At 38.6% G+C, this 57,029-nt stretch overlaps 2 protein-coding genes across 2 annotated transcripts; one reads left to right on the forward strand and one right to left on the reverse strand.

The window, feature by feature from the left end:
- The first annotated feature begins 15,798 nt into the window (after positions 1–15,798).
- Positions 15,799–23,035, forward strand: LOC149830265 (FLUCTUATING-LIGHT-ACCLIMATION protein 1, chloroplastic-like). Its single transcript, XM_090016408.1, has 6 exons — positions 15,799–16,917; positions 17,367–17,469; positions 19,472–19,527; positions 21,846–22,010; positions 22,550–22,663; positions 22,746–23,035. Exons 1-6 carry the CDS (start codon positions 16,300–16,302, stop codon positions 22,836–22,838), a joined length of 1,149 nt encoding a protein of 382 aa, XP_089872534.1. The 5' UTR covers positions 15,799–16,299; the 3' UTR covers positions 22,839–23,035.
- A 7,802-nt stretch (positions 23,036–30,837) lies between these two features.
- On the reverse strand, positions 30,838–33,470 carry WNK1 (WNK family serine/threonine-protein kinase 1). Its single transcript, XM_090015760.1, has 7 exons — positions 33,218–33,470; positions 33,090–33,127; positions 32,761–32,988; positions 32,439–32,659; positions 31,999–32,156; positions 31,480–31,900; positions 30,838–31,375 (listed from the first exon to the last, which is right to left on the reverse strand). Exons 1-7 carry the CDS (start codon positions 33,380–33,382, stop codon positions 30,978–30,980), a joined length of 1,629 nt encoding a protein of 542 aa, XP_089871886.1. The 5' UTR covers positions 33,383–33,470; the 3' UTR covers positions 30,838–30,977.
- Positions 33,471–57,029: the final 23,559 nt, after the last annotated feature.

A 57,029-nucleotide genomic window follows, 5' to 3' on the forward strand; every position in this document is an offset into this window, starting at 1 on the left:
TTTTTACCGGCACTGCGTATCTGAGAGGCCACCATTGTGTGAAGCCTCATCATCATGATTTACTGTTGCTAGTTGTCTTTTGTCATTGGTATGCATGAGCTAGCATCCATAAATGGAATGACCCATCTCTCCTTAGTAAAGACACTCCTTTAGCTCCCAAGGACATATTTGTCTTGTGTGAATCCCATGGCATATACAACATTCTGGCTCATCACCAAACCCTTTTTGGTTGGTATTTTCATGAACCAATTGTTGGTGTAACAGGTTTGAAGGATTGTCCTTTGTTGTTCCACGACCTCAGTCAGGGCATTCAGTGTCTCGACTATTTTGTTGTACGACATCTACCTAAAAAGAATTTTTAGTATTTCTAAGTTTCATAACATCCTATGTTATAATAGAAACATAGATAATAATATTTTAAGATAAAACAATTTACAATGCAATGTTAGATGCAGGTCGGGACTCAAATAAAAAATTTTGAACCAGGACTCTGATACCAATTCTATAATGCTCCAAAATCTTAACCCAAAAATTTAACAAAAGTTTAACATTTTTCTTTTTAACTTTAAACAATAGAAAACAATAATTTTTATGTAGGGGTTAAACGACTTTGGATTGGGTTACAAGTGTGAATAAACAAAGTAAGATAAAAAAACTCATTTATAAAACATTCACGAACCATGTATAGAAAACCAAAATTATTTAGATTTTTTATAAGTCATTCACAAAATGCGGTGAAATAGATGAAAAGGACAAAGTTTTAATTAAACAAGCACTTAGGATCAAAACAAAATAAAATCTTGTCTAACGTTGAACCCTCAGAAGTTCTGGTTCTTGATGTCACCCCTGTATCTCGCCATCCACTGTACAACACATCAGTCACCTGAAATCCCTTTAAAGGGTTAGACTCATAAAAGACAGGTAGGTATGTGTCAATTTTAGGTAACTATATAATATTAAAACATACATTTCAATATAAGATGTCACAGTTCATCAAGACAGATATTTATGAAACAATTCAACAAAAAAGCAATATAACATGCTTCAAAAATAATACTTATGAAGTATCATGCAACTTTATTTAGAGTATAACCATGCATTATCAGGGCATGTTTTCATTTTAAGTCTGTGTAAATAAGAAAATCTTTGTTTATCTTGATTATAGTCTCCTTGAGTACTCGAGGGCACATGGCGCAACAAAAAAGAACACTTAAGGCATATATTATACTAAGTATTTTAATTTCTCGAATGTCTAACTGCCCAGGGTCCAAAGCATGCGGTCTGTGACTGTGAGAAACTCCCATGATGATAAATGTTTAGTAGGATGCATCAATGACTAACTGCAGTAGTTGAAAATCTATCACCTAGGACACATGGATAGCCCTGACCTCTAAACATCCAAGTGACTCGAGACCATTGGAATGCCTTGCTCCCATAAAACATAAAATTGTCACTCGAGGCTTGTACCACCTACTTCTCCAGGTAGACTATAAATTTGAATGGGTTTAGAGTTCTTATTATGTTATTTTATCATTTCATATGCCTCATATCATTAGACAAATTCAGGATTTGACAATCCTAGTACCCTTTAAGGAAAATCCTGATTTATTCATATGTAAACAACTCATTTAGTATTGCTTAAGCGCCTTTAGCCTCAATGAGCACTCTGTCTGCGAAGGCGGATATAACGTATTAAGTATCTTTGTATACATGTATCATTCAAAGTATGGTGCTCCTTTCGCCCCTCATGAGTTTATATCAACCCCAAACTCATGCACAAGCGATCACACGTATGTGCATGCTTTTTATGCCTTATAGTACAACACAGATCAATGCTATACATGTTGATGTGCTCAAATGGCATCATAAGGGTTCCTTGAACCACATGTTATGATACAAGCCATCAATCATGCAAATCATGTGTCATTTCATGTGGCATAACAAAAAAACATATAAGAACATGTTTCATATATCCAGATAGATTCTATGAACCTGAGCTCAATCATGAGCTATGGGCAGTTATCACATCCACCAGGAAGCATTTTAACATTATATATATTGCATGTTTGACATGGCCAATAGGGTTCCATGAACCTTTGCTCTATTACGAGTATAAAAAACATTATCGCATGCACACATACATCATTTTTTAAACATGCATACAATTATCTCATTTCATGCATGCACATCTAAAATATCCAACACATGTGAATGTAATTATCATACTTTATTTGTAAAATATCCAATGCATGCGAACGTGAAATTATTTAATACATGTGAACATAAATAACATATTTTATTTATAAAATATTTCATGCAGGCGAACATGAAATTGTTTAATGCAAGTGAATATAAATAACATATTTTATTTATAAAATATTTTATGCATGCAAAGATGAAATTATTCAATGCATGCAAACATAAATAACATATTTTATTCATAAAATATTTTATACATGCGAATGTAAAATCATTGAATGCATACAAATGTAAATAATATATTTTATTCATAAAATATTTCATGCATGCATAAATCAAATCATTTAATATTATTGAATATATATATATATATGTATACACTCGTATAATATATACATATTTTTACATACTTTTGATGTAAATATATATACATATTTTTTAATATTATATAATTATCGGTAATGGTGTAAAAACTCCCTACCTCATAGTCAGTGTGGTATTGCGTTGATGCTTGGTTCCGACGATGAAAGTGGCAAACGATGCCACAATGGGAGGTAGCGGCGGGTTGCACCACCAGGGTACGACGGTCTGCGAAAGAAGAACCTAAGGATGGCGACACTCTGCTTGGACCGAGTCATGATCTGATAGAAAACAAGCGAAGGAGGAGGCAACACCTTCGTCGAACTAGTGGTGCTTGGCAAGGCCCGAGCATCGTTTGGTGAGGAGATGACCCGACTTGGCCGAGCTCCCGACTGATACACAAGAACCGGGCGGCGCTCAACTTTGTTCGGGTGCAACTCAGGCAAAACGGTAGCGCCAGGGTGCGCTGGGTGTGCCAAAAAAAAAACATAAGAGGAGGAGAAGAGGGTGGGGTGGCACATGGTTGTTGGTAGGCCCTGCATCCTGCAGGGAGCCGAGGAGGGTGCATCGAGTGCCCCGAGATGGTGGCACTTACCAGGTGGCATCGGTTGATGCTGCCACCGGCGGTGCTTCTGCCCACCAAAAATGAGAGGCGATGGGGGGGGGGGGGTGTCGACCCCCTCCTCACGTCAATTGTGAGAGAGGAGAGAGTGGAGGCGGCGACGACATTTGTTGCCTCCCTGCAAAAAAATCAAAGGGAGAGAGAGAGAGAGAGAGAGAGAGAGAGAGAGAGAGAGAGAGAACAGGATGAGGAAGGGGTCTGCGCACAAGAGAGAAACAAGAGGGAGCGTATGTGTGTGAGATGAGAGAGTCGAGAGGGGTTTAAATAGGCAATGGAAGGGGGGGGGGGCAATCGTCTGATAATATGGAAATAGTGAGGGGTTGTAGGGAGTAGGTGGCATAGAGAGGTGGCGTGAAGTAGGGTGGTAGGGAGAGAGTAGGGTGGCAATCAAAGGGAGTGAGGGGATATTTGGGTTGGATCCACTTGGATCTATTTGTATCCAACCTATGTGGGTTGAGGGATTGTAGGTTGGATCCAACCCCAACTTATTTGGGCTATGGGGTGATTTGGGTTAAGTCATTTTGAATCCAACCCATGTAGCAGGTTTTGGGTTCGAGCCTAACCTAAATCCATGTGGGTTGGTCCCTTTTTGGTTTGATCCAAATGGGTTCATTATTTGGATTCCCTTAGATCCAAATCATATATATATATATGTGTGTGTGTGTGTGTGTGTGTGTGTGTGTGTGTGTGTGTGTGTGTATAGTTGTTGATTTAATTTGAATTAGGTTTGTTAAATAGATCCAATTCCAATCTATGTGGGTTTACCACTTTGGATCTCTCTTTTAAGACCAAATTTGATTTGGATTGGACCCTCCTAATGGATTCAAATCTCTAATCCTATGGATTGATCAATATGGATCCCCTCCTAGATCCAAATTCAAATTTATGTAGGTTAATCAATTTGGATCTCCCTCAAGATTCAAACTGAATAGTTTTAAAATCCAATGGATCCTGTGGGTTTTGTTTAAATATTTCTGAACTTAAGTCTACACGGGTTGGTCGTTTTAGATCCTCCATCGAGATCCAAACCCAAATACATTTTTTTAAAACTTCGTAAATTCTAAATTCCAATTTTGAAGGTAAATCCCACAATAATTTATTAAAATATTTGCTAAAATTCTCGGATATTATATTGTACCCCTCTTAAAAGAATTTCATCCTCGAACTTTCACTCAAGGACTTCTGAAATAACTTGAGGTATTTCTCTCTCATATTGGATTCAAGTTCCCAAGTATATTCTTCAATAGCATGATGTTGTCAATGTATTTTGACAAAAAGAATGATTTTCGTTCTCAACACCTATATTTCTTAAGTCCACGATTTCCATCGGCCTTTCTTCCATAGTCATGTCTTCTTGAATGTCCATGTCTTCATACTGAATGATGTGCGATGAATCGTGAATGTATTTTTATAGCATAGAGCCATAAAACACATTGTGTATCTGAACGTACTGAGAAGGTAACGTTATACGATAAGTTGTTTCTCCAATCCGCTGTAATATTTTGAATGGTCCTATGTATTAAGGACCTAGTATTCCTTTCTTACGAAATTGAAACACACTCTTGGTTAGAGATACCTTGACAAAAATCATTTTTTCAACAAAGAAAGTAAGTTTCTTGTGTTATTGATCCGCATAGCTCTTCAGTCAACTTTGAGTTGTACGCAACATTTCTGGGATCAATTGTACCTGTTGAGTATAGTGTTGCAGTACTATAGGCGACTCTATCGATCATTGACCTACCACATCTCAATAAATTGGTGATAGACAAGGTCTTATGTACAAAGCCTCATATAGAGTCATTCTGATACTGTCATAATAATTGTTATTGTAGGCAAGTTCGACGAGAATCACATGTATATCCTAATCACCGTTTGGAGAGGAGGTGTGTACCCATGAATAGAATAGGGACAAATAAAGGAAGTGGAGGAAGTGAGGGTATAGGGTGGCGTGAGGGTAGGGTGGTGTGCGACTGAGTGATGGGTTTGAAGGTGAGGGTTATAAGATTGGGTTGGGTCCACATGGATCCAACCCCAACCCATGTGGCTCGATCCCCTCTCAGGTCCGACCCAACCCATCTCTCAAATTGGTTGGCCCACTACCACCAACCCAAAGAGGATCCAAATAGTGGATCTGCTCGAATGGGGTCCAAAAACCCACCCTGGGTGACTGGACTCATTCGGATCCCCGCTACGATCCAAAAACCCCAAAATGAACGTGGGTGGCTCTATTTGGATCTTTTCCAAAATCCAACAAAAATAATGGATTAAGGATCCAAATTATGGATCCATTTGAATCGGGTCTAAACTAACTCCCCTGTGCGTTGACCCGTTTGGACCTCTAACAAGATCCAAACCAATGACTTCAAGATCCACTAGCTCTAAGTGGATCTGGGTCCAATCCATACTCATGTTTAAATTCCTATATCAAATCCGATCATAATCCATTCAGGTTGGCCCAAATTATACAAAGGTCTATATATTGTAGATCCAAGGTTCCACAAACCAATTTGGGTATGCTCAAGTTTGGATCCTCTCCTAGGTGCAAACTTAATTAGATCTAATTTGTATTGGGTTCACCAACTGGATCCAATCCCAATCATATGGGTTGATCAAGTGCATCTCCCTTAAGATCCAAACGGAAACCAAATTCTAATTTTGATTGAATCCACCAATTGGATCCAAATCCCAATCATGTAGGTTTGAACAATTTAGATCTCTTCATGGTCCAAACTGAATAGTTTTAAGATCCAGTGGATCTTGTGTGTTATAAGATGATATTTCAAACTTAAGTTTGTGTGCTTCGATCCTCTTTGTTCTCTCATCAGGATCCAAACCCAAATACTAATTTTAAACTTCATAAATCTAAATAATAATTAATTGTTTAAATAGATGTGAATAGCCATAAATCGCTAAATACTTGAGATTCACCAATATAGCCCAATTTCGAACAAGTAAATTTCATTAAAATATTTCCAAAATTTTGTGGATATTACAGGGCCGGTGGAGTAGTTCCTCCCATTTGGTGGCTACCTCACACCTGAAGAAGAAGGAAAGCTGAAACAAGGGGAGACGATGATGCAAGGCTCATCTTGCTTTTGTTGCGCAAGGGGTTATTGTCGGACGATGTCCTGTTGGTGGGCCGACCCAGAGCAATCGGCGTGCACTCATCGGACAACACTCATCTTGCTAGCAAAGAGGAAGGAGGAGGAGGGATAGTGGTGATCCTGAGTGGGACACCTGCTTGGGAGAGCGCAATGGACCCCCGCCGATGGGTATGCTAGCTGGCCTCCAGAGGTGCAGCCGATCCCATAAGAGGCCTTCGACCAACCTCTGATCGACCTTAAGCACAATCGGAATCGAGGAGGAAGGGGAAGGGGCTTGGTCATAAGCTCAGCTAGGGTTTTTTGATGCAAATTGAACCCTTCAATTAGCGAAGAAAAACTGCACTTCACTACTCCTACATGCAAAAATAGAAAAAAGGCAAAAAAATTTGAGAAATGACCAAAAAATAAAAAAATTATAGAAAATATAACTGAAAAAAGGAAACATTAAATTCAATCTCAATCAACTATGAATTCTACATAGGGTTCTTTCTTTTTATAGATGAAGTCTCCCAAATCCCAATTGAAGTAAACTACCTAATTTGTTTAACTCTCAAAAAGATAAAACTTATCTTAATTAAAATATGGATCAAGCATAAGGATCCATTATCCATTACAAAATGACCTAAATACAAAAAATGATCCAAATGATAAAAATATCCAAAACATTAAATAGATCCAAATGGATCCTTATGGACCCATATCTTTTGCTCGGTTCCTACATCAGTTTTTATAAGGTTCGAAAAATCAAATCTTTGCAAAATTTTGAGGCTCTAAAAATCATTTTTTCATAAAAAACACATGATCAAGGTGTGAATTCCTAGTAACTCGACCATGTCCAACACATTTATGGGGTCAAAATCATGAAACAAATATTGGAAAAACCGAAATACCCACATTTGGAGGAAAAAAACATAAAAAAGAACAAAGTGAGAATATATATATATATATATATATAGAGAGAGAGAGAGAGAGAGAGAGAGATGTAAACAAGCTAGATGAAATTTGCTATAATCGATTGCACCTTTGGGATATCATGATGTAAGTAGTTTTGACTCAATCTAACTCCATAGATGTATTTGTTATGCTTGATTTATGAGGGATCTACTCTTGGATCATATTTTTACAAAAAAAAAAAATGCCTTTAACAGTCAAGAAATCTTGACCTATTCATAGCCGTTGATTTTTGGATTGGATTGCTGGAAAAACATGTATATGTTTGTGAGTGTGTGTGAGAGTATTGGCTGCACTTATACGTTCCAAACCACAAGTGAGAAAAACCTTTAAATGTTTGTGTTTGTGAGTGTTCTACAAGTTTGGTTTGCTAAAAACATAGATCATATCTTTTTTATGTATGTTGCGGCCAAGTCATGGGTTGATTCGCCAAGAAATCCAACCATGCATTCATTATACTGATCTGACCATCTAGACGTGTTCTACACGTTTAGTAAAGGCTATCATACGTCACATTTTCTTCACCGTGTATCCTTCGGCCAACTCATGCCTTGATTCGCCAAGAAATCCAACCATCCATACTACAACCAAACCAATGGAGGGGTCACTCTTCTCCTTCTCAATATCGGATTATGTGCTTTAGAGGTGGGCCACGTAAGGCAGGGTGGTATTGGGGTCCCACTTGGGGATTTCCTCGCTTTGGCGACAGTTCTTTGTCATAAAAAAAAATCGGATTATGTATGTATTTTTGCTTATGCTAAAGTAATAAAACTCGTCCATACCACTATAATATATAGTTGATCATAAAATTTTGTAATATTTTATAAATTACACACACATATATAGAAAATTTAGTAGCTATGAAATGTTTAGGTACTAAATTTGTGGTTAATTGAGCTGGCCGTTCATCTTAAGCGTTGATGGATGGTCATGAGCAAAAAAAAGTAGCGTCAAAACTTGTCAAAATGATGAGTTTCTTTGCCAAAAAGGTATTAGAGGTGACATAATGGTTGCCGCTAATGCTCTCGGCGAAACAATGAGTATTAGCAATGACAAAGGCACTGCTAATGACGTTTAGCGGCACTTTTTGTCGACGCTAATACTCATTTTTTCACCCAGAGCATTAGCAGCAACCATTATGTTGCTCTAATGCCCCTTTGGCGAAACCCCCGGTCAAAAGCACTGATTTTTGTTTTGTTTTGCAATGGCCATCCATCAACGTGCGTGATGGACGGTCAGCATGCTTGACCGTGGGTTTAGTACCTATGTGGTAAATGAGTTTTTCAGGTTTTTTTCATTTTATTTTTAAATATTGACCATATGATCTGATCTATGTACTTGATTTTATAGAGATCAACTCTTGAAGTGTTCGATTTAGACACATGGATGGGTTTAAATAACCTTTGAAAAATCAACGGTCCAAAATCTTTGTAAATTTTAGAGGCTCCAAATATCATTTTTTCATCAAAAACACATGATTTTAAATATTTTAATTGTAACAATTATAATTTTATTGAAATACTATTAAAAACATTAAAATATGAATTTAAATGTTTAAGTAATAACTATACGTGTCAGTGTTTTGTGATACCATGTCCAAGCGTGCTGGTCGTGTCACCAGGGACACCAAAAATGGAATGTCCCTGTGACACAGCTGCAAACACAATTATATGGATACACCTGCTACAATTTTCACATCCAAATCTTATTAGTACCCAAACCAATTTACCCCTACAAGCCAAATAGGTTTACTGGACCAAGGTCTGTTAAAAGTATGGGAAGATTATATTTTGGGGCCAACCCGATGTGCTTGACTCCAAAAGTGAACCTCATGTTGTTTTTTGATAAATGAAAACCCTCATCAAGATCCGGATTACTTGGTGGACCCGGCTCCTTTCGAGGTAAAACTCCGGGTTGATGACACAACCACCTCTTATATGCCCAACTGTGATACAGCAACAACAACTCCCATGAGCCAATGAGATTCAATATTTTAAACGGCCAAACAGGGACCTTACTTTTATTAATTATATATTAAATAAAATTAAAATTCAAATTGATTAACATAATTAAATGTTAAAGAGACTCAAGGGGTTTGGCATAGTGGGATGAGGCCTAGATTGTTTGATGGGCAGTTTAGGTTCAAATCCTGGGGCATCACCCTTGCCGACTCCTTGGAGTCAAGAGGTAAGCCCTCGGAGTTTTACGCTCACATGGACAAAGATCGTAGTACGGCAGGCTGAGCCAACGCAGCTAGGTCTCTGCGCTTGGTGTGGTTTCTTCGAGTAAAAATACAATTAAAATTAAATGCTTAAGATATTTATATTTTTTTATTTGTTCAATTAATTAAAAATGAAAACAATATTGTTCTTTATAAAATGTGCTTTAATTTATGTATATAAGCAATTAATAAAGATAAATCCAAACAGGCTACCATATGAGAAACCCAAAAACATGTCTTTTCTCAAAATGATGGATCATGGATAGAGGTGTCAAGGGGTCGGGTTTAGTTTGGACCTAAGTGAGACCGAACCCAAATTTGATTTCAGATTCTGGTACTGGGTCCAGACTTGGGTTCAATCAAACATACCATAAGAGAAACCATATCTGGATCCCATAAGAATTATATGAACTAGACCCAGTGTCACGGGCCTATTTCCTTCAATGGGCCAGCGCGGCACGACGGTCCTTCCTTACCGCCGCAAGCCTACTCGTCAGCTCGCTTGCCGGTCGCGGAAGCTTGTAATCAGAGTGCAAGAGAGCAAGAGAGAATAGAGGGAGAGAAATTGCAATCACAAGAAGCAATCACAACGAGGGTGAACAAAAGAAAGCTCAACGCATTTACTTCATTCACAATTTTGCCCGCAGGCTATTACAGTTCAAGTATACGGGCTGCCCCTTCGGGGTATTGATTCACCTGAACTGGGCAGCTTACATCAGACTCAACAAAAGCAAAACAGACTCTAAGCGCAACTGTACATTGTAAGTCGCAAGGGAACATGCTCCCCCCTTCAAATCATGCACCGTCCTCGGCGCCATCTGTTTCGTGGTAAGCCCTGACTTCAGCTGGGTAGCGGCTATTCATTCAAAATGCAGGCTCCCACGTTGGTTTCGTTGGTTTCTCCCACTGCACCAAGTATTTCTTCGCTTGTCCCAAGTAGTTGACCTTGTGGCGAAGGATCTGACTGAGGTGCCTCTGGGCCCGTTGTGCTGCCGGGGCCCTCTGCATGATGGGAGCACGTTGTGGCACACTGCGTTCCGGGTCTCCATCATCTGGATGAAACTGCTTGAGGTTACACACGTGGAACACCGGGTGCACCTTGAAAGTTTGGGGGCAACTCCAGCTTGTATGCCAACTTGCCCACCTTCTTTGTGATGGTGAAGGGTCCCTCATACTTTCTGAGTAGTCCGCGGTGCCGCCCACGGAAGATGCCTGTGCGACCAGGGTATAACTTCACCAATACTTGGTCCCCAACTTAGAACCCTGCGGGCCGACGGTGTTTGTCTGCCCACTTCTTCATTCTCTTTGCCGCTTTGTGTAAGAATGGCTTCACTAACTCATTTTGCTCGTGCCAGTCATGAACAAACTGATAGGCGAATGATGGCCTTCCCTTTTCCTTTGTGGCAAGAGTGTGCGGGGTCAGTGGTTGCTGCCCCGTGGCTATCTCGAACGGACAGTGGCCTGAAGACTCGCTCTTCTGCAGATTATAACAAAATTGTGTCACATCAAGGAGCTTCACCCAATTTTTCTGATTGGCACTAACAAAGTGCCTAAGGTACTGCTCCAGTATCCCGTTGATACGCTCTGTCTGCCCATTTGTCTGCGGATGGAAGCTTGTTGAAAACAACAACTCAGAGCCAAGTAGCCGAAATACTTCACGCCAGAACTTGCCCGTGAAGCGAGCATCACGATCACTCACAATGCTCTTTGGTATGCCCCAGTGCTTCACCACATGCTTTACGAACAATTCTGCAGTCTTCTCTGGAGGGCACTCCTTGGAAGCTGGGATGAAGGTGGCATACTTTGAGAAACGATCCACCACAACCAAAATAGAACTGAGGCCCTCTACCTTTGGCAGACTAACAATAAAGTCCATGGAGATGTTATCCCAAGGACGTTCTGGAATTGGTAGAGGCTCAAGGAGACCGACAACCTTTTGGTTTGTCCCCTTATCTTGCTGGCAGATAAGGCATGTCCGCACATACCCCTCAACGCCATCTCTCATCTGCGGCCAATAGTAGCCGCGCTCAAGGAGTACTAAGGTCCGCTCCTGACCAGGATGGCCGACCCATAGTGTATCATGGCACTCCTTGAGTAGCTCTCAGCGAAGGCTTCCCCACCGTGGTACAAAGATGTGTCCCCCTTTTGTTACGAGGAGGCCATCCTGTAGCCAAAATCGCCGAGTCTTCCATGTCTGCGCCAGAGAAACAAGGTGTTGTGCGGTCGGATTCTGCTGCGTACCCTCGCGGATGCGGCTCAGCAATGCACCCTCCAAATGCACTTCAGAAGACTCCGCACGCGCAGCTGCCAGTTCAGCCCTACGGCTCAGGGCATCCGCCACAACATTGGTCTTTCCAACCTTGTACTCCAAGGCAAAGTCGAACTCAGCAAAAAACATCTGTCATCGAGCTTGTTTAGGCGTCAACTTCTTTTGTGTCTGAAAATAGCTCGTGGCCACATTGTCCGTCTTGACGACGAACTCGACACCCAAAAGGTAGTGTCACTATGTCCTGAGGCAATACACAATGGCGGTCATCTCACGTTCGTGCACTGTATAACGCCTCTCTGCATCCTTCAGCTTACGACTCTCATATGCGATCAGATGACCATCTTGCATAATAACTCCGCCAATGGCAAAGTCTGAGGCATCAGTGTGGACTTCAAAGGGTCTCGAATGATCAGGCAGTCACAGCACTGACTCTCTCACTAAGGCTTTCTTCAAGCCATCGAAGGCATCTTGGCACGCTCCTGTCCAGAGCCATACCCGATTCTTCTTTAACAAATCTGTGAGGGGCGCAGCAATGAAGGAATAACCTTCGATGAAACGCCGATAATACTTTGCCAAACCAAGGAATGACCGCAATTCTGGCACTTTGCTTGGCGGAACCCATTTCTGGATGGCCCTTATCTTCTGCCCATTCATACGCAGCACATCACGCCCCACAACGTGGCCAAAGAAGCTGATCTCCTCCTGCCCGAAGAGACACTTCTCTCGTTTGACACAGAGGTCATTCTCTTTCAACACCTGAAACACTGTTCGTAAGTGCCCAACATGTTCCTCCATGTTGCTGCTGTAGATCACGATATCATCCAGGTAGACTACCACAAACTTGTCTAAGTAAGGGTAGAAGATCTGGTTCATTAAAGTCGTGAAAGTGGCTGGAGCATTTGTCAACCCGAATGGCATTACTAGAAATTCGTAAGCACCACAACGGGTGACGCAAGTTGTTTTCGGCTCATCACCTTCGGCAATCCTCACCTGCCAGTAACCCGATCACAAATCTAGCTTGGAAAAGATACGGGCACTGCCTAGCTGATCGAACAAGTCTGCTATCAATGACAATGGGTACTTGTTCTTCACCGTGACCTTGTTCAAGGCACGGTAATCCACACATAACCGTTTAGAGCCATCATGTTTCATCTGGAAAAGGACCGGGGCACCAAATGGGGCTTTTGATGGACGAACAATGACTGCGTCCAACATCTCGTCTAGTTGTCTGCGTAGCTCCTTCAGCTCAGCTGGCCCCATACGATATAGAACCATTGCAGGAGGCTTCGCTCCCGGGGTCAACTCAATCTTGTGGTCGACCTCGCGTCTTGGCGGAAGACGCTTTGGAAATTCCGGGGGCATCACCCCCCGAAACGCCTCCAATAGTGGGGCTAGGGTCGGCGACACTGCTGCTTCTACCTTCCCCTCATCTGCACGCACTGCAACTAAGAATGTCTGCTCCCCATGCTTGACACCCTTCTTCAGTTGCATTGCCGATAACACAGAAGACTTGCCTTTCTGCGTAAGACACTGCACTGTGTGTGACAGGTCTGACCCCATGATCGTCAATGTGTTAAACTTTGGCAGCATCATAACATTCTGGCTTCGCAGAAACTCCATACCCAGAATCACCTTTAAATCGTCCAGGGGCACCACAGAGAAGTTGGCTTTGCCGACCCAACTCCCCACTTGAGTAGCCACATCTCTTGCTTCACCAAGGATGGGCTTGGCCTCAGAGTTTACTGTTTTGATAGTCCTCTGCTTTGGCCCAGTTTTCAAGCCCAACCGCTCTGCCTTTTTTCGCGAGACAAAGTTGTGTGTGGCCCCCCGAGTCTACCATTGCTGAAGTAGACTTTCCATTCATAATGACTTCTACGTACATAAGTTCCTTACTGACCTGCATGTTCTTAGCTGTGCAACTTCTAGCTGCGTTAATCGATCGCATGACCCCCATCCTTGGTTGCATGGTCTCAGTGTCACTGCATTCAGTATCGCTGCATTCCTCCCGTGCAGCATTGGCTTGCCCGTCGTCCTTTACAAGGCGCTTTGGGCACTGCCTGACGATATGTCTATCGCCGCAGAACCAACATGTCACAACTGCACCCTTGTTGCTGTTGTTATGCTTTGTGAAGTTCTGTTTCTTTTCGGATTGATGGCGTGTCGACGCCTCACCTTTATCATTGCGCTGCTCATCCTTCTTGCCTCCGTGGTCAGGCTTCTTCCCAACTTTAGTTGATGGAGTGAAAGGCTTGCGCTGAGTGTCAACTAAGCGCTCAACCGCCACATATGCATATTCCAAAATACGAGGGTTGCTCCTTTTCACTTCAGACTGTGCCCATGGCTGAAGTCCCACAATGAACCAGTTGAGCATGTCGTCTTCTGGCATGTTAGGTATCTCTAGCATAAGCTTTTGGAACATTCTGACATAGTCTTGCAACGAAGCAATATGTTTGAGCTCCCGAACCATTCGGTAAGCCTGTCTTTGCGCATTTCTTGGCATAAAGTAGTTGCACAACTCTACTTTGAAGTCATCAAAGGTGTCTATCACACATTGACCCCTCTCCATGTCATTGCGTTCCCGCCTCCACCAAGCGATAGCATCACCATCAAGTAAGGTCGCTGCAGACTTGATCCTCAGATCTTCGAGGGTCACGTTCTGGATATCTAAGTAGTTTTCTACTTGGAACAAGAAGTTCTCAATGGCCTTGCTGTCACGAGAACCATTGAATTTTGCGGGTTTAGGTACATCAATCCTTGATGGTCTCTCACAATTTCCGCCATTTAGGGTCACCGTCTGCTGCAACGTACGGTTCCTCAACTCAAGATCGGTCACTGTAGTCGTCAATGAAGTGACCTGCCCCATTAGTAAGTTCACCTGTTTTTGCAGGCTCGCCACCACATCATTTAATCCATTGAATGATTCACATGCGCCTGAAATCACTTCATCATGCGAAGTCACATCTTCTACCAGCTTGTTAACAGTTGCAGTCAACTCTTCATGGCCCTGAGGTGAACCCATCTTCTCAGCTTCGGCAACTGCCTTGCCTTTGGTGTTGTGCAAGTGTTGATAAGGCACCACAATGTCTTGCTTACAAATCGCAGCCTGTCGGCGTGTCTGTCGACACCGACTCCGGAGTCCCTTCCCCAGCACGAGAACGGGCTCTGGTACCACTTGTCACAGACCTATTTCCTTCAATGGGCCAGCGCGGCGCGACGGTCCTTCCTTACCGCCGCAAGCCTACTCGTCAGCTCGCTTGCCGGTCGCGGAAGCTTGTAATCAGAGTGCAAGAGAGCAAGAGAGAATAGAGGGAGAGAAATTGCAATCACAAGAAACAATCACAAGGAGGGTGAACAAAAGAAAGCTCAACACATTTACTTCATTCACAATTTTGCCCGCAGGCTATTACAGTTCAAGTATACGGGCTGCCCCTTCGGGGTATTGATTCACCTGAACCGGGCAGCTTACATCAGACTCAACAAAAGCAAAACAGACTCTAAGCGCAACTGTACACTGTAAGTCGCAAGGGAACACCCAGATCATACTTGGTAAAATAATATTTTTTATCTTTTTTACATTGAAAAAATGCATATCTTAGATTCTTAGTCGGAACTCTAGTAGGGCCAGGCCTGACATGAAATTTTGCAAACCATACCCACTTCTATATATTAATCGGACCCTTTGAGTATGACCCTGGATTCTAATCGGACCAATTTATCGGGTCCCAGTCAAACTCAACTCATTGACACCTCTAAATGTTGATTTAGACAATTTTTTAGGAAACTTGTGTCTCATCTCTGAAATTTCAAAAATGTGAGGTCGACTATCCCTAAATAAATCAGGATCCAGGCCAATTATAAAGTTGGATCTGGATCCACCAATTTCAGATCCGGCCGTTTGATTCGACCGGTTTACATCATTAGAGTTTAGAATCCCGGATATTTCTAAGGAAACGAATGAGAGGTTCAAATTACGCGCCATATCTGCCTGGTCCTCGAGAGGCGGGGACCCGCCTTCCTAGATTTTCTGGATTTCCCCAATTCCTATTTTTCCGAGATATTGTTCATGAAAATTCAACCTAAAGAGTGCAAAAAACACGAAAAAACAAAAAACAAAATCACGGCCTCCGTTCCTCTGCGCAAACCAGTCGGAACACGACCTTGAAAAAATCCCCTAAAAAGTCCTCAAGCGAAACCCTAATTTCTTCTCCTCCTCCCGGATTTCTCGATTTCGAAGAAACCCTAATCCCGACTCATCACAAAAACTCTAGCCCAAAATCCCAATTCTGAATCTGGAATCCAGAAATTGGGAGGCATCCCCAGTTTCCATCAGATTCCGAAACCTGAAGAAAATCCTAATTCGGATAAAGTCCCAAAAGCCCCCAGTTTTTTGAAGAACCTTAATAAAGAAAACTCTATTCTTCAAGGAATCCCAATCCAATTATCAACCCGGAGTCTCGAAATCGAGAGGCGTCCCCGATTTCGATAGGTTCGGAAGCACCGGTTTTTCGCGAAGAATCCCCAATTCCGTTTCGTTCTAAAACCCTAGATTTTCGAACCAATTTCTCTCCCCTCGATGGCTACTGCATCCCTCCTGGAAGCCATCTCGTTGGCATCCATCTCCAGGAATCCGAGTTTCTCCGGACCGAGGTGGAACCCTTTGCCTCCCAGACCATCACTCCTCGTGAGGATCAAGCCCTTGAGAATTAGAGCTCCCAGGTTGAGGGTCCAATGCGTGAGGTGTGAGGAGGGCGTGGATTCCTTCAAGAGAGACGATACCCTTATAGCGGGAGCCCTCAAATTGGTCCAGAAAGCCCTAGACGGATTCCGGAAGCCAGCGATGGTTCTCGTGGTCGTCGGGCTGCTGCTAACCTACAATCCTAGTTCCTCCCTCGCGGCTTCCGGGGGAAGGATGGGTGGCCGGTCGTTCTCGTCTTCGCGCGGGTCCTCTTCGTACAGCTCAAGGAGCTATACGGTGCCGAGCCCTGGGTTTTCGTACTCGGTTCCGTATGTGGCCCCCTCTCCATTCGGATTCGGTGGCGGAGTTTATGTTGGCCCAGCGGTTGGTGCTGGCTCCGGCGTTTTTCTCTTGTTGGGTTTTGCTGCGTTCATTTTGGTCTCGGGGTTCCTTTCAGACCGGTCAGATGATAGTGTGCTAACCGCTACACAGAAAACCAGCACCCTCAAGCTTCAGGTATGACTAGAGGACACAAATTCCTTCTTAATTATTCCATTTTATTGCTTGGTGCTGTCCTAATTGACATATGTTGTCGCGTAAACATGATCATTTTGTTTTTCCTCTTTGATGATTTTCTTTCTTGATTTTCATCATGTCACCTTTTTATCTGAATGATATAAGAAGAGTTTCTAGATGTTTATTGCTAGTGTTTTGCAGATGGATTTGTGGATTTACGATGACACATATGTTGGTATTTCTTGATTTTTTCTGTAGTTTTGGAATTAACTATTTAACTGAATTGTGAAAGTTATGAGATGGTTTTATGAAATCTTAAATTGAGATGAATTACGAATTGTATACTTTGAGTTATATTTCACGTTCTCAATAGATGAGATGTGGTTGAGAAGTTTTTGCAAGTCCCAATTTGAATTTGAGATGCAAACAAAAGTTGTTTGTTATATTAGGTTGGCTTGCTGGGGATGGCCCGATCATTTCAGAGAGATCTAGATCGCATTGCCCAAGCAGCGGATACATCCTCTCGGGAAGGGTTGAACTATGTGCTAACAGGTAAATTAACTGCAATTGAAGAAAAAGCTTATTCTGTACATCACATAGAGCTCATAATTTATTGATGTCATAATTCAAGATTTTCTTGTTTAAGGTATACGTACTTTTTTTCTTTATATTCTTCATACTTACACAGTTTGTCTATTATTCTTTAGTTTTTGTTCCAACATTGCAATGTCATCTGAAAATATGTCAAGTAGTGATGTGACAGTCAGGTCGATCTTGTGATTATTATTACTAAATGTAGACTAGCATTTAATTCTCTTTCCGCATCACAGTTGGTTGTTTAGTGAAGAGTATTCGAACTATAGAACATTGATTTATTTGTTTTGAGCAATTCCACTGTTCCATTCCTTTGATGATGATGTTACTTTTCATGCATGTTAAATTTTTTCCTTTCTTATAAATTTTCTTTTTCTATGCAGTCTAAAACATATATGCTATCTTTTTGAAACTAGCTGATTCTGCTGCTGCCACCGTTGGATAGGGATATCTCAGTTCTAGAATATGGCATAATATCTTGCTATGAAAGCCAAAAATTTCAAAACGCATGTCAAATATGCTCCTATAGAGTAGAAGCAGTGTTGACATGAAATATTGTAAAGTAATCAAAGTTTTAGCTCTTTATAGGCAAGAATATAGGGCTTCTAAAGCCGACCCATGCAGTTGGGATAAGGCTTGATGATGATGATGACGATGATGATGATGATGAGGGTAGAAGCAGCATTGTAAATAGGGTAATTTGCAACTTTTTAAGCACAGCACTGACATGATACTCCCTTGAAATTTGGTAACATAACTGTATACCTTGATATGGGGTATATTGTACGAATTCAATACTGTAAGAAAGCTATTTTTTCTGCAATTTTTTGTTATTCTCGATGCATCAGACCACTTCTGGATGGACTTTTTGGATGTGAAAGGGGCACACTACATAGGATACGGATTTGTAGAGTCAATTGGGTTGGGTTCAGGTTATGGATACATCGAGAGAGAGAGAGAGAGAGAGAGAGAGAGAGAGAGAGAGAGAGAGAGAGAGAGAGAGAGAGAGAGAGAGAGAGAGAGAGAGAGAGAGAGAGGTACCTGTTTTCTTCTTCTTCTGCCGTAGTGAGAGAGAGGAGAGAGAACTGAGCAAGAGGGAGGAGAGAAAAAGGGGGAAAAGGTTTCCCCCCTTTCCCCCTTTTATTAGTAAAAAAAAAATGGACCGACCTAGGCTTAAGCCCAGGCGCTAAAATATGGCCCCACTGCCCAGACCTTGTCGCCCAGGCGGTGGGGCTGCGCCTACCTCGCTTAGGCCGCCTATGCGGCGCATAGGCTATGCCTTTTACAACTAAGTTTCTGACTCTACTCTATCGTCTTTGTGGCTCTGTTCATAATCACCATTATTTCTTAGTTTTTAAATTAAAAAAAATTAAATTTGTGTTACGTAAATTGTCAGTTTTTATGATGCATTGTGATACAGTACCATTTTTTGGCATCTACAATACATATTTGGCAGCATTGGGTAGAAGTTCTGTTTGAATCACTAACAAATGAACAAAGCAAAAAGTGATCTCATTTCCCTTTCAGATGGGAAACAATTAAAATGAGTTGGAGGTTTTTGACGGAGTAAATGTTTCCTGGATATTATGTCCAAGTCATAAATACTAAATGTAAGATCTCAGACTAATTGTCCATAAAACAAAATAAAGGATTGAACAATTTATTAAATAATAAATGACAGTGTAGGGATCTGAAGAAAGGATATGGATTTTTTTGTGATGAAAGCAAAATACATGGAAAGTGATGCTAACATAAATGACAATTGAGAGCAATATTGCTGCTGCTCTTTTAGGTAATTATCCATTTATTCTTTTAGATTATATTAATTTGTAGAAATGTGATGGCTGTGTTTTGTAGCCCATCTATCTTTATTTTTGAAATATTTATTTTGCTAACTGATGAACTGCTTTTCTTACCACCTTAGTTTTGTCCTCATTCAAGTCTTGCTCCTTGTTTTCAGAGACTGCTTTGGCATTGCTTCGTCATCCAGATTGTTGCATTTCTGGTTATTCGTCAGTAAGACAATTTCTATTCTTTTAATTTACCTAAGATGCAACTCATGGTGATTGTTTTATATCAATTTTGTTTTGTTCATTTTCAGCTTAGCATTCATCCACATATCATTTTCCTTAAGTTTCAATTTATGATACATTGGGAGCAAAATTTAATGCTAAACACTGTGCATGTGAAGTTTTTTAGCAAAATTATGATTTAAATGTTCGTTAATTTGGAGAATGATACCTACCTAAGCTATCGCTTCACAGTTTGTCAGATAATATTGTGTGGATGACAATAAATGCTATGATGTTGGTATAAGCCCCTTTGGGGAAAAAAGTCTTGTTCTGACAGAGCCCTTTGCTATTATAGTGCTGTCTGCTACTGTAGCTAATGCATCACTTCTAAAGTAGTGTTTGCTGTTGTTTGAATGCTTTCATACATATTGGATGCTGTGATACATTGTTCTTTAGGTTTCTGCTTGTGTAGTGACAGATGCTGAAAATGTGCAGCTGTTATGGTGTTATAGAGTTGATTAAAATGCTTGGATACTGAAAAGATGATATCTGAATATTTCGACTGTGAAATGTCATATGATCCAATTGGCATGTTTGTCATGCTTGTTTCATTTATTTTCCCAGAATACTGGAAACTCCTCTCCTTTATTTCCATCAATTACTCTCCTTGCGACTTGAGGATATCTGAGATATCATGGCAATGTTTCTGGCATCATTGCATTTGTCAGTATTATGTGGTACAAAATTAACACATTCACTTGTTTATGCATGTAAATATGTGGATACACCTCTCTGTCAATGCTCTATTAAGCCATTTCTGGTCATATGTACACATGCCATGAAGAATTAGTACCTTTGGAAAGATGAATGGAGCTGTTTATTGCTGTGTAGTACATTTTTTGAGACTTTATTGGCAATTTCTATGAGACATTATATTGTCAGGGAATAACCACTTAATTTATTCTTCATTTCCTCAAAGGTTGTTAAATCGATTGACCATCTTTGACACCATGTTTGATCATGTACATGCGACTTCTTTGATTGAGTTAGGTTTTAAGGTTAAATAGTCGTAATGAAAAATTACTGTCAGTTCTCAAGTAAGAAATTTGTAGAATAGAAGTTTAAGCATTATACTTAGAGCTGGTAAACAAACCGAGCAGCTCATGACTCGGCTCGGTTCGGCTCATCACAAACTCATTCGTGATCGGTTCGTATAGCTGACGAGCTGAGCCATGAGCAGCTCGTTTAGCTTAAACGAGTCAAGCTCGAACACAAGGTGTTCGGATTGGCTTGGGAGAGCTCGTGTAGATAAAAAATATATTTTTATGTATAATATATAAAAAGAATAATGCATAAAATATATATAAAAAGTGAAGGATGAATGGAAAATATATACATAAAATATAAACTATTAAGTGTAATATATAAAAATATATATTTTAAGTGTAATATATTAAAATATATATATTCCATGTCAATCAGAGCCAGCAACTAGGTCTCTGATCCTGGGGGGTGGTTTCTCTGTGTAAGTATAAAAAAAAAACATGAAATGTTTTTACATGAGCCAGCTCATGTTTGGCTCGTCTTATTCCGAAACAGGCTGAGCTCAAGCTCGGCTCGGCTAAAAACGAACACGAGCCGAGCCTGAACATGTCCTGTTCGGTTCGTTTACCAGCCCTAATTATAGTGGTGTTTATACTTATTCTTATTGGGTCATAAATGTGCACCCATCTACGAGCAATGATCGACTTTTGCTGCAATGATATACTTTGGGGAGGAATCGAGCAACTGATTTTGCCGAAAAGCGTTGTAGGACTGGAGTGGATTTCTTATAAAATTGATACTTCTTAGCATGTCATGATGGAGTAATTTAGGGATTATTGGTCAAAGAAAATGCATGGTCTAAATGCACAGTGCTCTTCTAAGGTAGCACAGCTGGACCAGTGAGAGTACACTGTCTTAACCAAGAGGGGTCTTGGGTTCAAATCCATCAAGTGCTATCCTCCATCTTATGGAAAACAAAAAAAAGGAAAAAAATGGTACTCCTTTAGGGACTTAAATTTTTGTTACGCAAATGCTTTATCCTGAGTGCAGTACTCTCTTGAGTGTTATAACACTGTACATGGTGTAAGAATCTGAGCCTTGAAAAATAGAAGTTACTGATGCTGCTATATAGATAGTTGAAATTTTTGTGACTGTCTATATTATATGATTTCTTTTGTGTGGCTTTGTGTTTTGGTGGTGGCACATGGTACTAAGACAGTAGCCAATTCTCCTGTTTCATGGATTGAAATGTCTTGAATTTATAATTGGTTTAATCAGGTTGACATAAAGCGGTCAATTGAAGATGGTGAAAAACGCTTTAACGAACTCTCAATTGAAGAGCGAGGGAAATTTGATGAAGAGACTCTTGTGAATGTGAACAACATCAAGAGGCAAAATACATCCAATGGACGGTCCAAGGGATTCAGTAATGAGTATATTGTGGTAAGTCTTTTCATAGGTATAGTACATATTTTGTTGGTTGTGATCAAATCTACATTTACGACAAACTGAACAGTTGTGGGTGCACAGCAAGGAATTTCTGTCCATAAACTGCATGTTATGAGATTTGTATGCTGTCATTCTATGTCTCTCAGATCTTTTCTGCCCTTCTGAGTTTGATCTGCAGGCTGTTTTTTGTGAAAACAGCTTGTATCCGACTTGTTCTTTCCAACACATCTTTTTTTCTATTAACAGTCAGTCAAAACATACAAGCACATGCAATTCTAATTAGGAGATTTTTGTGTAAGATTAGGGATCATCTAGCAAAATGCCTAGCGATCAGTAATGTTATTAACTTATTATTGTCAAGGACTGCACTGCTAAGTTGTCAATGCAAAGCCAAACAAATGAACAAGTTCTGTAGGCTACATTTGTCTAAATACATTCCTTTTATTGGTGTTCCTGGACGAGATTTGCTTTCTTCCTAGAATCTTTTTGTTCTACTCCACTTTATATTGACTTCTGGATGCCACATTTTGCAGGTAACAATCCTGGTGGCTGCGGAGGGTGTGCATAAACTACCAGCAATCAATGGCAGCAATGACCTGAAAGACGCATTACAAAAGCTTGGTTCGATTCCCTCTAGTAAAACAATGGTAAGCATAATTTCGAGAAATAATGGTATTTGGTTTTGCGGGAAAATTAGTTGTTGAAACCCATTTTACAAATTTCATGCAGGCAGTTGAAGTCTTGTGGACTCCCCAGAATGAAAATGACACCCTGTCAGAAAGAGAGCTACTGCAAGATTATCCACTTTTGAGGCCTCTCTGATGATGGTATCAAAAGTCGAAATGTATTTATTGGTTTACAGTTGCGAGCTGAACAGCTAGTTCTACTAATTCTTTATATTGATCAGTTTATGACTTTGTAGCTTAGTCTACAGCTGTGGGTGATCCTGTAAAATTATTGTAGCTCAGTCTACCTGAGTATAGAATTACATGAATGAAACAACCCCCCCTCTCTCTCTCTGATTTTTGCACTTTCAACCATAATTTCCAGGGTATGAAATGGGTAAAAGAAGCGATGTACGATGTGTAAAGCGAGCACAAGTGTTTTAGGGAATACCTAAAGGTAGTGAATCATGAAGTCTCTTATGCGAGCCAGGATAAGGTGCCATCACATGGCACACTTTGAAGTGTGCCGCTGCATCTGATGCCCTCTATCTTTGGCTGACAGTCTGTCAGTTGTGGGGCCTAAAACAGATGGAGGGCAGCCAGGTTTAGAGGCACACTCAAAGTGTGCCATGTGATGGCACCTGATCTTGGCTCGCATAAGAGGAAGCAAGCTGGAAGTGACATTCAAAAAATTGACAAAACTGTTCTTTTTACGTACGTATCCTTGATCTTTTTGCTCAAAAATGCCTATTGTATGTAGGTTCTATGATAAAATTAATTTTTAACAAAATTATAACTCTTATCATGAAAATTGCTTTTCTAACATCAATAAAGTTTATTAGGAGAAACAAGCTTTCCATGAAATTTTGGAAGGAGTATGTTATTTTATACTTTCGGATCAAGTTTCTTTGGAATCAAACTTTGAAATTATGCTGTCCCACTTGCATACAGAGTAGACTAGTTAATAGCCAAATCTTTGATTGCTCAAAATCAGTCCCTTTGCCTTAGCCTTAGTCTCATATTGTGCTACTGCCTCGTACCCAATTCTAAGGGTACATCTTAAAGCAAGAAAAGAAAATTTTGCTTATGAGAAGTTTTGATACGATGACTTTTCTTAATGAAAGATTTTCACTTGTTTGTATAGTCCGAGAAAAACAAAATGAAAAATGTGAGAAAAATGAGAGAGAGAGAGAGACCTGAAAATGGTGGGTAGAAGGAAGATGAAGATGAAGATGAAGACGAAGATGAAGATGGAGGAAGCTCTTCTTGTGGCGGCCCCATGGGATGAGATGTGTTTGGGTGAATGGTTACCCTAATCAACAAGAATTTTTGATAGAAAAAATTCCTTCACCCCCTTAAGTGGAAGAATTTTTCTTATAAAAAATTACACTTTAAAAAAAGTTTCTTTTCAAAAATTATCTCTCGTTCTAAATGATTGAAAAAGTTATTATTTTTTCTTTCCTACTTGCATTTTTCCTATATTTTTCTCACTTTCAAACATGCCCCATGTGAAATCTCACCTATTCTTGCATTTTAAATAGATCAGCCCATGGTTATCAAAAGCGCCTTGCTACCTGGAGAAGCTTTCTTCCTTAGAAGTGGCACTTTGGAAGCGAGAACATTCACTTCTTTGAAATGAGAAAATGGGGAATGAGATTTCCTTTTAGTGGGAAGTGCACTTCCCCATTCACCTTCTCAAATCAGTTCCCCTCTCCTCATAAAAGTTTTCCTCTTGCTTCTTGTCGCTACTTACTTTTCCTCTTCATACAATTCTTTGGCTCTTGATTCCCTGCTTATATTTTATGCATTCCTTCCCATATTCTCATATCGATTTTGTTTCATAGTAACTATGGATCAGACAGTATCAATAGGTTCAGCTTGTGTGTGAAAGCCTTTTTTTTAATTTATATTTTGCTGCAATCTAAACCATTTATTTTTCTTCTTTAAATTACATTTTAATATCCTTATTGGTTCAAACTAGGTTCTAAAGCAAATTGATCATGCATAATTTATTCATTATTTTATGTGGTTTGTATGCATGATTTTGTGTGAAAGTAGCATTAACAACCTTTGTTTAACCGATGTTTGTGCTCAGTCTGTCGAGAAGAGTTTGATATTAATTACAAGTTTTTTATCAACAAGTTTTTAGTAATTAATTTTTGAAAGAGGTGGTTTTGTGAATTTATTAAAAATCAAGAAATTGTTTTAGAAAACTTCTAAAATACCGTATAAACCCTTATTTAACTCTAGAAATATTAGTTTTAGAGAAGAGGGGGCATCCTCCCTTTCTGAAAAACACGCCCCTCCTCGCCTCTTCTATCTCTCCCAGTCGTCCCTCTCTCCTCTCTTTTTCTTCCCCTGTTCTTCTTCCCTCCTATCCCTTTTCCTCGTCGGTTTCTTCTTCTTTTTCATCGAAGGTACTACGTGACATGTGCTAGCATTGGGAAGACCACTCTCTGATCATGCATACATTTTGCATTTTATTCATATTAGTTTATGCATGATCCGTTGAAAAATCGTGTTAAAAACCCAGTCTTATCAGTATTTTTGAGAAACTGCATTTAAATAGAAAATAAAAGAAAAATCATATTTTTAAATACTTTCCAGCATTTTTCAATGTTTACTTTTATTTAGGACGTTTTGATTACTATTTTAATTAGCATAGAAGTGTCTAAGTCATAGTCTATTTGGTTTAGGAGAGGCAACTTTGTGAAACATGTTTTTTAGAAAAACTGTTTTAAATTTTTTGAAAATATATTGGAGTTTTTTGGAAAAAAAATGTGTTACCCTAATTCTCATAATATAAATAGTGTCTTTAAGAGAGAAAAATGTTTTTTCCTTCTTGAAGTTGACGCTCCCCTCTGCCTCTCTCTTCTCTTTTCTTAACCTCTTGTTCTATACTGGTTTCTTCCTCTCTTCTTCTTTTCCTCTAGCCCCTATCTTCGTCAGTATTTCTTTCTTTTTCGTCGGGAGGTGTTTACGACAAGTGGAAAAATCGTTTCTTATTCTCAACCTGTCTGTCGAAGGTAAGCCGTAGGTAAACCTCTTCTCCCCCTTTCTCCGTAATTTAGTTTCATAGCATGAATTGTAGTTAGATTTTCATTATTTTCATGGCATATTTTATGCTTTAATTTCAGCATATCATATCATTCATTGTTTCTTGTTTTTGGAAAAGAAAAAGAAAAAGAAAAAATAAAAAATAATCAAATTTCTTGGATTGTGTGTAAGTAGATAATCATAGGTTTAGTTTAATCTCTGATTTTGACTCGCATTATTTGCTATTTTTTAATTAGTTTAATTTAAGAATTAGTTTAATTAGAATTAACTTAATAGAATCACTTTTATTGAATAACGTCTTCCACAATCTGCATTTTTTTCTTTATATTCATTTCTTTTTCAGATTAATTAAAGCTGACATTTTTTGGTTGATATTAACAAATTAGTTAGTTGTTTATCTCTTAATTAGTTGTTTTAACATGTTAATTTGGTTTCATTGATTGATGCTTGTTAGTTTTCTTGATCATAGAGTAAATAGATTGCTTGTGAGATAAAGTAGAGTAGATAATTAATCATTTTCTTTGTTATTTATTTTTTTCTTTCAGCAAATTAGAATAGAATTATTTCTTGTGCTCAACAATGAGTTAAGATTTTATATTCCCAGCACTTAGATTTTTAATTTAGTTATTGATTATCGTTTTTCCTTAGAAATCATATTAGCCAATTTAGGTAGATTTAAATTCAAGCAATTAGTTAGTTTTACTATCGGGTTCAATCAGATTTTTTTACATCAATTAAATTTAATTAAGTTCAGTTTATGTCAGTAGATTAATTAGAAATTAATTAGTTAATTTAAATTATTTGAATTACATTAGCCGATTTTCATTATTACATTAAATTATCGATTTTGGTTAATTTGTTACTTTATTGCTTGTTTGCTTAATTAGTTGATTAAATTCCTTTTTATTATTCGGTTAGTAAAGCATGTAAGTTAAATCAATTTAGTTTATTTTATAATTCACATTTTCTTTTATTAGTTAATTAGTTTAGTTTATTTCTTGTTATTTGCATTAGTTAATTTCATAACCTGATTCTTGTTTCTTGTTAGTTAGTTAATTAGTCATGCTAATTTCTCTTTTAGTTAGTTGATTCATGTTAGTTTTTAGTTAGTTATAGAATGAGTTATGTTATTTTATCTTTTAGTCTAGTGTTATTCTATAGTTTATTTAGTGTTTTTATGATTTTTTGTAAAACTAACATTTAATATTTTTATAATTTTTCATCGTATCTTTGTGTTTCGTTTGTTTATTTGTATAGAGAAGTATTTAGACATGCGGTGAGCCCTCAAAAGTACCTCCGAAGAGCCTTCTGAGGTCCCTAAAAGGTCCACTCAAAAGACCCTTCAGGCCCCTTTTGAGCCCCCCAGGGAGCCCTCAGACATATGGATCAGTAAAAGAGAAGTAAAAATATCACAACAACTGCAAATCAAGGGTACTAAAGACTCAAAACACTGAAGACTTTTCTTTATTTTTTTTAGATTAGGCTTTTATTTTATTTCAATTCAATTCAATTTGGGGTTGTAATAAGACACTATTATTTTATTTGTTTTATCCCTCCACAGAGGGCCGCACTCTCTCATTTATTTATTCAATTAATTCTTTTATTTTTAACAATAAAAAATAGTTAGATTGTTTGATTGAGTACAAAGTATTTTTCTGTTCCCTGAGTTTGACCTATACTTCACCACTAGTGTGAATCGGTTTTTATTATTTGATGCACGGTTTGCACAAACATTTTTATTAAAAATATCTTTTTAAAATACTCTATTGAAAAAGTTGCATCACTCTGCTCTCCTCAATCCATCAGAGGCAAACTCCTAGGTACGCTTCTTCTCCCCTGTCTCTTTATATTTTTGCACATAGGTAATGTTCATGAATTGTTGCATATATTATTTGGTATTCTTTTGCTAGTTGTTATATAGTATAGGTTTGCTTATTGATTTAATTCTCCATGCGTGTTCAGTTCTGTTTATTTGCTTAAATTTTAAAAAAAATGGGCTAAATTTAATTCTAGATCTGCCAACCAGATCTATCAAAAAGATATGTCTGATCGATCTATTGGCTGTCCAGATCTGATTTGATGGTCAAATCTGTCAGCGCAGAGCAAGCCAACCTTGATATGTTATTTGCAACAAGCTGATCTGCTAAGCCTGCTGAGCCTTATCTGCAACTAGCCAGCAACCTTGCTAACTGACCTGACCAGCTTGCCATCGGTGTACTCAGAACTGATCGACCAATATATTCTAGCTGAGCCAGTCTGTATGACAGCTAGAGTGGATTCGACTTTGATCAGGCCAGATCAGTCCTAATTAAGCTAGCCAGCGCCAACCCACTCTTTGGCTGACTGTCACGACCAGATCCGTGTCTAGCTGAGCAGGTCAGCAAACTGCCTGCAACCTAGATCTATCACCAACCAATCAGACTTGACCAGATCTGGTTGGCAACAAGCCTGTCAGACCAGTCTGACCTGCTGATAACAGGCTAAGCAGATAAGGCTGCCAACAACCAGCCCTGATCAGTCGATTAACTCAACCTGATTATTTTTCAAGCATACTGATTTTCAAGCCCAATAACACATCTTGATTTGTTGATCAGATTTAAAAAGTGGGCTTGGCTGAATGTGATTCACGGGTTTTAACAGATTTACCTTGACCAAATTGCTATTATGTTAGGAGGTTATTGTTTTTTGCTTAGTCTAGATTTTTTTTCTTTAAAATTAGACATGATTAGACTCTTGTATATATATATTTTTATTTCATCTTTGTTTTTTACAACTAACGTTAGCTAGATTAAGGAGTCTAGTCGGTTTGTTTGTCTTGTGGTTGTGTTTTGCGGGTGAGTTCATGCTTGTTGACTAGAACGTGATATCGAGGGTCATGCCCGTGCGAACAAAGCAAGCTAGATCATGAGCGAAAAGTGCTTTGCTGACTATTTAATTTATTGGGTTATAATAATTTTTATTTCTCCTCGAACCTCTACAATAAGGTAATACATTTTATTTACATTTCATTTAAGACAATAAAGTTTGTTCTTGTGTAAAATACAAAAGTTATAAACTTGTTTGCTGAGTTTGACCTGGACTTCAACCGATTAATTTAAAATTTGATGCATGATTTGCACTGATAATTTTTAATGAAAAATCTTTTTTAAAATAATTTCAAGAAAAATTGCATCACAAATGAATCATGATATATCCATTTTTGTTGTCAGGTTTACTAAAAAAATGCATGGGGTAATGCCAGTTTACTCATTGATGCCAAATTTGCTGTGCACAAACCTGCACCAAAGAGAGGTGCAGTTTAGGCCCTTTTCATTTCAATCTTGTAATCTACACCAAAACCAAGTACAAATCAGTTGTGTTGCTTCCTGAGTCGTTTTTGAGAAATAAGGATTTTGTTTCATTTGATTCTTATGCATCATGATATTCAACTTTCCATCTAGAGGTTATTTGAAAACCATTTGGATTGGCAACCATTGACGCCGAGTGCAAGTCAAATGTCATGAAACACCATATTTCCATCTCCCAACCGTCTTTTAACCAGATGGGTACAGAATACCCCCGCATTTGGCAATGTACTTGAGAGAAGCCAGACAATGGTGTTTTCTACTTCCTAACAAGATAGACTAGAAACATTAGTACATGTTTTGCATATGTTCAGACTCCAAACAATTAAACCCTTGAATAGTTACCATAAGAACTTCTGACTGCTCCGGATCTGAAGGGGACTGATAAACACAACACACACGGTTACTCTGTTTCTCCTCTGTAGTGTTACTCTGGTTTCTTGCAGAAAATTCACTCACTTTATTCTCTGTTTACTGTTATATGCTCCCTGTTACAGCAGGTATCACTTGCTGCAATTGTGTACTGGCTTTCTCTACATTTTAATGATACTGAGTTTTATTCTCAAAAGAAAAGAAAAGAATAGTAAGCATAAGAACATTTTTTGCACCACCTCTTTGGGCCACTTGGAAATGGCGGAAGGCACCTCCAGTTTTCCACCTTATCCTATGGAAGGTGAAATCAAATCCTCTAGGTTGGTCCCTCCCAAGAAAGTGGCATTCGCTTCATGGTAGAAAAGAAGGGAAAATCACCAACGGGGGCTCAGTTTGTCTGGTAGGAGCAGCTAGTGCACGTCACCTTGTGTTGGGACGTTCCAGGTTCAAAAGCCAATAGTATAGTTGTATAACTGGTAGGGGTCTGCCTAACCCCAGCTTGCCTTTCAAAAAAAAGAAGGGAAATTTGCTACTCAGACATCCTTGAATTGAACCTTAAAGTTCCCTTGTCTAAAAATGAAGCAACACCCCACATGCAACGATTTCTGTTCCCTTGTGGATTGCTGCTTCGATTCATGTCATATTGTCTTCAAGATGTAATACTTTAGCTTTCTTGACGGTTGATGGTTGGAAGTTCTGTCCCTTTCAGCATGTTGCTATATTTTCTAACTGAAAGACCTATCACTGTATGTTACTGTCTGTGGCCACAGGAGGTAAATGTGAGGTACAATTTGGTGGCCAAAGGGTGAACCTGTAAATGGTGTTAGACACAGCTGTTGAACAAATTGCATTGAAGGGCAGATCAGGTTATACATAAACGATTCTTATTCGATCCCCACTGCACATCTCACTTGATGGAGATAATGTGTGGGCCTCACTCTCGCAGTTTCCAAGCGAGATGTGTGGTGGGGATTCAATACAACATGACCTGATCTGTCCTCCTTCCCAGCGCTACGTGACAACCGATCGACGAAGTCTCTTCTCGTGGTTGTACATCCACATAGAAGGCGAATTCAGTAAGTTTGCATGCCTTTGATGTTCACGGAAGGTCTTTAGTAGTATCAAAAAGCTCCAGTCTGCTCTAGAAAATATACTGTTGCTTGTTTGAGTAATTGTCTGGAGTTCAACCAAAGCAGGCATCTAATTGCTGCTCCACAATGGTCTTATAGGTAGCTCGACCCATCTTAAACCATTATGGCTCCAAAAATGCCAAATGCACAACATTGACTATTTTCATGTCGCTTAGGTTGTTACCTGTATCCTGCATAAAATGTTTGGCCTACCAAATAACCAGTTGACTGCCATTATACAGAATCTCCCGAACAAGAATAGGTAGGAGAATCCCTTTGGTCCAATTCGCTGCATTCTGCATGAGAGTATCACTCTTGGTCTATCAGATCTTGGTGATGTTACATGATCTGAACCTTCATTTTGAGATAAAATATCTGTAAACAGCATTGCCATCAGATTGGCTGGAAACCAACAGGAGCAACCTCTGTGACACACTGTTCCGATCCCTCAACCTGGTAAGTGATCTCTTCAAATCTACCGTGCATTGATGCGCACGGATCAAGCGGAGAGGACTGGAATAATTGTGAATTCTTGCGCACATGCCTGCCCATTTGAGGATGATCATTCGCGGAATTATGACATAAATTGAGACTTTCAGGATCTTGAGTTTCTTCAATTCCAAACCCTGGTTTCCAGTTGGTCACTAATGAGGATATCTCCCCATCGATCATCTCCGCAATCTTTAACACATCTTGATCGGATATGTCAAGTTCTGTCACCATTTCCATTGCAACACTCAGTGCAGCATCAGTCTCGATATCAAATGGGAAGTAAATATTCCGAGCTAGTCCTGCACAAATGATACAAGGAATGAGTCTTCCTCCAAAACCAAAAATAACCAAGTAGCAATAAAGATGATATTAATCTGCTCTCTCTCTCTCTCTCATATCTGACCTTCTGCATCTGGGATCCGAAGCCTAAGAACAATCCTTTCATCGTCACTCTTCTTTCCCTTGATTGAAATGTCCAAGTTTGCAGAATTTTCATCGTCATCAGAACAAAAAAGAGGTTGACAGTGATCTCCAAGCTTGTTGAGTTCGTAGCCCCATCCATTCTCCGTGAGATTGGGGACCTCAGAGTGCCCATTAACTAGATGGGGTGGCAGAAGAGATGGTTGTCTAAGAGGACTAAGTTCAGGTATGGGTTCTCTGTAGTCTATAATCCTTGAATCTGTTCCAGAATCATCTAATCGAAGAAATGGATCATTTAGAAGCTCTCTAGCAGGAAGCCTCTGTGAAGCCGTCACTAAGCACTTCTCCACGAATTCTCGCACTTCGGTGTCAGTAATTCTATACAGAGATGCCGGTTTTTTCCCCTTTTTTGTGGGCAAATTCAGACGAGAAAGTTAGTCTGCAACAATAAAGAAAAGGGAAAGCAAAAGCCCAACAAAAGTAAGTAAAAAGAGATTCTTACAGAGATGACTTTTTTGTAGATCTGAGCAGGATGCGTGCATTCACTATACGGGTATTCGAAAGTTACCATTTCCAAGATGCACATCCCAAAGGAATAAATGTCTACTAATTCATTGTATGCCTCTTCATAAACTTCTGGGGCCATGAATTCTGGTGTGCCTGTTAAGAAACAACCTCACAGAATCAGCAAAAAATGGCAAAAAGAAAAAAGAATATATGAATCGCAAAGACTTTAGTGAATCGACAATGCCATTAATCAATTAATCTGACAATAAAAGTTTGATTTGGTAAAATTTACAAACCAAAACGACATTTCTTTCTTTGGCTTTTATTTTTCACAACTGTCAGTGAGGGATCGCATCAGAAAAATGTGCCAAAAAGGAGAGGGGAGAAAACAGGTGTTGCTTGTAAGGATTTAGAGGGAATGGCTTATCTTCTTACCAACACAATGAGCAGCATGGGATTTTCTCAATATGGCTGCCAACCCCAAATCTCCAATCTTGACTTCACCCTGGTTACCATTAACAAATATATTGTCACATTTGAGATCTCTGTGAATCACAGGAGGGTCATGACTGTGAAGATAGAGAAGCCCTTTCAGAATCTGTCTGCACCAATTCTTTACTGCTCTAACACTAACACGCTTGTGCCTCTGTCTATATCTGGACCAACAAGAGGAAAAGGAGGAAACAAAAGAATCTCAGTTTATCCATTATTTTTTCCCAGTAAGAGGGGGAAAAGAAGCAGACACAATTATACTCACTGTCTAAGGGTGCCAGAGGTGAACATTTCAGTCACAAAATTGATGTTTCTATTTGTGGTATCAACCCAAGAAGCATAGAACTTCATGATGTTTTTGTGCTTGAGGGTCTTCAACAGATGGATCTCATAGTACAACCTCTCCAGGTCTTCAGGGCTCTGCAAGAAATCATAAAGTTTCACCTGATTCCATGCAACTTCAATTCCTTCAAGCTCGTCAAAAGCTCTATACCTGCATCACAACCCAAAAACCATTTTTTCCTTCAGAAAACCAACAATACAAATCCAGCAACAAAATTGAAAAGAAATGGCCAAGAAGAAAAAGACCCGTACACAATCTTGGAGGACCCCTTTCCCAAAATGTCATTGTACTGCAAACCACCAACGACCCAAAGTCAGAACCACTAAAATCTACCTCAATAACAAGGAAAAAGTGAATGCATAGGGTGAAAGAAAAATACCCTGCCATATCTACCAGTAGGATCAAATTCAACAAACTCTGATCCATCACCAAAACTCTTAGGATTCATCATCTTCTCTCCGTCTCTCTTTTCCTTCTTCACTCTTCCTAAGAAAAATCCATCTTTAAGAGAAGAAAACCAGAGCAGCAGCAACACCACCACCATTCATGATGAAGGAAAGAATGGTTTTGCCTTGGTATGGTCAAGACAAGAGAAGGAAATACATAGAACTGCAACACAAAGAAAGCCAGATGGGTGTGTATGAAATACGAGTATATTGCACATATTTATATTTGTGGTGACCGATAACATCCACTAAGGACAAGAGAAGGACAAAGGTTGGTCCTCCATGGACTGTGCTGTTAAAAATACAACACTTCCCTTGCTGTATTCACACTAAAAACAATTCCAATAGAAAACACCAATAAGCAGTTAGAAGAAATAGCAAAGGTAATAGAAATTTTGGCTTCACAAAAGTGGCATGGAGTTTTAATTCTGTTCACTGCCAATGAGGGTGTGAGCATTGGCAGAGGCAGCAATGCCTGAGTGAGTTTGGTGACGGCCCATTTATATCAAAGATGATAAATGTAGGCTGACACCACAGGCCAGATCTCTTTTGGAACTATTATTTTTTATTTTTTGAGGAGAATATATCTTTTGGAACTAAATTGACACATTACCATGTCTTTACCTATCAGTTTATAACGTAATAATAAAGAATTACCTACGTATCCGATAGTAGCGACCCACATACATAATATGGATGGATGTATACAAATCTGTCGGATATCAAGGTGTCTGAGAATGACAATCATGTAACTGAGATTTTGATGGTAGGGTTGATCAAGGCTGCAAATGGGTCCTTGCATTTGTTCCATTGGTTAAGTAGTGTGGGCTGTGTATGGCCAGGATTCAGCCTGAGAGATTTGGGGTCTCTGTCAATTGCCATCTTCAGGACACATTGGCTGAACAAAAAATACCTGGTCTGAGTTAGGGTTTGGACTCCATACCTAAAGGGTGTTACTTGAAAGCCACCCAGACCCAGTTCACTAATGGGGATGCTTATTTAACCAAATCTTATGTATTTGGACCTCATCCACTAATTGTTTACAGATGTGGTGAATGTCCTGTGCTGCTGACATAGCCTCAGAAACCCATGTTAATGCGGGTCATAAAGCAGACTTGATTCTTCATTGCCCATTTTTTAATGGCTCATATGATGGCCATAAATATCAGTGGTGTTTTGAATATATAGTGATTTTTTCATGATATTTTAAAAACACACTAACTGAAACTTGAAAATATTGAGATATTTTCAAATTATCACCTGTTGTAAAATATCTTGACACGTATTTTCTATGTTTCTTTATAATTTTCATATTTTCCTATATTCGTGTAAATTTTATTAGTATATTGCATGATTTTTCCATGGCCAAGGAAACCATGATATCGTGATTTGTGAAATTGGTTCAAATCCATTCTGTTCTGGTTCGGATCAAGTATGTTAACTGCATGCACATATTGACAAAAAAAATATAAGTTTTTTTCAATGAAATGTACTTAGATCCATACCAGTGTTGAGTAATCCAACATTGTTTTACTTTTCTTTCCTTTTTTTTTCAAATAATTATGAAAGAAACCCACACAAGGCAGCTGGGAAGGATTCATGGGCAAGTCCCCCAGGGACCTCAAGTGTACTTTGCCAATCACCCCTCATAGATGGCAGTCTCCAGCTTCTACGGATCAAACTCTTTGCTCCATGACATGGAACCGGGTAGCTTAATGGACCCACCTCCTTGCGAAGTAAATCCTGAGTGGGGTCATCACTACTCAAATCCCTTTGGAGTCCAGCGGTTAAAAGCACCCACATACCCGGTGTGAGTTGAACCTGGGACGAAGAGGTCAGCACCTTTTCCCTAGACCTGCTGCCACTTGGGCGACCAAGGCGGGTGCACTTAAGTCCAATGTAAACCCTGAGAATTAGGGGTGTCAATGGGTCTGGTTTATTGGGACCAAACCCTACAGGGTCCGGGTATGGTGATAAATAATAAGACCCGATTAAAACCCGGGTTCGGACTCGATGGTCCAATTAATACACGGATCTGGGTATAGTTTGTGAAATTTTATACCAGACCCAACCCGACTCGAGTTCCGATTAAGACTTGCAATTTTTCAATGTAAAAATGATAAAAAATATTATTTAATCAGGTATGGTCTGATCAGTCTGGTTTATGTAGTTCTTAGATATGGTTTCTCATATAGTGGACCCGATTAGACCCAGTCCAAAACCCGACTTGTTGACACCCTTAATTGCAATACTTCCAGCACTGTTTGCACATATATATTCTCAGGACTATTGGACTTTAATGTGCATGCACAATGTGCACAATATAGCAATGTTGTCAGTATCAGTATCGACCCTGAATCGTTTGGCCACCGAGTCAGCTGTATCGGGCCAACACTGATACTCAACTGAATAGTTCTGTATAGGCCTAAAAATAATAAAAAATTATTATGTGTCAATCATAATGTGACACATGTTAAAACTATTAAAATAATATTAAAAAATAAATTTTGATATTTTTTATATTTATTAAAAAATAGCTGATTCAAGGGTGAAGCATATCAAATTTCTGCCGATAGATATTGATAACATTCCCATATAGTATTTGTGAGATCAGATTAACCCATATGTTGGATAATTTTTTTTCCTGCATTTTGTCACCTTTATATGGCTTGTCACCTTTAGAAGGGGGGCGGGGGGGGGATCTCCACCCTCATCCCGTCTCAAAATTCTTCCCTCCATCCCTGCACTGGTTTTGATTTTAACCTTCATCCCCGTTTCATGTCATCCATCCCCGGTCCAAACAGAGCGGGGCGAAGCCCTGTTTTCCCTCGGTTCACTGTCATCTCTAAAGAGTATTTTAGCATTTTACTAACATGGATCATGAATCATGGAGCATGGGGGGGGGTGGGGACGTAAGTTCATCCCCGCCTCCATCCCCACATGGATTTTGATTTTAACCTCCATCCCTGGTCCAAACGGGGCGAGGCGGGGCCCCGTTTTCCCTGGTTCATTGCCATCCCTAGTGACTGGTTGATACATTTGTAAGATAAGGGCGAGGAAACCAAGGGGGGCTCCTCTTTTCTGGTAGAATCAGCTAATGCACATCACCTTGTCTTGGGATGTTGCAAGTTCAAATCCCAATGGTATCCTTGTAAAACTGGTCGGAGCTTGCCTTTCTCAAAAAAAAAAAAAAAGGGCAAGGAAGGTAATTGGTTTAACTAGAAAAACTCTTGATGTTGATTGGCACTTGGGCATGAGATGAAAGACATGCATATTGGGGGCACATGACTCGTCTGTTCCCCTAGCTAAGCTCCACCCTCAAAGGACCATATCACATGGGAATTACTACTTCTAGTCTCTTCTTTCTTTCTTTTTTTTCTCAAATAAGCAATATTCTTCTACTTGTTTGTCAATATACACTGCCTACCATTTGTGATCAACGGCCAGGATTATCTCTTCAACCTTGTTGTTCCACCAAAGGAATGCTACCACGCCTAGTGGGAACTCTTTCTTTTACTTTGCAATTCATCAAAAGGATTGTTTTTTTTTTATTAGTTCCAGAAGCGCACATGATTCACCAAGGTTTTGGTATCAATTTCATAACATATGAAAGAAAAAAACACCACAGTGTGGAAACCTCTGTGACAAATATCGCGAGATTTACAAAAACTCGGATTTAAAAAATCTCGCGATAATATTGTGAGAAATTGCCTGAAAGTTTAAAACGGCAATTTCTCGCGAGATTTTCAAACCGTGACAAATATCCCAATATTTACATTGTTAGCATATATTTATCATGTAAACCCTCGAAAATTTTATTTTTAAACGTGTTTTATTTATATTTTATTATGAAATTTATTTTTGTATATTTTTTAAATTTATTTTTTATTGCCAAGATTTTGCCAAAAAATGCGAGATTTATGAAAAAATCCAAAATCCCCCAAGTTTTTGACTGTCGATATTTTGCGTTTTAAACTTTTGTCACTATGGTGGAAACTAATGATCTCACATTGCAGGGAACCTGAGACTCTGCATGTATTTTGTTAAAAATACTTTGTAAAATAGTATCTGCAAGATAAAAATACAAGTATTTGTTAAAAATTGAAATACTTGTTCTTAATGATGCTAATGTTATCCTCCAAGTTACAATATAACGTCATAGGGCTAACGTCAAAACGTACGATACAGAAGACTCTCCAGTAAATTTTGGCTACTACTAAGATAAGAAACTAATGAGTAGAAATCACTATTTTTTTCAAAAAGAAATTTCAAATTTTGTAGATCAAATGTGGAAACTGGAGAGTTAGCAGGAGACCTATTTTGAATCATGTGATTATGACAAATAATTAGGTTTTCAAAGGAGTTCAAAAATTTTATAACTCAAAAAGTTATGTTTTTATATTAAAAAAGCATGATCCATGGCTTTAGCAAACAAACCATGCTAAACATATTCATGTGGTTAGATTGAGTCAATACAACTTTCACCTATGATTTTTAGTTCATTAGTTTCCTACCATATGGTCGGGCTTAGATAAATTATGTTTATATTAATTTTTATGATAAATAAATAATAAAAATATGTATATGCTTAAAGCATAGTATTACTTGTTTTTAAAATATACAAATAAATAAATAAATATCTTTATATATGGCTAAATATATATTTAAATGAAAACACGTACCGGTCCATCCATATAGATAGGCTTAGATTATATTAAGATGAATAAACACATACAAATATGTATGCGTTTCAAACACGTTTTGTTGAGAATGTTATGTACGACGTGTTGGTGTGTTGTCTCAAAACTACCTAAGTTTCCTACAAGTATATTGTCTTTCATACATGTTTAGTCTTACATTGAAGATTGTGAGAACTTTTCTTGTTCTTGTATAGAGAGGTGTTGACTTAGACGGCAAGGCCCTCAAGAGGCTTGAATCTTGAGTTTCTTCAATAAACTTTGAATTTTTAACTTGGATTTAAATTCAAATTTGGTTTGGTTTGACCAATCTTTTTAGTACTTGTACTGAATTTAATCATCGAAGCTAAAAATGACCTTTGACCAACCCATTAATGGACCTTTACCCAATCATTATATCACTACAACAAAGCAGTAGATTAGCGACGACCACATTCCGTCGCTAATCCGTCGCTAACATGGTTAGCGACGGATTAGCGACAACGAGGCGACAGTATGCTTACGTCGCGAATATTTCGACGCTAACTAGCGACGAAATTATTCTGTCGCCAGGTCCGTCGCTAATTGCGACGGAATAACGAGCGCTATATTCCGTCGCCAATCCGCCGGTACTAAACGGCAACCACGGCTTGGCGACGGATTTACTTCCGTCGCTAGATTAATATAAATAGCGACGGATGGTTCCGTCGCTAATCCGTCACAAACATGAAAAAAAATTAAAAAAAAAATTATTTGAAAATTAAATACCGAGCAATTTCTATTTCCTGTACAATTTATATTTCCTGTAAATAAAAAACAAACCACACAAAAAATTTCATATAACAAGAATCTACAACAATTAATCGTTCCACCTTAAAATTAAGAAGTTTAATTATTTACAATTCAATAATTACAATTAGGAAACATAAAAAAAATAGAACTTCTTCAACACAGTCCTCTAATCATCGCCAAGATTTTGTGCGTCTTCTTATTCATTGTCTTTATCTGTCCCTTCAGCTCCACTACGCTGATTATCGCTAGCAGCCTACACAAGAAAAGAACAGTCAGTATTGATAAACAAAATATAATGAAATAAATTACACACTATATGTGATTCTATCATGTGCTCATGTGTGATCTAAGGCAATAAAAAAACTCTACATGTGATTCTATCATGCTCATATGTGCTCTAAGGCAGACAAAAAGTTATATATATATGTGATTCTATCATGCTCATATGTGTGCTAAGGCAGTCAAAAAATTGAATATGTGATTATAGCATGTTCATATGTGTTCTAAGGCATCTAGAAAAACTCTATATGTGATTCTACCATGCTCATATGTGCTTTAAGGTAGGCAAAAAACTATATATGTGATTCGATCATGCTCGTATGTGTGCTAATGCAGTAAAAAAATTGAATATGTGAATATAGCATGCTCATATGTGCTCTAAGGCAGGCAAAGCAAAAAATTTTATATGTGATTCTATCATAAATGATATATAACATGTTCATATATGTTCTAAGGCAGTAAAAAAACTCTATATGTTATTATAGCATGCTCATATGTGTGCTAAGGCAGTCAAAAAACTGAATATGTGATTATAATATGCTCATATGTGTTCTTAGGCAGTCAAAAAACTGAATATGTGATTATAGCATGCTCATATGTGTTCTAATGCAGTAAAAAAAACTTTATATGTGATTCTATCATGCTCATATGTGTTCTTAGGCAGGCAAAAAAACTTTATATGTGATTATAACATGCTCATATGTGCTCTAATGCAATAAAAAAACTCTATATGTTATTATAGCATGCTCATATGTGCTCTAAGGTAGTAAAAAAACTGAATATGTGATTATAACATGCTCATATGTGTTTTTAGGCAGGCAAAAAGTTATATATGTGATTCGATTATGCTCATATGTGTTCTAAGGCAGACAAAAAACTGAATATGTGATTATACCTGAGAGGGACCTGGAATCGAAGATCCCCTTTCCTGAACAGCGGCCTTGATCTCATTTCGGAGAAAGGGGGCGACAGTGTATTGGAAGTAGTTATTCAGTGATTCATTAATGATCTCACGTACATCATCACTGGAAAGAATAGTCGGCTGCTTGGAGCTTATGTCGGCGCAAGAAGTCGGTGAGCCGTAACTGGAAGAACCAATAACTGGTGAAGTGTTCATATTACTCCCAAACCCGAACACGCGACCTTTTTTGGGTTCACCTGCTGCAGTCACCCATGCTGTAGGATCAAATGATGGATGTTGAGTAGCGTCATCGCCATATCACTCTACCATCTGTTGCTCATATGCCTCCTACAAAATAATGTTTAAAGTATTCATTAATAATTAATGATAACATTATGATAACTTGCATATATATTGCAATGATTATTAATAGAATTAATACATACCGTTGTCGTTCTCGCCTTCTCTGATACGAAGACTCCCGTGGTCTTTTGTTTATGTGTTTCTACAAACACATCTTTATATGGTACACTGCCTCATTTTTCTGCTTCCTGCGAAGTTAAATGACAAAAGATTTAGTACACAAGTTTGCAACAATACTTATAAAATTAATATTATATATTGATGAGTTACTATTTTCTTTAAGTGGCTCCCAAATGTCTTAGATCCACCTGTGTGTAGATGGGCTTCGGGCATCTTCGATCGATTTTGTGCAGCCTTCGCAGAGCGATTTCTAAATGCATCTCCCGCCCACTTATCGCACATTTCATCCCAGTAATCTCTCCTGATAGTAATAGGACCATGACCCTTCCACAGTAATGGATCATCTACTACGCCAGATGTTTTTTTTGCTGCAGTCTTCATAGTGTGCAGCATGTCTGCAAATCGATTGGCAGCCACCTTCTGCCACACCTTCCTTGCATCATTTTCTTCCACCGTAGTTGCGAAGCGATTCGAAGCCTACAAATATTTTCAGTCATCCTGTAGACATTGCTTAAATAAATTAACTATGAAACACATTAACTATGAGGAACAACTGTATACCATGAATGAGGACCACAATCTGTCTAACACCTCCTTTGGGTACTCTTTCCATTAAGCAACTGGTCCTGGTAGATGTTGAAGAAGTGAATTCCTAATCTCCTGTACTACTTCTTGTAGCTCAAACCTCGTGCTGCACATGAATTGTTACACAGTAAATATCAATATAAAATATTTAAAAGATATGCAATAATTGAAAACAAAATACTTACGGTCGATTATCGATATACACTATTCGAATGAGTCTTCTTGTGCCAGTCTGAGAAGACCCTGTTTCCTGTGTTGGCTGTTGACTTGTGTGATCAACTGGTGTAGGTGGGTCGTGTACAGGCGTAACATCATCTGTAAAAAAATACATTAGAAATTCTCAAAATGCGTATTTGAACTAATCAAGCATCCAATTAGTTATATGATATACCTATCACAGGAGCCCGTGAAGATGAAGGCTGAGCTTGGCTACTACTGGATGAGCGACCACTATAACCTCCACGAACCATATTCTAACAAATAACATATGTCATACAATACATTCAAATAATTCACATCAAGTATTACAATGCATTCAAGTCATTCACATCAAGCATTGCAATGCATTCAAATAATTCAAATCATTCACATCAAGTATTGCACTAATTCAAATCATTCGTTGCATAAATTATAATACATTCAGATAATTGAAATCATTCACATCAAGTATTACAATGCATTCGAATCATTCGTATCAAGTATTACAATACATTCAAATAAAATTTTTAATCATTCACACCAAGTATTGCAATACAACTCACATCAAGTATTACAATGCATTTAAATAGAGGTTTGTAGTATAAGATTTTGCTCACTAGTTTGAGAATTCTTCCTCGTCACTAGTTTGACTTTCTTCTTCTTCTTCTTCTTCTTCATTGTTTGCCCATCCACTTGGTACATCATTTGGATCACATTCCTCTATGAATGTTTCATCGGCCAATGGAGATATGACATGCATATCATGCGCAACATCGTGACCATAAGCGAAGTCATAGACATCATCTGATTGATAGTAATCACTGTCTTCAGCTAACTCATCTTCCTGTAACTGATCATACTCGGGGTATAGTTTGAATTTCACCTTGCAAACTACCCACCATTCATTTCTATCTGACGTTTTTATACTCAGATATGAAGTATAATAAACTTGTTGAGCTTGCAAGGCTAATATGAATGGTTCATATGTTCCAAACCTGGATTTATGATTCACTTCCACAATGCCTGAAGCTTTGTCGAGTCTTGTTGCAGTTGGATCAAACCAATGACACTTGAATATCGTAACCCTGTTATTCATGCCTAAGTAAGTCAACTTCATTATTTCCTCTATAACACCATAGTAATCATGTTCATTTTCACCGTAGTTGCTACCCTTGACACACACGCCACTATTTATCGTTGATTTGTTTATACCGTAGTCTTTTGTATGGAATCAATAACCATTTACGATATACCCGTTGTAGCATTGCACAACTTTGGTCGGACCATTTTCTAAATCACATATTCCTTAATCTTTAACATCACCATGGCGAACCTACGCACAGACATAAACAATGATTGTGATCACGATCAATTAAGTAACTTAGTGTTGTTTATAAGTACAAAATTTATGTTAGCTTCTTTACCAACTGTTTCAACCACTCCACAAACTTAGTTTCACGTTCTTTTTATACTTCTGCATCAGTGAGATGTGAAACTTCGCTTTGCAACTCCAGATCAAATCGTCTGCAAACCACAAATACTTATATTACCGAGCCATGTATCCACATATAGAACATAAAAGGATTTATAATTGAGTTGCATATACATATACTTACTCGATGTATGGGTCGATCGCTGAGCAATTAAAAAGTATATAGATGTGTGCTGCATCTTGCTCTCGATCTGTCAATAGCCTTGATCGACAACTACCAAATGCATGCCCAAGTGGTTGAAATATCGACAGCTTGTCAGCTACAGTTACTTGTTCTCCATCATCGTTACGAGGCGGGCATGTGTAACGTGTTGGAATATGAGGTTTGAAGTACATAGATGAGAAATTTGAAATCTCTTCTAAAGTGTACGCCTCACAAATAGAGCCTTCTACTCTTGCTTTATTACAAACCTTTTTTTTAGGTCGAACATGCATCTGACAAGAATATATATTTCAAATTTTAAATATCTGTCATTAAAGAGACAAATATAAAAAAACATATACCTTTCAAATGGGTACATCCATCGATATTGCACAGGGCCACCAACCCTTAGTTCATATGGCAGATGTATGATCAAATGTTCCATAACATCGAAAAATGCTGGCGGAAATATCTTTTTTAACAGACAAACAGTGGTGATGACAGAGTCCTCGAGATTCTTTACATCTGATACAACGACCTCCGATGCGCACAATGTTCTGAAAAATCCGCTCAACTCAGACAATACCCCTCATATAGGTTTGTCTAACATATCATGGAATGCTAGGGGTATCAATCGTTGCATAAAGATATGACAATCATGGCTCTTCAACCCATATAACTGTCCATCGTCAATCTTCACAGCCCGAGCAATGTTAGAGACATATCCATCTAGAAATCTCAGTTGTCTCAACCATTGACATACATGTTTTATTTGATCAGGTCCGAGCACGTACTTCGCCTTTGGTTTCAGTACTTTGCCATTATACTCTTTGAGTTCCAATTCTGGTCTTTTACATATTAATTTTAAATCCATACGGGCCTTCGGATTATCCTTCGTTTTTCCTTTAATATTCATTACTATATTGAACACATTATCAAACACATTTTTCTCTACATGCATCACATCCAAATTATGTCGTATCAATAGGGTCGGCCAATACGGTAGTTCCCCAAAAATAGATTTTTTCGTCCAATTGTGATCCTTCCCAAATCCACGGAAGGGTGTAGGACTGCAGGCATCTGTTAATACATTTGGAAAGTATCGCAATCTTCTTAGACTCTCTATGCCGGACAATCTTGAGTTTGGACCTTCCGTTTCAGTTGTGCCTGCTTTAAATGCATTCTTTTGAAGTCGGAACGGATGATCGCTGGGTAGAAATCGATGATGGCACTCAAACCAGCAAGGCTTCCTTCCATGCCTCAATCTAAAAGCTTTGGAATCCTCCATGCAGTACGGACAAGCCAACCTCCCATGTGTGCTCCAACCAGATAACATACCATATGCAGGGAAGTCACTGATTGTCCATAGAACAACGGCCTTCATGTTGAAATTTTGTTTTTTGTGGGCATCATACGTGGTAACACCGTCATCCCACAGTACTTTTAATTCATCAATCAATGGCCTTAGATATACATCAAGATTTTGGCCAGGTGAGGTCGGACCAGGGATCAACAGAGACAAGAAAAGATTTGGACGTTTCATACACAAGCTTGGTGGAAGGTTGTATGGAGTTACAAATACTGGCCAGCATGAGTATGGAGTTGATCTACCCCCAAATGGATTAAATCCATCTGTACATAGACCGAGTCTAACATTTCGCACTTCCATTGCGAAGTTCTGATGAGTACGATCAAAGTGCTACCAAGCTTCAGCGTCAACAGGATGCGTGATCTTGTTTTCATCGTGTCGAACTTTATTTGCATGCCATCTCATGTGTTTAGCTGTCCTTGAAGACATATACAATCGTTGCAGTCTAGGAGTGATAAGAAAGTAGCGGAGCGACTTGTATGAAACTTTTTTTGATCTCGTGCTACCATTGCCTCTTGTCATTGGCTTGAACCGAGGATGCCCACATGACGGGCATGATATGTCGTTTTCCTGCTCTTTGAAATACAACATGCAGTGATTTGGACAAATATCAATCTTTTTGTAACCCATACCTAGAGCGTTGACCATAACTTTCGCACGATAGAAATTTTGTGGCAATTTCTCATCTTTAGGCAACATACTCTTCACAATCATGCACAAACGGTCAAAACATGATTGACTCAAATTATACTCGGACTTCAAATTCATTAGTTGAAGAACTGCATACAAGATAGTGTGACTCTGACAACCGTTTCAAAGTTGCTCATCAACATCTCTAAGTAAATCATAAAATCTACTAGCTGCATCGTTTGGTGATTCTTCATCTATGGCAGTTCTTACATCACTAGAACTCATAGCAGAACCCAGTTCTGTTCCTGCGGCATCAAATATCAAATTCGTATATGGATTATCGTGCACCACATTCACCCGTGCATCAAAATCGTTTCTAAATTCTTCTCCATGAAACGTCCAGTTCTGATAATCACTCACAAAACCCTTCCTGTATAGGTGATGTCTAACGCCATGAGGTTCTACAAATCGATTATTCTTACAAATCTTGCAGGGACACCTAATCCGACCTGTGGGATCTACTGTACTGACACTTGCCGTTGCAAATTCAATAAAACTGTCAACACCATCCATATATTCATGCGATAACTCATTGTCCACTATCCTACGGTACATCCATTCACGGTTTGCAGTCATTTTGTCGTATGATGTTGCAAATAGTATCCTAACCAGTTAAAAGAGAACCATCAGAATGCTATGATGAAGAAAATATCAAATTTATCATGCAATATATGATGTCATACAATCACAAGAATTATGATGCATGCATTGATAACTTAATATTTTCATGTGCAAACTATTCATGACACGATACATTCATTTGAAGCATGCTTTCAGTATACAATTTCACATAATAGACATAATCAAATTGAAAGTAACTACATGTAAGCATGGATACAATCACATCAAACATTGCAATACATCAAAATAATTCATATCAAACAAATCTCAAACATGTACCTGCAGCAAACACACTTCAATATCCCACTAACTACTACCATGCCTAGCATGGACTCCGTACTCAAAAAATAAGAACACTTCCATATTCATACATTAAAATCATGCTCAGCATGATCTCCGAACTCCAACAAAGCAGTCCTAGATATCAACAACTAAGTGAGTGTGTGAACAATAAAGTGTTACATTCAATAAATTAAATAACATGTGATGCGCTTGCATCACTTACTCACCACGGGTATTTACCCGATTTGCATTATTTTTGTCACTTACTTACCACGGGTGGCGGGGCACAAGCGAGTTCCGTTGAGAAATCTGCACAAAAAAAATAATGTTTTAAAATAAAGTCACCATGAAAAAAAACTCACTCTAAACAAATGTTTTATAAAGGTAACTATTTAGTTACAGGAGGTGAATCAAATACCATGAAAAAAATGGTATCTAAACAAACTAATAAATAAATATATAATATAACTGGTTGTGGTTCATGTAATTGGATTGGATCTATTGAATAAACCCAATCCACGTTAAATGTAAATGATATATATATATATATATATATATATGAGAATATTGATACCTATATGTATAGTTGAATCTAAGATCCAAATAAGACCAAAAGTGGGTCTCATTTAAAAACCATATGGGTTGGGTCCATTTGGACCCAACCCAACTGATAAGAAACCCATTACCAACCGTATGGGTTGAATCCAAGGGATCCAAGCCATGTTACCCTTCTCTCTCAACCATGTTTGGGTTGGATCCATTAGGATCCAACCCAACCCACTATGACCCACCGCCATCCAAAAATCTATAACACCCACCCCCATTGTTGAGTTTTTCGTTCTTCACTCACATACTCTTTTGTTCGCTTACCTCTCTCTCTCACTGCCATTATTACTCTCACCCTCTGGGTTCTCTCCTTTTATTGTGCACACCACTACCACCTTCACTTTTTCCGATGAGCCTCAGCATGTTAGTGGTACACCCTTGCTGAAGCCACCCCGGTCAGCCTCCTCCCCTGATTTCTTCTCTGTCGTGCACAAGTCAAGCCCTCCCCTAAGCCCCTTTCTCTTAATTTTCATCCCCTGATTTTCTCTTAATTTGACCCCCTGCCGGACAAGGCAGGGGGTTGACCCCTGGCCGGACACGGCAGGGGGTCGACCCCGGCCGGACACGGCAGGGGGTTGACCCTCGGCCGGACACGGCAGGCGGTCGACCCCCTACCGGGGTCGAACCCGTGCCGGACATCAAAAGGGGTTGACCCCCTGCTGGACACGGCGGGGGGTCGACCCCCGGCCGGACATGGCAGGGGGTCGACCCCCCCCCCCGGCCGGACATGGCGGGGGGTCGACCCCCCCCCCCCCCCCCCGGCCGGACACGGCAGGGGGTCGATCCCCTACCAGGGTTGACCCTCGGTAGGACACGGCAGGGGGTCGACCCCCTACCGGGGTCGACCGCCTGGCGGAGTCGACCCCCTACCAGGGTCGACCGCCTGGCGGAGTCGACCCCCTGCCGGAAAACGCAGGGGGTCGACCCCTAATCCATTTAACGGTGAAATACCTGCGGTTGCTCCGGGCAGCGGCGGCGGCAGCGAAAGGTTGACGGAGATCGACTTCCGGCGAACGGTGGGGGCCGGCAGAGAGGTCGACGGGATGTATAGGGCGGCCGAAGGAAGAGGGCGGCAGAAGGGAGAGGGCGGCGGGCGAGAGCAGCGAAAGGAGAAAGGAAAAAGAGGGCTGGGATTAGGGGTAATACGACATTTAGCGACGGCTTAGCGACAGATTAATTCTGTCGCTAAGCCATCGTAATTCAAAAAACGAAAAAGGCGACAAAAAATATTCCGTCGCCTAGGTCGTCGCTATTTTGCGACGGAATTTTAGCCGTCGCAATTCCGTCGCTAACTGCCGTATTTATTGCGACAAAATATTCTCTCGCACAATCCGTCTTTACGTAGCGACGGATTTTGCGAGGGAATATAATCTGTCGCTAGTTTCATAAAATTCTCCAAATATAGCGACAGATTCATGTCTCTCGTTAATCCGTCGCTAAGTAGCGACGATATAACTCCGTCGCTAAATTCCGTCGCTAATCAACTGTTTTTTTATAGTGTATCTTTCTTAATAATTTTGGACCTTGATCATGATTCATTTGAACCTTGCTCAACGTCTTCGCATGGACATTTATGGTCAAACCGTCCATAGCTATCTTTTGCTTTGACTATTGACTTTTTGACTCATATTTTGGATGGTCTTGATTGTGAGAGGGTCAATTTGGACCCAAACCTTACCCTTTTTTGTCTTTTTTAGGTATCCTTCTTTAACTTGCCTTTTGGTTAGCTCAAGCCCATTAAGACTAGCTATTTGAGCCTCTTGAATGACCTTTATGGGCAGGCCTTTAATGGTGATTGATGAGTTAGGGCCTATATAAACCCTAGCCCCTGTCCTTTACGTTCACTTAAGAAGTTCTTTCTCTCTCCCTCTTATGGTGAACCTAGACCTTGACTTAGTCAAGGCTTTGCTTAAGACAAGCCTAGTGTCCTTACTTAAGCTGGACCTACGATCCACACCCAAATATGAGCTTAGGATCCATACCCAAATTTGAGTGTAAGTCCTAATCCATAGTCAAATTTGGGTCAACCTAACCTACTCAAGAGACTATTCAAGGTAGTCTATGTCAAGGTTATCAGTCTCACCTAGTGTAGGGCATGGTTTATTTTTTGTGAGAAGGCAAAAACTCGATATTTCTTAAGAATGACGTTGCATGAATACTCATCCCCACCAAGGACTTGATTCTAAGTGAGGCAAATAACGTGTATAATGCATGCCTTCGATCAAACTTAGTTGCCTAACCTACTCATTGAAATAATTTTTCAACATAGCATACATTTTTTTTTAATGCAAGAATCATTTTTTTTTTCAATGGATTATAAAAGGAGAGAGATAAGTGATTTGCAAAAACATTGAGAGAGAGAGAGAGAGTTATTTTTAAGGAGTGAACTAATTTTATTATGGCAATTAAGAGATGCATAGAGAGAAAGAGTTATATATAGTAACTCGACTTTTGAAAAAAATTACAAGATGACATGTAAATAACAATTTTTTTTGAAAACTATATAAAGAATGGACAAACAAATTTTCAATGACATTATCTAAAAACAGAGCAAGTATCTCAATTAAAAAAGAAGAAGAAGTAATGAAGCATCTAATTTTTGACACCTATTACCCCTACTTTCACTTTTATAATATTTAGGATTTAAGATTTAGGATCAAGCAAGGATTATTATTATTTGCTACATTTATTTTCATCAAAATAGTATCTTTATAAAGCCACTAGATTTTTCCCATTTATACATTCATACACTCGATTTGACGAGCATAGAGATGTTTCATCTGGTACAAAATAACATATAATTATACACTTTTCCTTTATCTGATCATATTTTTTGGGTAGGCAAGTTAAGAGATAAACGCCTTGAGATTCGAAACCCATGACCTGACCATCTAGCTATCTCATTGGAAGCAATCAAATACGTGTTCTATTTTTTATTAGTGTTCTAAATACATTTTCATGATTCCCCAAAAATTTTGCTTTTGTCCATAGCCAAGAATATAATTTTTTTATCATGATATTTTTGAAAGCCGATATAATCTTGAAAAAGTTGCGATGCTTTTGAGATGTTGAAGTATTTTGATTTTGTCGTATACGTTTAGTTTGTAATGTCTTTTATATATTCTCTCTGCATTTACATATTTTACTATTTTAAATTTTTACATGTCAGCATTTTTCAAGTTTTTTTTAATGAGAAAAGTTTTTAATATAAATTTCAATTTAGAGACCTTCCTACAATTCCAAAAAGATACCTTTATTTTCTAAATTTTCTGATAACAAACTATGTTTTTCTTCTTCAAATTAGGGCTTGATGTGACTACTTAACCTTAAGATTTTTGCTCGGAACTACTTAACCTTATTTAAGGTTCTAAAATAACAAAAATACCAACACTCTTTCTTTTTCTCCATTTAAGGATGGCAGTGGACCTGGGCGGGGGTGGGGGACAAGGTCTCTCCCCCCCCGCGTCCCATCTCAAAATCCTTCCCTCCATCCCTGCATCGATTTTAATTTTAACCTTCATCCCTATTTCATGTCCTTCATCCCCAGTCTAAACGGGGCGAGGCGGGTTGGGGCCCGTTTCTCCTCGGTCCACTGCCATCCCTATATAATGATTGGGGATGGAGTGGGGTGGGGCAAAGTGAGGATCGAAATGGAGACGGGGCGGGGTGGGAGAAAGTGTAAGTCCATCATCCATTCCGGCACGAGTTTTGATTTTAACCTCCATGCCCGTTTCATGTCCTCCATCCCCGGTCCAAAGGGGGCGAGGCCTTGTTTCCCCCCTCTCCACTGCCATCCCTATCTCCATTGTCCCATTATTCGTTTCAAAAGGGCAACCCTAAGAACTTTGCACAACTTTTAAACATTTTTCAAGATTCTGTTTGTGGCAGTTTAACCCATGGTCCCTATTTGACACATTTGGGAAAACATTGGACACACATTTTAGATTTAAGCAAAATAGATATGCTTGGCATGGAATCAGGTAAAAGGTCGGTTTGGATCAAGAAATTTCTTCTCCTTTAATTTTTCACAATATTTTCTCTCACTAAGAAAATCCAAAATCCTGACACGGAGTCCTGTGTTTACAATTCCTTTGTGATTTTTTTGGGATTTTCTCAAGATCATGAGATTGTAAATCCCAATCAAAACTAAACAGTACAAGTTGAGATTGTGATTGCCCACGGTAATTATTCCTTCATTGAATCTTGTGAAAGTTAGTTAAAGATTAACCTTGTAACCAACAATCACAGCTATGACTGTTCATCCTTGACTAAAGCAAACTTAGACATTTGTGACATTGTCTTAGCCTGTATCAGCATGAATAATTACCATCACGTAGTGTATTTGGTTATGTTCAATCCCCATTGTTCATCTCACTTGGGAATTGTGCATCACACAAAGATATGTGAGGTTGAGGTCCCCCACACACACCTCCATAAAGTGAGATACCAGGTGGTGATGAAATATAACTAGCAATTTGGTTATAATCAATATAATAGTAATTGCTCAAGAACATTCAAGAACTTTTAGGATTTTGATGTCATGGGGAAATGTATGGCAAATATGTAAACTACAAGTTTAGTACAAGAGCCAGTCACAACAATGTCAATGTCAGTTGAATACAAAAGATCTTTATTCAAGAATGCCATAAGTTTCAGTATTTAAGGTGTATATTACAACAGAACGAGGGATTTGGAGAATTTATCACTAATGAGTTCAATGTGAGATGGGTTAAGTGGAAACAAGTCAGTGGTGTGCTATGTGATAAAAGATTACCTCTAGAATGGAAAGCACATTTATATAAAACTGCTATAAGACAAATTAAAATTAAATCTATTAAAATGAGCTTAAGAGTTTGACCAATAAAATAAGTAAATGCCATTTAAGATTGTTTGAACATGTTGCACAACGACCTTTTAGGATGCTTGTGAGAAAAATTGACATGGTGCAAATAGCAAGAGTTAGGAAAAGTGAAAGACCAACTAAGACTTGAAAGAAGACAATTAAAGGTAAATTGTAAAGTGACCGAAGTTTTAGCTCTAGATAGATAAGAATGGAGAAACATAACTCATAAACCCAACCCCATGTAGTTGGGATAAGGCTTGATGATGATGTGGATATGTATGACAATTAGTTCTTATCATGATTTTTACCTCTTTTGTCATTACACTAAAACATGTTTGGTAGTATAGAATTTGGGGAATATTGTGTTGGGGTTTTGTCTCAAAACTAATATATTAAACCTTAGTTTTGTCTACTTTTTTCTTACATTTATCTAAGTTAGTGAGTTTTATTTAACCCTTCAAAAGTTTAGTCCTTTTAAAGAGTTAAGGGAACTTCACATGCTTTATATAGTTTAGAGGTGCACTTATGGATAAGGCCCATTGAAGGAATATCATTTAAACTTTGGACTCTTGATCTTTGATCTTGAACTTTGGGTTTGGGTTCAAGTTTAGGTTTCAGTTTTGGCTAGGTTTGACTTAATTTGGTTTGGTCATGGTCGATCATTCTTTGACTTTGACCATTATTTTTTGTACTTGAAATGATTTTATCTCTAAGACCACGATCGTCTTTCTTTAGCTATTGGCCAACCCTCTTTATGAGTCTTGACCAACCATTTTGGGCCCAGACCTAGCCAACCCAAAACATTAGAGCCATCTTTGACTGGATCAAATGTTTCAACATGACCTATTTACAGGTCTAACGTTCCACTATCCTCTATCTTAATTCTAGGCCATTGATCATTGATTGCACTGCTATTTTTTAACGAATTTGATGGTGACATGGTCAGCTCTGACTTAGCCCATCCCATAACCTCCATTCTCCTACCTATTGGGGTCTTTATTACTAGCCATTTGATCGTCTTTATAAGGTTAGTGCTGCTGAAACCTATATATACCTTATTTTTCTCATCACTCATACTCTTTCATCTCTTCTCTCCCATACGCTCTTTGTGCTCCTTAGCTCTCTCTCTCTTTCTCTAGTGGGTTGAGACCTTGAACCATGACTTAGCCAAGGCTCTGCCTAAGTTGAGCTTATGATCTAAACATAGCTTAAGGTCTACCTAACCTTAGAAAGAAGCTATTCAAGGTGGTCAGTGTTAAGTTGTTCAATCTCACCTAGTGCAAGGCTATGCCTAAGTTGAGCTTATGATCTAAGATTAGCTTAGGGTCTACCTAACCTCATCAGAAGACTATTCAAGGTGGTCAGTGTTAAGTTGTTCAATCTCATCCAGTGTAAGACATTGATTGATTTTCATGAGTAGGTAAAAGTTTGATTGTATCTTGGGAGCGAGGTTATATGAATGCCTATTGTACCAAACGATGTGATTTTAAGTGGTACAACTATTACTTTAAAAATAGTGCATTTAACGCATACATCCGAGCATACCTGATTCAAGATCAATTGCCATACCACAAAGATAATTTCTCAACATATTGCACCTCTATTAAATTATTAAAAGCATGACAATAAAAATTTTTTATACACAAAAAATGATGGGTTGAATAACTTCCTCACATATGTTAGGTGCACCCATGCTAGGGAACATTAATATTGAAAATTAAGGGTGCATTTGACACCCAGATGTTGTGAGGAAGGAATGTCTCTTGTTTTGCTTTTTGGGCGGGCAGCTATTAGGTGGTGTTTGGGCAAGCTTGGGCAACAAAATTACAATAATTGAATCCATCCAAAGGAGGATGAGAATCACAAAGTCCACCCACATTTTGGCAGGATTTTCACATCTCTCATTTGATAAGGGTGTAAGGCCCACCAATGGCAGAAGCACTCATTCCAATGGACGAGTGCCATTCTAATGTGCCTTAAAATGCTCACTTTTGTTCATCTTCTTATTTTTTTAATCTAGTGGTCCAAGCATTTACATATGGACCTCATACTGTCAATTGTGAACCATGAGCACATGCAAACATACACACATGAGAGAGGGAGAGTACCAGTGGTGAGCATGGAATTAAAATGCTTATATGCACTGTAGAGTATTTTAAAATAATAAATTTTGTTACCCATTAAAAAAGATCAATAACAATATATGCTGCTAGGAATAGTGCTACATGTTTCCTATCTCATATGCATGAGATTCATTTTGAGTTCAAATTTCTTGAGGCTTAACCAAACATGCCTTAAATAATCACCAACACGGGTTTGGTTAATATGATCATCATCCAATTTCCTCATCTGGTAGGTGAGGGAGTGAGAAACGTCAATGAAAGAAAAAGAAAGTAATCAAGCATACAAGACACTGAATGTGGTTCGATAAAACCACTTATGTCTACAAGGAGAGTATGAGAAAAATCTTTATTGAAACCGACAAATATGCAATGTTACAAGACTCTCAAGACAATAACAAATACACTAATATGCAGCCAATAAGAATTACCTTGACCTTGCAGCGCCCCATACATTTATACGCACATAGTCTAAGATGTCACGACTCATATGCTTTGTAGTTTTGAAAACCACTCTGCATTATTTTTTCAATACACAATATTTGCATAAATCTAGTTTGCATAACTTAACATCATTCAACAAGTTTCTTTTATAAGATAAACAAGTAGCGAAATCCCATAAATCATGTGGATAAATCATCCGCTTGCACTTCTTTTAATGGATGACTAACAATAAAAGTAAATTTTTCAAACAACAATTTAGGCATCTTGCTAACTAAGCAAGTAGAACATAAATTACTCATGTTTGCTGAAAGAAACTAATTTATTCTTAGCCAAAAACTCAAATTTCTGTCCAAGATGACCTAGATAGTAGTGACACCTCTCCATTGATGCACCATCATGCTTTAACACCAAATTTGCTTCAACTTCTTTAAGATTTTCCTTTGCTTTTGCTGATGTCGATGGATATAAGCTTCCTTCATTTGACCTTTTTTTTGGTATATTTTGGGTTCAATGATCCTTAACATAAAAGCTGTTAGGACGAAACTTAAATAAACAATCATTATCACAAGTGAACTTAGCAACTGAAAACAATTTTTTCTTTTTCACAGGAACGTGTAAAACATCTTTCAAAGTAAATAGCCTTGGAGTTTAAAGAGATATTACTAATATTGACAATGGGCAAGGTTAACTAGTTTCCAACCATAATTCTGTCAGGTCCACGATGCTCAATTTTATTTGCCATATACTGGTCATTTGTAGTCATTCGATTTAAATTTTGGATGAAATTCTAGAAACCACGACCACCATTTCCTCCATGTCCCTTGGCATGATAACTAGATGGTCCTTATATATCCTCGATTTCTTTGGGCATAGAAGGTCAATTTGGTGGGGTTATTTATGATTTAACATTTTAAGCCTTTTTTATTGATTCAAGAGAAGATGATGTAGGCAACTTCTTGAGAATAGAAACAGATGTAATGAAACACTCGTACTCACTCGACAAACCGTTGAGAGTACGATAGATAAGATCGTGTTTGGAAGAAGGTTCATCCACGACATACACAAGGAACTTCACATGGTTCAAATAATCAACCTGTTTTTATGTTCTTTCTTGATATCCAGAAGGTTTCTCTTAAGTTGTAGGATGCGAAGACCTAGCTGAGAGGTATAGAAATGTTTCAACATCAACCAAATATCATGTGCAGTTTGAATGATAATAATCTGACCAAGGATTAGCTCGGTGACCATGGCTTTGTTCCAACTTAGAGCAAACTGATTAACTCTTTTCCATGCAAAGAAGTCTGGATTTGGTTTTGATTGCTCTCTCTCAACAATAAGTTGAGATGGTGTAGGACACGAGTCATTCACATACTTGATCAAGTCTTAACTATACATTATGGACCTAATATGAGACTTCCACACAAGATAGTTGGTTCTGTCCAACTTAATAGATACCAACGATAAAAAATCATTCCATTGCACTGCTGAATTAGGTGTGAGAGATATAAAACTTGAGGATGACAAAGCCATTACAAAAATATGAACAATCACAAGAATACCAATAACCATGTGTGTGGCTCTGATACCATATAAATTCACACGGTAGAACAAAAACACACACATAAAGATCACATGCCACAAGACAATTTGTGTGGTTCAATCATTTCTTGACCTACGTCCATGATAACATAAGCCTCTCTCTCTCTCACACACTATCTTAACGTGTATATAAAAGTGATATCTCCTTTATTTATATTCTTCAAGCTACAAATAGCAACTCATTAATTAGAGAGTTTACAATTACATATGGTACAATTAAGGCAAGAGATGATATTTCTATTCTTCATGAAACTCTTCTTATTGTATTGCCATTCAGGATTCTTGCATAGCTTTTCAGACTTCACAAGGTTTCCATTGGGAACAATTTCTTCATCACCAAGGCTTCTACTGACTTCTCATCTGTATCTAGGGCCTTGACTTTGATCCAATATCTTGACACTTATATCGTTCAAGGTAATTTCTTAATGATGATTTTTCTTGGAGAGATTTTCAAAAGTTTGTTTTTCTCGAAAAAATGGAAAATCTCATGAGTTTAAAAGTATTGGAAGATATAAATAATAAGAAAAAAAAGAAAACAATAGTCTGAGATGATTTTTATTGCAAAAACATAGAGAAACAAGTTTTAAAAGGTTTTAAAATAGAAAAAAAAAACAAAAAAATAGAAAATGTATGTGTGAAGTATAAAGAAAAAGTTTTTTTCCAAAATTATCATGATATTTTTGGTATTGACGATATGTTGAAAATATCACGATATATTTTCTATAATATCAGATGACTTGAATATCGCCAATATTTTCAAAATATCAGCGATATTGGTGACACTGTGTGGATGTTGTAGGGAGGACACTTTAGAGGGCAGTAGGGCACATTTGTTCCACCCATTCTTACAGGAAAATGGGTGGTTTTCATATGAAAACATCCAATTTCTTGCCAGCTTTGATACCTCATTGTGGTCCTTAGGAAGAGGACTTCTCCTTTAAGGCCTTCATATTGTAGGTGCACTCTTGGTACTTTTTGAAACAAGATATGTGAATGATAATGAGCATCAGAATGCCACTATCAAGGACCACATTTGAGGTACATAGCTACAATTAACTAACCAAGTATTCTGGCTAGCACTAGGAGAAAAACTTGATCACATGCATGTTTCCATGTGGACGAGACATTCCATACCTGACCTTAGCTGGGATTATTACTTGAGCTTTCTTGTTTGGATATGACTCCAAACTGGATACAAAGAAAACTTACAATTCTTAGCCTTTTTTTTTTTTTGAAAAGCAAGTTGGGGTAAGGCAGATCCCTACCAGTTATACAACGATACCATTGGGATTTGAACTTGCAACATCCCAACACAAGGTGACGTGCACTCGCTGCTTCTACCAGACAACCGGAGCCCCCGTTGGTTTCAATTCTTAGCCATGGTGAAATTACAGCATGTTAAAACGTGTGTTCCATGGTAAATCCAGAATCACCAACTCTTATTCATGATGGAAGTGGAAAAAAAATAAAGAGCTTCAAATGCAAATTTTGGAGATGGAAAGGTATCTTTCTTAAGTTAGATTGGCAATGTTTCTTCTTTATTTACTTTCCTTTAGGGGGCATTTGTTATACTTCCACTCAAGGAAAGCCTCTTTCCTTTCAAAGAGTTACTTTGGAGGGAAA

Source organism: Nuphar pumila, chromosome 8 (assembly GCF_984573655.1).
Source record: "Nuphar pumila chromosome 8, dmNupPumi1.hap1.1, whole genome shotgun sequence".
Lineage (NCBI taxonomy): Eukaryota > Viridiplantae > Streptophyta > Magnoliopsida > Nymphaeales > Nymphaeaceae > Nuphar > Nuphar pumila.

Excerpts from the sequence above, each read along its gene's own strand:
- WNK1 (XM_090015760.1), bottom strand. The coding sequence starts at position 33,382 with ATGGTGGTGGTGTTGCTGCTGCTCTGGTTTTCTTCTCTTAAAGATGGA. Across the intron at positions 33,128-33,217 it reads CTACTGGTAGATATGGCAGG|TACAATGACATTTTGGGAAA; the intron begins GTATTTTTCTTT and ends GGTGGTTTGCAG. Across the intron at positions 32,989-33,089 it reads AAGGGGTCCTCCAAGATTGT|GTATAGAGCTTTTGACGAGC; the intron begins GTACGGGTCTTT and ends GTTGTGATGCAG.
- LOC149830265 (XM_090016408.1), top strand. The coding sequence starts at position 16,300 with ATGGCTACTGCATCCCTCCTGGAAGCCATCTCGTTGGCATCCATCTCC. Across the intron at positions 17,470-19,471 it reads GTTGAACTATGTGCTAACAG|AGACTGCTTTGGCATTGCTT; the intron begins GTAAATTAACTG and ends CCTTGTTTTCAG. Across the intron at positions 22,664-22,745 it reads TTCCCTCTAGTAAAACAATG|GCAGTTGAAGTCTTGTGGAC; the intron begins GTAAGCATAATT and ends AATTTCATGCAG.